We start from the raw sequence: 72,089 nt of genomic DNA, 5'->3' as shown, positions 1-72,089 counted from the left end.
CGAGGGGCGACCGCTATTAGAAAAATGTTTTCATTAATTTTGCTTTCACCGAGATTCGAACCAACGACCTCTCTGTGAATTCCGAATGGTGATCACGCACCAACACACTCGGCTACGGCGGCCGTCAATCAAATGTCATATTGACAAATTGCAATCATTGTTGCCATATTTCGCCAGTCTTTTAACAGATGGCGCTGGCATAGCGTGAGTTTTACGTAGTTTAGCGTAGTTTTACTCCTCACAGCGTTTCATCCACGCCACGCTTTTAACAGATGGCGCTGGCGTAGCGTCACATATCGATGAAACGCTATGGTTTTACTCCTCACAGCGTTTCATCCTTCGAGACAAAAGAAGTTTCACTTCAAAAACTCTCAACCACTCACCATAACAAATATTCACTTGTATGTATATGACAACCTAAACCAAATAGAATCACGTTTCAAGAATGTTGGCTTGAATCAATGACAAAGCAATTTGTTGCAGGATCGAAGCAGCAAAAGAAGTCATTTTCAATTATTGAAAAGTTCTCCATAATAGAAATTTCAAGATAAAACTAGGCATTCGGTACTTTAAATGTTATGTTTGGTCTGTTTTGTTGTATAGTGTAGAGGCATGAACACTAAAGGTAACGAGTGTGAATAAATTATAGGTGTTTGAGCTATGCTGCTACCGGCGGATCATGAAAATATCGTGGACAAAGTCAGTGACAAGAAAGTCTTAACCAAACTTTGAAATGATAGAGAGCTATTACATATTTGGGTCATATAATGCGTGGTCCTAAATATCAGTTATTTCAACTTCTTGTGCAAAGCTAAATCGGAGGCAAATGAGGGATTGGAAGAAAGAAAATCATGGGGTTATGTAACATCAGAGAGTGGACAGGATTAAAGACTATTGTGCGGTTTATTGAGGCAGCTCATAACAGCAAAAACCTGTAAAAATTTTTTTTTCACGATTGAAAAGATAAAGATCGACTTGCAGAGTGTGTAGTAACACATTAAATATCGGCATATTCCTCATCATTATTATACGTTGCCAAGTTTGCAAGCGAATATCAAAATCTTGTTCACGAGCTTTGTTACACAGTCAAAAATAAACAGCCCAAATCCTAGGTAAGTCACATTTTTACAGAGTACAACGTAGCACCTTCCATGAACGACCGAGAATCTCCTTTGATCGCGTAAGTAGGCCCCACAAAACTGGTAACGATTAAAGAGCAGTTAGGTATGCAGTTTTCCGGCAGCAAAATTTTTCGATTTTTTCAATTATGCCAGGTACTAAACTGTTGGGGCTTAGAATCGATGTTTCTTTATGGGGTTAGGGACAGTGAGAATTAAAAAGAAAATGTTTTTTTTTTTTTTTTTGCATTTCCTTAGAGTGAAAATTTGAAGTGAATGCGACAAATACTTTTTGAGTTATTCAACAATTAACACAAGGCGCTCGGTTGCTTGGACGCTCCGGAGCGTTCGATAGCAAGTAGCTAACAGCAGCTGGAGTTAAGTATGTTGAAAAAATGGATGCTGCACGTATGAAAGTGGCAGATAGGCGCACTAACGATAACACTCGAGAAAGTATAGGGTTTTTCAGTAAGAGCGCAATTTCGCGTTCAATATTGGGTCTGAGCTCACAAATCGTCGCCGGCTTGTTACTGTAGACCAATGACTTCACATAACCCCAAAACGGGACGGCTTGTTAAATGGACCGTAAAATGGCCGTAATGCTCTTAAAGTAGCAGCAACAGAACGATTATTTTGATAAAAAATTTGCACAATTTGTAATCGTTGCTCAAGTGTGTAGCGTTCCATGATGAAATGTATACTAATGAAGTTTACAAATGACAAGCGAAAAATAAAAAATATTGCGTCGTTCGCCCTCCCTATCGGAAAAAAGTTGAAGCGCACCTATTGAATAACCCTATAGTTAGAATGCTACGTAGGCAACAGCAAATCGATATTTTGGGAGCTACTTTTACGAACTATTATATGGCCCAGGAATAGATGACACATAAATCGATAGCAAAAACTTTCACTGTAACTTAAAAACCGCTTGGTAGATTTCAATAAAATTTATACTGCTTTTGAAAAATATAAAAAAAACTCGTGCCTGATAGAAGGATTTTTTGTTTTTCAAAACGTTCGATTTTTTTAAACAATTAATTGTCAGTTTTTTCCTCGAAAGCCTGAAAAATATTTCCTGAGGCCGCCGCATTGTGAATTTTGGAAAAAAAACTTCGAACGGGGACAAGATTATCTATTAATAAAACTAATTTCTCTTATCTGATTGATTTTAGATGAATCTCCAAGGACTTGTCATGATCAGCGCAAGAGACTTCTGAAGGAACAGCCTTCACATAACAAGCAATAACTTTTAGAATTATAAACTTTTTTTTAAATCTTTCTAAAGTCGAGTCGAAATCTGATGTATTAATGCTTTATTTTTGTATGTTTTTTTGTTGTAAAATAAAGCAATTGACCAGGAAAAAAAAATTATTGAATATCATAATTGTTTTGGGCCTCTGACTACCACTAACCCCTTAAGTGACTCTCATATTGCAGAAATTCACATGGAGTAAATATTTTTTTGTAATTTTATAAAATTTATATATCAGATTATTAGCTTCTTTAGACATTTGACACGGTAATTTACACATTTTTTTGGTCGAGTCGAAGTGAGCTCCATGAAGATTTTCGTCACATTATTTTTTAATTATTTATTTATTTACTTAAGAAATTATTAATAACATAAAAATACAGTATTTGTATAGACTACAGATTAATGCTAAACAATTCAATCAAAACTAAATGAAAATATACGATAACAATCAGTTACTTCCACTTGACTAAAAAACTGTTCAGAATTAATAATTTTTCATGTTTTCAGTAACGCCCTCTCGCTGACATTTAGTAGCGCAACTTCGATGTATGTATATCCGCAACGAAAAAACTTCGCAAACACAAAAAACAAACTTGCATTCGGAGGCGTGACAACTTCACGACGCCCACCACACATCGGTTGAGGTGCTTAACCTAAACCCCTTTCAAGGATGTAAGCGCCAGCCTATTGTTAATTATTCGAAATAGTAACTAAAATTATTAATATTAAATATCTGGCAAATCCAATCGGTTTACTATATCAATAAAACCAATTTGAACCTATATCTGAATGAGAATACATATATTGAAAGCCATTTTATTGTTGTCCATTAAAACGGCGATCCATCCAATGTAGTCATCAATTTTTATGTTACCTTTACTCATTTCCAAAACCAATCGTCATTTCAATGTTATGTAAATACAAAATGAGTTTGTAGTAATGCGCAAACAGTATCGTATTTAACAGCCTACTACTTTCAAATTGATAAATAAATGCAAACATGTGTATGTATGTATGTTCGCTGATGCTTAAGCGGAACAACCTTTGAATAAAAATGTGCTCGGCAGTGGAAATCAAGGAAGCAAGAATTAGGCTGGGCTGATTTTAAAGTTTATTGACAAAGGAATAAATAGTTTAAACAAAATTATTTAATAAAAATGGATATGTTTGTTAGAATCTATACGCATAACACTTCAGTCATATGTATATACATACATACATATAAGTATGTATGTACATGCGAGTATTTCATTATATATTTTTGTTTGTATAGGCATTTTGATAGCATTCTAAAAAATGTAAATTTTTATTGAAAAAAAAAAAAAATTAGTTGGCAAATTTCCGCCTCTTTTGTTTGTTGGCGTACTTTTCAATTCATAATTGGGAATACTGGTTTAAAAAATTCGGAATCAATTTTAACATGGCAAAAGAAGTTTTGATTACTTAAAATTAACTCAAGAAGCTATTTCCTGGTTTATAAAGATATCGATCCCGAAACATAGGCACATTTTCTTTTGAGCTGTGTTCAAAATACAGGGTGAGCCAAATAAGACCTACTAATGTTAAGCACAAATAACTTTTTTATTTTTTGACATATTTATTTTTCTCTTTTTGTAGGTTATAATTGAATTTTTGGAAATTTATTATGGAACCCTACGGTACAACACAACGCGTTAAAATGATCGAGTTTTTCTATTCTTGTCAACGATCAATTGTTTTAGCGCAGCGTAAATATCGGCAACATTGCATGAAGCACATTTCCATTTAAATGGTTATGTCAACAAACAAAACTGTAGATTGTGGAGGTCTGAAAATCCAAGGGCAACACACCAACATCAGTTGCACCCATCTAAATGTACTGTTTGGTGCGGTGTTATGGCCACTAACTCTAGTGGCTATCGGCCCATATTTCTTCGAAAACTAGGATGAAACACCGGAATCGATTTCAAGAGCTTCTTACAGAACATTGATTGAAAACTTTTTGCGCCCAATGGCGGAGCAGTAACCTAATTTGTGGTTTCAACAAAATGGAGCAACTGCGCATACTCCTAGGCAAACTATGGACCTGCGGCGTAATAGTAGTAGGTCTTATTTGGCCCACCCTGTATAAGGTGAATTTTCATTTTTCTCAAAAAATATTTGTTTATTCATCAATTTTTATTTTATGTCCTTCACAGTAGTCTACCTCAGATATAACACACTTGTGCCAGCGTTTATTCCAATCCTCGAATCAGTTCTGATATGCACTTTTTGATATGTCTTTGAGCTCTCTCAGAGATTCGCTTTTTATCTCCTCAATCGTCGCAAAACGTTACGCTTTCATGACTCTCTTCAATCTTGGGAACAGGAAACAGAGGCAGGGGGCCAAATCTGGTGAATATCTTTTTCTATGCAGGACTGAAACAAGGTTGCATTCTGCCCCCGCTATTGTAATCGAAGATGTGCTAAGCAATGCACTTGACGCTCAGCCTGGCAGAGGCATCCTCTGGAATCCAATCAGTATGGAATATCTAGATGATTTTGATTATGCTGAGGACATTGCTTTACTGTCACAACAACGGGGATACATGCAACGCAAACTAGACGATGTGGCTACCTATGCATATCGCGTTGGGTTGCGTATCAACATTGAAAAGCCGAAGTCTATGGCCATCAATGGCACACGACCTGGCGCCTTCACAGTTTACAACCCATTGAAAGTGTAACCAAATTTGTCTACTTAGGTAGTCAAATAACCCTGACGGCGGCGCTAATACTGACATGGAGTACAGAAGAACAAAAACCAGATCCTCCTTCGGTATGTTTAAAAGCATATGGTACTCAAAGCAGCTACTCACTAAAACAAAGCTAAGGACTTTCAATTCTAATGTGCAGTCTGTACTGCTGTAAGGCTGTGAAATGTAGTCCGTTTAACCGTCCGCTGTTAAAGACTTATACTGCGCATATGGTGGCCAGATAACTGGCTCTTTTATGACGAGCACCTTGCTCGAAGTCCGGTTGAGATTGCGTGTGGAAATGGATAGGCCATACAATCCGTAAACCTGCGACTGACATCAGCAGAATGTCCCAAGACTGGAATCCGCAAAGTTCTCGCCGAAGGGATCGGCCGAAAGGAACACGGATACGAAGCCTGTATGGCGCAGTTGGCCGCAGATAGAGTCTAAAGCTGCACTTTGCGCCCCAGCCGGCGCGATAGCAAATAATAATAATAATAATTTGGTGTTTTATGGCCACAGTCGTTTCAAATCCGGACAGAGCGGTAGGTGCACACCAACCCATTTGGATACGGGAGTCGGTACAAAAGTATAATAATTTTTAAAATATTTAAAATAATTTGCAGAATAGTTTGCATACATATTTTTTTAATTTTTTTTTTTTTATTGATGGTAAGTTGAAAGTTAAAATAAATAAACTTTATCTTGCAGCCATTTTTAATTGTCAGGGCTTGTTTCGTATTTTATTACTGCTTTTTATTATTTATGCAGTTAAAATTTTCAAAATATTGATTTTTTTTCATAATAGACATATATTTAAGAATACTCATAGAAAATTTAACATCGTTCCGGTGAATATTTTTGAAGTTACACGCAAATTTGAAAAGGCGTTTCAGACTTCTTGAAACTGCTTTTCAAAATTTAAACTCGTTTTTCTCAAAATGGTGTTTTCAAAGTCGGTGACCAACATTACTCGAAAATGGCTAAACGAATTAATCTCACATTTTAACACGAGCTTCCTAAATACATTTTTTAGTAATTAATCGAAGATATGCCATTTTGTCAAAAAAAAGCATTTTGCTTATTCCTTCGATTAATTAGTAGATTTAACATTACTTTAGCGAAATCTGTTTGGTTTTTTAAATTCAGAGGATCCAGTACAGAGATATAGTGTTCACCGCAAAACGTATTTTTTGAGAGTAGCTCCCAGAGATCAGCTGTAGCTCCTGTCCAAATAAATATTTTTACTAATACTAAGTCTTAAAATACGGTTAAAAGGTAACATAATATGTGTACAAAATTTATTCTCGGAAAAAAATTTGGAAAATTCACTTTTTTGGGCCTTTTAAGTGTATACCTATAACCCCTTAATTGCCATATCCTTGAACTAGCAAAGAAAAAGCACATACACATTTTTCACGCGTTGATTTGAAAAAGTTCCAAAACCAAATGCGAATGAAATTAACTACTGATAAATTTCGCACCTTTGCTTCTTATTATTTTCAATATTTTAAAAGTAGTTTATTTACAAAAATCAACGGTATCTTGTAGTCTCTTGAATCGTTCACTTACTAAAATTCCTTTGGCAATAAATCTCTATGCATAGAAAATTCTAGTTGAAAAGTAAAAATCTATCGTGTTTCAGCTGAAACCGAACCCTGATCTCATTTTGTTTTCTTTTGTTTTGGTCTGACAACAAAACCCAACCAAAATGTCAATGTCACTATTTACATATATATGAGTATAAAATGCATTGACTCCCAACCGTAAAACACATTTCGTTTATATAAAAAAAAATGTTATTAAAATTTTGAATAATTAAAATGAGCAATGTCAACGTAACATACATATGTGCGTATGTATGTGTAATAAAGGGTGATTTTTTAGCTATTATCTTTTTAAACAGCTGACACACGTTTCGTGTTTTGTTTCACTGTCAAACATCTTCAGTTTGGTCTATAATTTAACCATGAATCGTCTTACAAACGAACAACACTTGCAAATTATTGAATTTTATTATAAAAATGCGTGTTCTGTTAAGAAAGTTTAAGATTCACTTTTTTATCGAAAAATTGTGTGCAGCGACGAAGCTCATTTTTGGATCAATGGGTACGTAAATAAGCAGAATTGTCAATTTTGCAGTGAAGATCAGCCAGAAGAATTGCAAGAGCTACCAATGTATCCAGAAGAGGTCACAGTTTCGTGCGGTTTATAGGCTGGAGGTATCATTGGACCGTACTTCTTCAAAGATGCTGCGAATCGTAACGTAACGGTGAATGGTGAACGCTACCGTGAAATGATATCCAACTTTTTTTTGCCCAAAATGCAAGAGCTTGACTTGCATGCAATGTGGTGTCAGCAAGACGGTGCCACATGCCACACAGCACACGTAACAATGGACTTGTTGAGAGGCGAGTTCGATGAACATTTTATTTCCCGTACGGGACCTGTCAATTGAGACGTGCGATATAACGCCTTTAGATTATTTTTTGTGAGGCTATGTTGAAGCTCATGTCCATTCAGACAAGCCTGCTTCAATTAACGCATTGGAAGACAACATTAAAGCATTCATATGTGAAATACCGGCCGAAACATTGGAAAGAGTATGCCAAAATTAGACTAAGCGGATGGACCATTTGAAGCGCAGTCGCGGTCAACATTTGCATGAAATAATCTTCAAACATTAAATTATATGGACTGTACTATCGATTTAATTAAAAATGTCATGCATTTTTTTGAATTTTACTTGTGTTTTTTTGAAAAACTTTCCTATAGCTCTTAAAAAATCACCCTTTATATGGCACATTTCTCTCGTTAAATAATTTCTATAACATCACTTCTTAATTTCATTTTTTGTATACTCTTATAACAGGTGCACCAAAAAAAGCTTCTCCATCCATTATTTAAGCTTCACTTATACATAAAAAACTCGGTTTTGACGACTGGGTCGATACTGTCAATATTTGAAATAAATGCTCATTATTTATTTTTTTAGTTCAACGCATACAGAAGCATTTTTTATGGGCGCCCACATTTGATCAAGCATTTGCATTTTTTTCATATTTTATTTTTTAATTAGACTAAAGTGCATAAACAAATATTTGAATCATCTGACTGAGACGTAAAAACCCATCACATGACACAGCGACAATAAAAAAATGTATATTAGTTAATAAAAGACAAAGCAAATGGGCTTCGTGCAGTCAACGAACTTTCAGTTTGATGTAAAAAAGTAGTTAGGAGAATTGGCCGAAATCATCAACACGTGATAATGATCACACTTCGTCACAGTGACAACTTTGCTTTGCTTACCTATTTTTAAATATTTTTTTTTACGTATAGGAGAAAATAAACTACTTGAACACCCTAAACTTGTGGCCCCTCTTTGTTTTAATTCTACGTTTCTTTTATTTCTTTAATTTCCACTTTTAATGCTTTTTCGGCGAAATAAACTCTTACAATTACAGTGCACGCTCACTGAATTATTTCAGGACGGATATTTAGGTGCTGGGCACTTTAGTATTTTATTGTTAAAGTTACTACTCTTTAATGAATTGTATTTCAGCGATTTAAAGAAATCTTTCTTGTGAATGAGGTCACAAACCGACTAACTCCACTTTTTGAAAAATGTTAAATTTAATTTTTGCTATAGTCATAACTTTACATATTTTTAATAACTTTTCAGAATAATAAAGACTAACGCCATAAAACGACAACACTTTTTGGGCCATTGAATAATAAATAATTCATTTTAGAGGCCATTTTTATTAAATATTTAGCATTACCAACTTTCAAGAAAAACTGTAGATAGAAATTAGTGCTTTGTTTAGTCTTATTAGAATTAAAGTACAATAAAATAAATAAGTCAGTCTGAGTCTAATTCCCTCATACAATTTAAATGTAACTATAATGAAGGTTTAGATTTTATTGCCATTAATCAAGGTAATCCGTAGCAGTTAGACCACAAATTTCGATAAATATAGATCAGTTTGTATTATGTCATAAAGATATAACTATGAAAAAAAAAATTGGAGGTACATGATCGACCTGCTAAAATCCATTCAAACGTCAAAAATTCTGTCAAACGTGATTACTATAAAAACTTTACAACAAATCGAAATGACGAGGCTTCCTATACTGCTGATGAAGAAGATATTATCTATATTCGTGCTTAATTTATCAACAAGAAATCCAATATTTTCTCGGTAGAAGGCTAGAAGTGATAGATATCACGTAAAGTATCGATTAAACAATTTAAAGTTTATGCTCTTTGCCAAGGTGAAATTTTAGAAAATGTCAATAATGTCGATAAAATCACAGGAATAATCGGAGTAGGCCGGCATGTTAGTAGTCGTAGCAGAAGCTCTGGAGTTAAAGGTCAACTATCGAACAGTTTTAAACTACTGGGTTGCCCATATTCGACGGACCCATGTGTTTTTTTTAAATGATTATTATCGTCAACATCAAAAAAATTGTGTTTTTCTTTGATTTAAAAAAAAACACATGGGTTCGTCGAATATGGAGAACCATGTATTTGCGCAGAGCTGGATTAAAAAAGAAGCTCGATATTTGGGTGCCACATCAATTAACATCAAAAACATGATTAGTCAAATTTCCATCTGCAAAGCCTTGGCCAAACGGAATGAAATCGACCCATTTCTTAAACGGATGGTGACTGAGGGTGGGGAATGGGTCACATACGACAATATTGTGCGAAAACGATCGTCAAGCTTGATGAAGCAGCTCAAACGGTGGGCAAACCACGACTAACATCCAAGAAGGTTCCATTCTGTATTTGGTGGAATCATTTAAATTGAGCTGCTTCCGTACGGCCAAACACTAAATTCAGATCTCTACTGTCAACAACTGAATCGTTCAAAGCTAGCGATTGCTCATTAACGACCAAATTGGCTAACAGAACAAGTGGTGTATGCCATTAGGAAAACGCAAGGCCACATACTTCTGCAGTGACTCGTCAAAAACTCCGGCAACTTGGTTGGGAAGTTTTACTGCATCCATTCTATAGTTCGGACTGGGCACTAAGCAATTACCACATTTTTCTCTCATTATAAAACTTCGTGATGAGAAATTTTTATTAAAAGAAAATTGTGAAAATCGATTACCATAGTTTTTTGCCAATAAGTACCAAGACTTCTACGAGAGAGACGTTATGAGGCTATCTTTAAAGTGTCAATAAATTATGCAACAGAACGGTGCATATTTGCCTTAATTCGGTCAAGTTGAAACATCTTAAATAAAGTTTTAAACTTTACGCAAAAATAATAAATTTCTTTTTCCCCAAAATAATATTATAACAATACTATAAATTTATTTTTAATGGAAAATCTGTATTCAAAATATATAATAACTAACTTTTTCTGTAATAAAATGCCTATTGCTTATTTAAACACTGAATTTAACTGTATTACTTTTTTCATTGAATTCATCGATTAATTCCACCAGTCGCATAAAAATGATAACATTATTGATTACTATGTTTTGGCTATTCTTTTTATTATTATAATTTAATATACCATTAGATGAATAAATAAACATATATTTGAAATAATTTTGGGAAGGGAATTTAAAAAAACAAAGTACACTTTTTGTTTTTTTAAGTTAATGATAGATTTATCAGGTTTACTCTTCAACTATGGTGAAAAAAAAATATTTTGAGGTGAACTTCGACTGCCACGTCACTTGTGAGAATCAGCCGAATTCCGCACCATAATTTCACATGCATTCACACACTTGTCCAATCAGTTGTTGTTCAGGTGGCAACGAAGTGTCATTGGTTAAAGTTTTTTCCTACAACGCCAGCACAATCTCCTTTTCTTTTTTAAACTCATCCCAAGTGCAGTTACGCCATCAGGTAACTCGGTGAAACTCGCTCAGAGCCGAATAACGGTCGCTAAAGAGAGCACACTTCTGAAAATCTTTTCACCAAGGGCTTAGCGGCGTTTGCCGAATCGCCTCTTTATAATTCACTCACATTGGCATTCGGAAATGCGCAACACCCCCAAGGAAAAAAAATTATAAACTGGCTTCTTTAAAAATTTCGAACTTCAAACTAAACTAAAATTTAGTAAGCCATACAATTTTTCTACAAATTTTAATTTAAGGGGTTAGGGGTAGTCAGAAGCCCGAAAAACTGATGATAGTCAATAATTTTTTTTTCCTAGTCAATTGCTTTATTTTACAAAAATAAAAACAAAGCATTAATACATCGTATTTCAACTTGATTTTAACAATTTTTCAAAAAAAAAAAAAATTAATAATTGTAAAAGTTATTGCTGTTTGTGTGGCACCCGTTTCTCCAGAAGTCCCTTGCGGTAATCATTACAAGTCCTTGGAGATTAATCTAATCTCTCGAACACTCCGCAGCGCCCGAGCGCTCTTTGTTAATTATTGAATAACCCGAAAAGGGTTTGTCGGATTCACTGCAAAATTTCACACAATATTTTAAAGATATTATACTTTAACAAAATGCAAAAAAAATCCAATTTTTTGAAAATTCTGACTTCCTCTAAATCCTTAATCGATTAAACAATTTTTTGGAATATTTTTAATTCTCCCATAAAATTTTTAAACTGGACTTATTAGTTAGGCAATATATGTTATATATATATTAGGGCAGTTCGATTTAAAAATCGCTCATTGCTCTGTGAAAATCGTATTCTAGGGATCAAAATAAGAAACTTTGCCGAAGGAACCATAACTCTAAAACGAATTCTGATGTCCCCCAATTTGGGTCGAACGAAAAATCCCACTTTGACCCATTTAGAGAGTTCCAATCGAGTCCAAATGTACGACCGACCCCCACTATCTTTGGACGGCCGATCCACCCATGCCAGCGGCACACCCCCTGGAACTCTCCTGGGGGGTTCCCCATACAATCATTTCAAAATATCACCATTTTTGGCCTTTACATGAGAAAATAAACTAAAAAGTTCGACCCAAATTGGGGGACATCAGAATTCGTTTTAGAGGTATGGTTCCTTCAGCAAAGTTTCTTATTTTCATCCCTAGAATATGGTTTTCAAAGAGCAATGGGCGATTTTTAAATCGACCCGCCCTATACATATATATATAGAAGTAATGGACATTCGAAAATTGGAAAAATAAAAAAGGTCGAAACTGGTCAAAACGTTGAATGCTACTGTTTTATTGCGGTTTGCATCACTTACCACTCCTCTAGCAGCTTGAAAAAACATGCCAAATTTTATATTGAACTACATATGTAGATGGTATAGGTATTCACTAGTTTTTCTCATTAAAAAATTTTTTTTTTTAAGTAGATGATATACATATATCGTGTTTTTAAGAATCTCCTACCTTAAATTGCCAAGCACAGGCATAAAACGAAATAAATAAATAAAACAAAAAATTCTTTCACTTCTCCCATAAAGAGAGTTTGCAAACCCTCTAAATAGCGCATACGTGCCCACATGGCCAAACCCACATACATAACTAAATAAGAGTATCAGCTTCTAAGATCCACAAGTAATGAAGCAGGAAATACAAGACGCTGATTAAAACTATCGATATGACAGTGTTTTGAGCAACATTTTTCTATTCTCGCCCATTTAATTCAGAAGGAAATAGCAACAAGAAAACATACATTTGTTTCTACTCTTTTGCATAAATATTTATTTGAAATGGCAAAACGGATTTTAATTGTTGGCTTCGAGGCAGACTCTGGGAAGATAAATCTACGAAATAAAAGAACGAGCAGAATCTGTGATTACTATGTATATAAAATAGAAACAAACAAAAAAACAAATTTAAATACAATTGCGTCAGATAAAACAAACATCTGTTAAGATTTATTATTGCCTTGCAGGCAGACACTTTTGGAATAGATGAAGAAATCAAAGAAAACTATAGAACTGTGTACATATCTTAATTTGGTGATAAGTAACCCAAACACGCAACATATTATAAAGAAGAATACTCCAAGTGCCGTGGAAGCAGGTTTTTCTGTTTTTGTTAAAATCAAAAATATTTAGTTTCGGTATATAAATTTTCCTCATACATTCTTCCAACCCAAAACTTTGCATGTCATTCAGGTACAAATATGATAAAAATATTTGAAGGAAAACGTATGTACGATTCAACTTGAAGGATATCAGATTTCTCTTTCAGTCGCTGCTGACGATCTCCGAAAATGTGGAGTCCAATGACAAGGGCGTGGTTTGGAGCATTAATGCAGAGCTATTAAAAAGGTCGGAGGAAGTTAAAGAGGAGCAATTTAAAGGGCAATAGGCAATCGGTGTTCAAGGCTTATTCTCGGAGAACCTCTGAATGACCACTTGATCGCGATTATCTTAGAACTCCCGCGGGGAGATGCGAAGTGACGGTGGATGTCTCGATGTAACCTCAGAAAAGTGATGGAATCGGTGGCATTGACAGCGAGTTCGAGGAGTTGAGGCAACTCAGAGCACATCGGCATATGATACAGCGACGATGTGATGACAGTAGCTGAAAGTAAAATTGTGAAGGGGTAGTAAAACTGGTGACCAGCACTAATATCGCCCATGCCAAAGCTGGCTCGGCATTAAACGTAAGGGCAATTATATATATAATATATAGTTGGTGTTTACATCGTTTTTGAAATACACTCGGAGGTTTGCCATTGCCCCGCTATTAGAAAAAACTTTTCCTCTGTTTTGGTCTTTCACCGAGATTCGAACCTACGTTTTCCCTGAATTCGGCTACGGCGGCTGTAAGGACAATTAACAGGTCTAAATTGAGTATAGTGCTGGTTGAAGATCCCTGGGTCCTTAGATGCCAGATTAGAGATTCGGTCGCAACAAATACGCAGATGGTAAAGCATCAGATACAATGACCCCCTAGTATGCATGGTTTTCACTAGAAATATGAACTTCCTAAGTCTTCTAGAGTTTTTATTCAGAGACTTAGCAACGGTTGAAGTACCAACTTGCTTAAAAGTATGCCAGCGAAACGCAGTGATGACATCAGGGTGTTAACGAAGGGATGTAACTCAGGCACCACCTGATCTAGTCAGCAAACTGGTAGAATACTGCCTGGAGAAGGAGGTTGCCTTTAATACTGGGATTCAATGTTGGATGCCAATGTGCATAATGAGGTATGTGGAAAGCAAGGATACCAAAAAGCGGGGTGAGTACCTTCTTGAATTTATTCTCAGTTTCAAATTAGAAGTTTTTAAGGTAAGTAATACGTTAACATTTGTAACTGGCGCAGGGGGAGAGATCCTTGAAATAACCATAAGAATTACTCGAAATGGGGAGCTTGTAAGAAATTAGATAGTATTCAAGAAACTGTGATACTTGATAATATGATATGGCATTGGGGCTCATAAACAAGTAATAGAATACTTAGGAAACCAAAGAAGGTATATTGGGGTAAATAGTTATGGAATCTTACAATGAATGATGGGTAAGGCCAACAGAGGAAACCACTGTCACGGGCATATAAAAGCAGTTGTCCAATAAATAAAGTAAATTTTGACAAAGACGTTTCTTGGTAGAATAATGACCTAGATCAACTAAGAAGCACCATCAGCAGGCTTGAAAATAGATCAAAAAGAATCGAAGGGATATATGGATACAAAGACACTCTAACTCTTTGAGAATAATAGAGAAGCGAGAGATAAAAGTTTGAGTAATTTTTGCGAACACGATTGAGCACACCAATTAGGTTTCTACACACTATAAAGTGCTTATTAAGGAGAGTAAAATATTATACTACGCACTAATCTCAAAAAAATATACAGTATCTTCATCGAAAGGGAAGATGAAACAGTTGGACTACTTTTTGAGGCACGCTTTCCAAGCCCCTCTGCGACACTAAAGACAAGAACAACACATAAAGAAACCCTAAGAAGGGTTAACCGCATTGAATGGATCATTGAAGTGGGCGATAAACAGCTTCGAGATGCTAAAATCAATAGGCGTTGATGGAATTTTCCCAGCATTACTCCACTACATAGGATTTAGAAAACACATATGGCTCTTGTGTGAATACAAGGCAGCTCATGTATAATAACATCAAAGTCTATTTCAAAACCAACTCACTATTTTGAGGAGGTATGAAGCTTAGACTTCAGTTGAGGAAATTTAACTATGACTCATCAACACTTTTGACTGTTTTTTTAACAATACATAAAAAATTCGATAACGGTATTATTTTTTCGTAATCAAAAACTTTGCTAGTTATACGAACGCGAAGAAAAGCTAATTGCTCTCATGCGTGCAAGTTGAGCTCAATGTTTATCGTACAATATCTTCCTCAAGCTCAATTTGTTATAGGTATATAAGATTCTTTGAACTCAAAATTGTAAGCTTCAATGTTTCGATAATTATAAGGACTTTGGGTACCTCGATACTAGGAAAATTATTTTTAACTTAAAAGAAAGATGAAAATCAGAATAATACGGCCGCGGCTGCCATAGCCGAATGAATTGAGGCCTACCATTCGGGAGTGCGTAGGTTCGAATATCCGTAAAACACCAAAACGGAGACAAAGCTTTTTCTGATAGTGGTCACCAGGCAGGCACTGGCAAGCCTCCGAGTGTATCTCTGCCATGAAAAAGCTCCTCATAAAACCTTTCTGACATTCGGAGTCGAGTCAAGACCCATACCACAAATAAAGGTGGAGGAGCTCGGCCCAACAGAAGTGTATGCAGGAATTATTTATTTATTCTTTTATGCTTCGAAAACCGAACGAATTCGAAGATAATTCCTGCGTTCTGCCTTCAGCTTCTTTCCTATTCGGATTCGCTTCCATTTTATGCTGCTCGCTGTCAACTAGTAAGCTTACAGTCATTAGAAAGTAGAAGAACCATTCAGTTGCTGATGGAACTCTTCTCTTTGGTTTGTGGATACACTGATTATCCTAAATTACTCGAGTAGATAAGTGCGGATCATCTAGCACAGAACATTACAGAACATTTTAATCGAATTGCATTAATAATTTAGAGCTCTTTTGGAATTTAATACTTTCTCAAAGGGAGTTGATATTGAATTTTCATCATCAACATTCATATCTAAGTCCCGTCGCGATTGATTTTAAGCTTAGTTTAAGTTATCAAGTAACTCGCAATCTTGTTGTTACGATTTAGGCTAAGTTACTTATTAAATAAATACTTCGGCAAACTACTCTGTAAGATTTGTTTATCATGGAATGAAATAAATTGAAATGAAATCAAAAAGCAATACGATTTGAGTTAACACCTTTTATGGTGCAGCAAAAAAAATGCACTCACGGTCCACTGAATGATTTTTTTGAAGTTTGTTATTTTCGTAAATTAATCAAGCGGCCATAAAAATTTAGTATTTAAGCGACCACACACATCCAGATATATGTACGTATTTGAATGTAGCTGGTACACAAAAATGCCGGGATCAATGGTATATATAACTCATAAGCCATGCTGACCTTGAGCCGGATACATACATATACAATATGTAATAAATATTTAAGTAATATAACACAAAATAAGCAGAACTTCCAGAGTGACATTTAAAATATCTTCACGAATAACTGTGACTTTTTAACATTTATTTTTGTATAAATTCTGTGACTGGCCAGCTGCGAGCTTAATCAACCAAAATAAAATGTAGTAAGAAAGTTAACAAATGGACAGCAGCTTAACGCCTGTGTGTATTTATGACGTCGGTATATTTGGTAACCACATTTTCAGTAGGTCTAAGCTGCTGCCATATTTAAAAGGTGGGCAATTAGCTGCCTTCTTTGGTTCTTTAATTACCATATGTGCCATTTTGAAACTTACAGCTATTTCTAGCTTAAAAACGTAGCAAAAATTCAGAAATATGTTATCGGGGTACGAAAGGGGATCAATTTATGCATAAAAAATGTTCGAAATATTAAAAATACCTCCAAAGTAGATGCAGTGTTTTTAAAACAACGCACATTTTTAAAGATAAATTATCGTTCAGATTGTCTACCTAAATTTGCAAAAATAATTGAAAACGCAGGCTATCCTCGTGTTCGCTTGGACCACTCAATTTCTCACCATATTACGGCTGTATCCAATAACTACAGACCGCATTAAGCCGAGAATATCAACTCGGCGCAAATCGCAGCAACCCATCAGCAAACGGCCGCTTTCAGATATAGAGCCTAAAATAGCAACCATGTCAATATCGATTTTCAAGGTGGTGCAAAATTAATCACCTTATCAGAAAATTTCTAATTTTTAGTAATTTGAAATTTGTGAACTATATATCGGCAGCATACAAATAGACAAGCAATGGAGCGCATAAAGGTTTAATAAATAATTCCATCACTCAAAATTTTTACGTTTAATTCAGATAACGTTGAACATTTAATGCACAGTTGGACTTGTGTGGTTCTAAAATGTAATTATTGCTTCGGATTTGCAGGAGTATACGTTTGTATGTATTGGATTGGGGAATAAGTTCATGGCGTTTTTATATTTTCTTTTATTTTACAACGATGTGCTTGCTGTTTCGTTCGATAGAACTACTTCTGCTCTATAAAAATATGTTAATTGTATGTTTGAATTATTTAATTTTTTATTAGTTTTGAGGCTTAGAAATGAGAAGGCAAAAATCAACATTTTCGAAAACAGCTCTTCTTTGCTTTTTATCGAGGTCAAAAATTTGCCGAAGCAGCCCTGATATTTGTGTCGTATATGGAGAAGGTGCCATTGGTGAGTCTACAGTACGGAAATGGTTTGCAAAGTTCAAAAATGGCGATCCGCGACTTTGACTTCGATAACACGTCCCGCAGTGGAAGGCTTTCTGAATTCGATGAGGAACTGCTAAAATCACTTTTGAAGGAGAACGGTCGCCAAACCAATCGTGAATTGGCGGAAAAAATGAACTGCAAAATAAAATGATTCTCAATCACCTTCATTCAATGGGATTTAGCGAAAAACTGGGAGCTTGGGTGCCTCACGAGATAAACGAAGAAAACCAAAGAATAATTAATTCTCAGCCATCGAGCAACACGCGATCATAAACAAAGCTTTTTGTCCCGTATTGTCACAGGAAATGAGAAATGGTGCCTATATATTAATATGAAGCCAAGAAAGGAGTGTGAATGAGGCTATTCGTCTGAAAAGACTTGATCGGCAAGCTCAAAGCATACTCTTTCCCGACAACGCCAGGCCCCATGTTGCACAAGTCGTCAAAGTCGTCAAAGTCGCACTCAAAGAGCTCAAATTGGAGGTCGTTCAGCATCCACTGTATTCTGCGGGCATTGAACAGACCGATTACATATTTTTCGCTCCCTTTTAGGCCGTAGGAAGGGCGTTACCTTCGATAACAAAAAGGTTCTTAAAAACTAGGCCAACAATTTCTTTGATACCAGACCAGGTAACAAATTGATCGAGAGGTGGGACGAGGTTGTAACAGCAACGACCTATACATAATTAATTTACTTATTGATATAATTATTGTTTTTTGTTTAATTAAAAGTTTTCAGTAAAAACGCTACGAACTTATTCTCCAACCCCATATTTATTTTGTCTTAATCTTACACGAAATTTTTTTACTTAATAAGGCTTTTTTTAGCAATTATGTTTTGTTTAGAAACGAGATTCATGTAGAGAAAATTTCGTCTTAAATATTTATTAGTTAATCGTCGCGAGATCGGGTAAAAAGAGAGTTGAATGCAATTGGAAAATCATTCCGATGCTTGCACAAAATCTTCTTTGCCCACCTAATTCGCAAAGAAGATTTTGTGCAAAAACTGCAAACTATTGTACCATATTTTGTTTGATTTATTTTTTATTTCATTGCAAAACTAATATAAGTCACTAACGAACAATATCATATTTGTAAATTTTTGCGTTATACAAATGAGTTGTGATGCTCTGAACACTCCTTGCAAAGTAATTGGCTGCTGCGTGAGGTGATGTGGCTTCAGTCCCTTTTTCACTCATTCCGATTGGTGAGGGCTGAAGCTTCGCTATTAACGTGGTGAGAGAACCTCTTCGTGTGTGATATGGAATATTTTTGGATTACTGCAGCAACTGGCTCAATACCAAGATCCGCTACTGCGTGCGTCCAAGGCGCGTTAACAGCACATTTCAATACTTTGTTTTGAAACCTTTGTAATTGCAAGGTATTGCTGGTGCTTGGGCGACCGCATACATCCATATTTGTTTGGACATCTGGTTATGTAGCAGTACTTAATTATATGTGGATAAATCAGGTAGCTTGTCTATAAGTCAGATCATGTTTCGGTATCTCATTTCCAACTCTTCTTTTTTTAGCATGTTCGTTCCATTTGAGTTTAGTATCTAAGGTCTTACCCAATATTTTAGCGGTCTTGTGTTGTGGGGCTTGTACGAGTACTACTCCAGTCGTAGACTAATAATCGCGTTCTGAGTGTGTAGGTTTGATGTGATTTCTAGCCAATTTTTAACCATTTGGGTGAATTCAATTAGCTTCCACGGATTTGGGATTTGACAAAGTTAGACTTTTTCTGCTACCTAGTAAAGCAGAAGAAAAACGAAACTATTTAAAAACTAATCAAAAAACTATCTACAAAATTTACAGAACAAAATAGGCAACAGCAGCTGAATCATTAAAAAAATTTTAGAAAGAAAGTTTAATCTTTTCATTAAAGCAAACTTCACTGAAAATTAATCGGCTTCATGGCATTAAAAAAAAAACAGGTCACTGACACACCCTTTCATCACGTTTTAATTTTTTAAAATCCAAGTTGAAATAAGGCAAGGCCACTCGTGATATTCCTATTTCTAAATATATGCTGATTTAGTCAGACGTGCGTTAGTCTTGTTTTGTGCTGATTTGTCGAATGAATATCTGAAATTAAAACAGACTAGACGGCTCTGCGGACTTTTTTCTTTGCAATTCAAAAATTTGTCGCTTAAAATAACAATGAATTAAAAGAAAACAATACCCGAAAAAAGTGCGCGAAATGGTGTCAATTAAATTAGCAACATTTATTGTATAATTAAACATTTTTATATGTACATATAGTGGCTCACAGCCAAAATGACGCAGCAATCACTTATGGCCATGTTAAGTTAGAATCTTGCAAATATTATAAAAAACAATGTGTTTTTTTTTATATTTTTATTTAATTTCATATATTTATGATTGAGAAAAAATATATACATATGTATATTGTGCGTACGTAATAAAATCAAGCACGGAATTATACGCAAATATGTAGTCACAGCCAAATGATGCCCTCGCAATTACTGTTAGTTGCGATGAAGCCGTGTGAAATTTTAAATGCGGAGCAAGTGATCTTAGAAATAAAATAGTCATCTTTAACAGATAATAAATCGCGGTCACGAGCGGGAAATTTAAATGGATCATCAAGTACCTGCAGAAGTGTGTAAAATAGTATTAAACCATTATAAAGGTTGCAAAAACCTAGCAAAAATCGCATTGAGTCGCGGCACTGTTCGACAAATTATTGAGCGTTTTGTGCCTGAAAACCGAGTGCAAAATAAGGCGAAAAGTGCGCATAAGAGAGACTTTCAATCTTAGTGATTCTAACTGGATATTGCGAAGAGCACGTGAAAATCAACTTGGGGGCGTGCTAGCAATTACAAATGAAGTTGGAAAATATCTTGGGTGACAGTCTTAAGAGAAGCTGATTTCCCTGGAAACACAGCCTTATTTACTTAGCTGACAACTACAACCGATGGTCGGTCATGGTCGCTACCAAAATGTTGTGCAAATAGTCTCTTAGGGAGCGTCCATAAATTACGTGAGATGTTTAAGGGGGGGGAGGGGGTCGAGTCAAATCTCATCTAATCTTACGTTGGAGAGAGGGGGGAGTCTCGGCAAATATCACGCAATTTTTTTTTGTGATTGAAACAAAAAAAAATTATACTATTTAGGATTGTACAAGCTTAAGAATGATTAAGATCATTCACTAATTCGTTCGAAAGAAAATAATTTCATTCATACTACTGTCAAATCACCATATTTGTTTTATACCAAATAGCTCAATTTAATCTGAATTTACGGTACAGTGTAGCCCGTCGTTTGTTTTCGCGCCACTATCAGCCGAACGCGCGACTCGATGAACAAGAGCGTACGAGCTGAGTGGCAGCGACACAGGGACAGGTTCCAACCTTCTTTGTTTATTCTTGTAAATGTTTCACTCGACTTAGTTCATGCTCTTACTAATTTAAAATGAGCTATCAAGATTTTTATAACGCATACGTCAAAAGATACGTCTATAAGACGAAGAAGTCCTGCCACGACGATGTGATAAAATTATGGAATACTGCGAAGCAAAAATTCCCGAAGAAAGAAGAGTTAATACATCACATTAAACATGAGATTGAACGGCTTCTCAGGGAATCCACTGAAAGAAAAGTTCGGTGTACTTTAGCATTCCTTCAAAAGGTAGGTTAAATATATATTTTTTTAAGAAAATACTTTTTTTTATATAAAGTTTATTGTTACAATTAATAGCATAAAAAAAACTGAAACAGTGAAATTCTTGATAAAATATGCTAAAATCATAACTACAAAATATTAGCGCGGTCATTTCCTTCACTGTTTTCACATTATTCAAAATCAGCTTCTTGTGATCAGCGATGATGAGGATGAAGCTATGTCGAACACTACACCATCTAACGTACGTCCCACTCCAGCACAAGATACTATGAAGAAACAGATTGCTAAGCTGCATATGGAGGTTGACCTAAGTGCTGCAGCGCACGCCGGAGTGATCTGCATATGATTCTTCACGACCGTTTTCTGCCACCTCCATACCCTATCACTCAGGTTGATGGACGTTTGACAATTTCGGACTTTAAAGAACATGACGGAATGTCATTCGTCATAGATATTCTTTTTTGAACCGCAGTAGTTACGATTTAAGTCTTCTATTGTTAAATTTTTATTACACTTATAACTCTCAGCAATATTGATTACTAGTCTTAACTAATTGTAAATAAAAGCACGATGCAATTTTTTTTTTCTCTTTTTTCTCTTTTTACAATAACAATCCAACGCGTTTACAGAAGAAACCCACATTTTCAAAAATCTCACGTGAGATTGGGGGATGGGGGAGGGGGTTGAATAAAATCTCACGACATCTCACCAGGGGGGGAGGGAGGTATAGAAAATTAAAAAAACACCTCACGTAATTTATGGACGCTCCCTTAGAGAGAGACGCCAGTTAAAAAAACCAAGGGCGGTCAGGTCATCGTCGGCTTGGCCATTCCTACGTAGATGAGGATGTACTTTTCTTGCGAGTGCCACCAGTACATTTCGAAAAAGAGCCTTCTTTGCTGGAGTGTTGTTATCCATTCACTCAACATGACGTAGCCAGCGCAGCGTTGAATTTTAATGCGCATCACTACGTCGATGTCCGCGTAAAGCTCATGGCTGCATCTTATTCACGCAAATTGGATCATAGATTTTGCGAAGAATTTCTCTTTCGAAAATTTCTAACAACTGCTCATCGGAATATGTCAATGTCCAGGACTCAGCGCAATACAGTAAGACCGGCAGGATGAGTGATTGACCCACTCCACGGGATCCTCCGAGTATTTCATGGCTAAAGAACGGTGCACTGAGTGCCCGCTGACTAATGTCAACGATGTCGATATTGTCAGCATAAGCGATCAGCATGACGCTTTTATAGAAAATACAGCTTCCGGCACTCGAGGTATAAGCAATTAAAAGGGCCATAAATTTAATTACTTTTATTCAATTCAAAGTAAAAAGTATGTGAAAATAATACAAAATTATGAATCAACTTGGTTTTTTGCTTAATATGACTACCTTTGGCCTTGACTATGGCCTTGAGACGGTCCAGAAACGAATCGCAAGCTGCCCGAATGTAATTTGCAGGTATTTTGGACCACCCGCGGACAGTGGCTTTTTTCAGCGTCTTGAGACTGGTGAATCTTTTAGCTCGGACCTTGTTCTACAAAATGGCCAAAAGATCATAATCCATCGGATTCGCGTCTGGTGAATTTGAGAGCCATTGTGTGGATGTTATGAAGTTCGGAACGTTGTTTTTTAGCCATTCTTAGTTCACTCGAGTTTTGTGAGACGGTGTCGAGTCCTGTTGAAACGTCCATAGTCTGCCACCGAAATGTTTGTCTGCCCATTGCTTCAAAGCAATCTCCAGAATACTTTCCCGATAATATAGGGTGGGCCATGTAAAATTGAATCGGCTATAAAAAAAAACTAATCAATATTTTCTCAACCTTTTTTTTTTATTTTGAAGATTGAACATTGTCGTTTATGAATGAAAAATAATATCGTTCAAATGACTGCCACGACTGGCTTTGCAGTAGGCCATTCGATCAACCCAATTTTTAAGCACATTTTCGATTGTTTGGGCTCCAATTTCATGAATGGCAACTTCGATTTCGTGTTTTAAAGCATCAATCGGCTCTGGATAGTTCGCATAGCATTTGTCCTTAACGGCTCCCCACAAAAAATAGTCCAACGGGCTTAAATCACAGCTCCGAGGCAGCCAATTGATATCGGAATTCAAAAACGGTAGCCAAAAGTTCGAGTGTAACTTTGGCAGTGTGACAAGTTGCACCATCCTGTTGAAACTAAATGTCGTCCATGTCATCCTCTTCAATTTTTGGAAACAAAAACTCGTTGAGCATGTCACGGTAACGCTCGCCATTTACTGTAATCGCAGAAGAAGAAGAAGACTCACCACTTTGGAAATAGGTTTTGGTGTGAGATAATGCGCCTTTTAGATCTTGTAAGGCTTGACTTTGAGATCATTTTTCAGTATGCGGTGGATGCTAGTGTCAGATATTTTCAGTTCTTTCGCCATTTGATGAGCATTTCGTTAGGGACTTCGCTCAAGTCACTTCTTCACTTTTTGAACCATTTCACGTGTCGTTGCAGTCTTTTGATGACCACCTCCATGATGTTTCGCGATGCTACCAGTATCATTGCAACGAGTAATGGACAGCTGATGCCTGCGCGAGCGGTCTGAAGTTGGTTACACTTGGAGTGCCGGACCCTGTAGTATTGGAGATATCGATGTTCCATCATCAAATTGAAAAATTGTCATGATAAGGAATCGCCTTGTCTGAAACCCCGTTTGTTTTCAAATGGCTCAGAGAGATTTTTGCCAATTCTCACTGCGCTTACTAGTACCTTAAAGTTGTTGTTACTGCAATAGCTAAAGTAATGTTGTTTAGGAATACATCATTTTGGTTATGAATGTATATTATTTTTAGGGTACTATCCAATGTATCGTGAATATTCACAATGATTTTTTTATTTACTGCACCATTCTTAACAGCATCATGGATATGAGGCACTGTATATGGAACATAGTAAAGGCCAAATGTTAGTCAAAATCACATGCATAGATGAGACGTTGCTTACAGATAAGTAAATCACACTTCCATTTCAAAAAAAAAGAATATCACAAATACCTAAGCACCACCTTCAACTTCGTTTAAAAATATTCATATGTTTTAATTAATTGCTTAGTTTCATAGCAGCAGTGATACGAAGCAGACAGACATCAATAATACACACACACTTTTAAATATCGGACTTATAGTCGTATTTTCTAATCTACGCATATTTCGTTTGAACTTCAGCGGCCGATGAAGTGACTGTGCAAGAATACATGAAATAAATGCCAAGTTTCTGAAATTATTCAAATACTAAGAAGTGGAATGGTCAGTTTTGTGCGTAACTGGTGGGCGTATTTGATCAACAAATAAAAATCTAAATGCACACAGTTGTATATGCACGTATATACCAATAATAATAAACTCGGTTCAATAGCAGCGTTCACCGAAATGGCACCATTATGCTACCGGCGAAAGGCGCCGAAGAAGCCACCAGAGAAGAGTTCTTCACGCAACTCACGGCAACGCTCACGCGCACCCCGAGAGGGGGCATTATTTTCCTGACAAGCGAGTTCTAAGTGCAGATTGGCAGCAATAAAGCATCTCAGGAACGCACGGCTGCGAGGTTTGGAATAGAACTGCTGAGCGATTCATTGAACTCTGCCAGCTAATTCCAGCTAATCGTCGGCTGCATCTGTGTGAGCAGAACAGGGAGAGCTCGCAAGTCGATGTAAGAAATAGACGACGAGCTGGCAACGACAGTGCTCTCGGGCACCAATACAATTTAGCTGAGGAAACAACAACTTGGTCAACAAAGATTATGATAGTCTAGATGGCATCGTCCATCATGTGCAAAATTGTGAAACTATCAGCTCTAGGATAAAGTAAGTCACGGAAGAAACACTTTTCATGATAAGGTGTAAAAGCAGGAATAAAACGTAAATATCGGAAACAACCTGTCGCATGATTGCGCTGTCAAACTCACTCAAGAAACCGATTATTGTGAAGAGTGAACTGGAGAAGTGCGAAATCAGCATGAAAGAATAATCAGTCAATTAGTTGGTGGTCGTTGTTGTTTATGCTATTTGTCAACTTCAAGGAAGCTTCTTGGTTAGCGTTTAGCACAAACATACACCCCAAAGGATTACTCGAACTATTAGATCGATGAAAGGAAATGAGGTGCCAGTAGTGCGGCACAACAACATGATCAGTGAGCCATTCACTATAAACACCGGCCAGTCAGGGATGTCCTTTCATTTTTACTCTCCTCAATAGTCTCATATGAAGCAACATTCAAGCTGATCACTTCTGATTATTAAGTGAGCATCATGAAAAATTCCACATCCCACCGCGGGCAGTTGAACTAACCACGCGTCATTTGTGTCCTTTCACATAAGTTATCTGACATACAAACCAAACCCATAAGAATCAAAAACCATAAGAATCGAAAACTAAATCCATAAGAATCAACAAAACCAATAACAACAGAATTATGGTAAACGCTGAAATTTCTCCCCAGCTTCTGGGGCCAATAACTACGAGGGATGTTTGAAAAGTCCGAGCGAAAACACCGCTTAATTATTTGGGGTTCAAGTTTGTTGATCCCTTCCAAATACATAATAAGATTTGTCTAAGTCTGAAATATAGTCATTTATTTCTGCAATCATCACCTTGTTTGAATAAAATCTCCCGCCAGCCTTTCTTCAAATTGGGAAACAAATAATAGTTCGGGGATCCGGGGGAGCCAAGTTTGTGAGCGAGTTGGTACCCTGTGCCTGAGTTCCATTAATTTTGCGACCACAATGCAGAGGCGTGAGCCGGGGTGGTCATGGTGGAAACGGATAGTTACTCGACTTCCGCGATTCAAACGAATGCCAAGCAAAAAGAAATATACCTACTGATCTGGCTGAAACTTGATATGGGTTCTTCCAAGAGATAGTACTAACTAAATATTACCTCGGTATGTACCAGTAGTGCCATCTAACTGACTTTGCACGGAGGTTTATAGTACTGCGGTATAATATCGTTGGTGGTGGTGGAGGTATTGCTGAGTGACACAGACCCGACTCAATTATACCCAAAAACACACCACTTGTAGAACTGCTGCTTTTTATTAGTCGAACCATCTTGATTTGGCTATGAATCTGCTTATGGGTATATTTTCTTTTCTGCATTTTCTTTCCAGGTAACCATTGAGAATTCCCCCAGCATTCTAAGTCGTAGAACATCCAAACTTGGGCGCCCACACAGATAGTGAAAGAGTATTTCCTTCTTCTTGATTACAGCTTCTGCATCTATCGTTGTACGGCCACCCCATCTTCCTGGGATTTGAAAATGTCTGCCCGTAGGTTTCTTAACAACTCGTCAATTCTGGATTTGTTGAAATTGGGCCATGTTTGTTATGTTATTTTGCATGTATTTGTGTTAATCCATCTGGAAACGGTCTGCTTCTGGATTAGCGGGAATATCTCCTTTTTGCGCACTCCTTGGGGGCAGTCTATTTCTACTGCATTGGATTCGTTATAGGATTTTGCTGTCATACTCGATTTTTATATTCACGCGTACTTGTACGCAAGGGTATAATAATTTTGTTCATATAACGATTTTGCATCAGCATTTCATACCAAAATGCTCGGAGAGATGAGAGGTGTACTCGGTCCGTCTGGTGCAAATTAGCGAAATCGGTCAATAATAACACCCACCGCCCATATAATGGCAATTTCCAAAAAAGAAAAAAACCATTACATCTCGGTTACGAGGGTTGCTATTACATTTCTGAACTAATAGAAATATGAAAGTGTTGCTTAAAAACGCTTTTAATGTTTCAAAATATTCTCCATGATGAGCTAATACACTTTTGCATTCGTTTGACCCAAATTTCGAAGCACTTTGTTTAATCACGTCAAAACTATAGGGTGGGCTATATAAAATTTGCTTTTTGAATCGGCTATAAAAAAAAACTAATCAATATTTTATTAAACTTTTTTTTTTTTGTGAAGAGTGAACATTGTCGTTTATGAATGAAAAATAATATCGTTCAAATGACTGCCACGACTGGCTTTACAGTAAGCCATTCGATCAACCCAATTTTTAAGAACATTTTCGATTGTTTGGGCTCCAATTTCATGAATGGCAACTTCGATTTCGTGTTTTAAAGCATCAATCGTCTCTGGATTGTTCGCATAGCATTTGTCCTTAACGGCTCCCCACAAAAAATAGTCCAACGGGCTTAAATCACAGCTCCGAGGTGGCCAATTGATATTGGAAATTCGGCTGATTATTCGGTTTTCAAAGTTCGAGTGTAACTTTGGCAGTGTGACAAGTTGCACCGTCCTGTTGAAACCAAATGTCGTCCATGTCATCCTCTGCAATTTTTGGAAACAAAAACTCGTTGAGCATGTCACGGTAACGCTCGCCATTTACTGTAACCGCGGAAGAAGAAGAAGACTCATCACTTTGGAAATAGGTTTTCAATATTTTGCTTCCCATTTCGTAAATGTCAAACCTTTAAATAAATTATGAACACATTTGACATGTCATTTGTGTTACCATTCTGAAAAAAATAGGTGGTTCAAAAAGCAAACGCTGTATGGCCCACCCTGTAACATTTTTTATCATCCACAAAACATTCTAACTGCGTTTATGGTAAAAAAAACCAAAAAATAAACTCCAATGCAAAGGACAAATAGAGCCTGACAACAATAGAAGTGCCCAAGGCCAGAAATATAGGAGCCTTCGTATAAATGGAACAAAATTATACAAATCGTTACGAGTTATAAGCCCAAGAAAATAAATATGACAAAATTTAGTTTTTCATAAATGGGGTATGCCGCGCCCACTTTTTGGTAAATATATGTATCTCGATAATGACTTAATAAAATTCACCCAAGCTTAGTAACCGCATTACTCCCTACCTCGTTCAGATCCGGCATACTTATATGTCAAGACAAATTTTCCGCAAATCTATCCGATGTTAGAAGCGACACAAAAGTCTCATTGTCTATGAGTTTGTTGGGCTCAAATTCAATTGTATTGAAATGTGCGCGATTACACAGAGTTAGGCCCGCAATAAATTGTTTTTTCTTACTAGTTTGACTTATTTTTCAAAAGTTACAACTATTAACTGTTGAAAAAATAAAACTCTATACGAAATATTTCTCTAAAATCAAGTGGATATACAAACATATGCGCCTCAAAAAACGTCACGCATAAAAAGGGAGCAAAAAGCAAAAATAAAAGCAAGGCCACAGTCTCATCGTTACTTCTTTATTTCGTCTTATTTTCGCATTTTTTCGTCGCTAGCATATCAAACAAATAATCTCACTTCCTCTAGTGAACACCAATAAATACATGCACGTGCACTAAAACAGACTTTCAAACCCAATGAAGAGCTGAATGTTTATAAATATATGCGTTTGTATTTTAAAAGCAAATAAAAAACGAATCAAGGGTAAATGCTACTCTAAATTGGTTGCGAAAAACACCTACAATAAAATACAAATAGTCAATTTACAATATGACCACTTCAGTTACCATTTCACGTTTCATGCCAATCACTTATCGATTGCATTCTCAATTTTATACATTTCTTTTAGCTGCTGCAGCAAACATAGTTTGATATGCACGCGCCGTAAGTTGGACGATGCAAATTAGGTGAGGTCTTTCGACGCATTCATCGTTTTTATTTAACACCATCAATCGAATTTGTATAAATTTTAGGCTGACTAATTTACAATAACTACTTTTTACTTAACAATTACCAAACACTTAGTATTTTTAGTATAAAAGGTGGTTGCGTTTGGCAAAGGAAGCATACAAACACCACACTTCCTACTGTCAACTACCAGCACAAATCCTAAACAAAAGCAAAATGTTCAAATTCGTAAGTTTTTTTCTTTTCGAAAAATATACATACATTAAAATAAAAATTAAAGTGTATTTTCCAACATTTCATTTATTATATAATACATTTTTAGGTGACTTTCGTTCTTGCCGCTCTCGTCGCTTGCGTGTCAGCCCATGTAGCACCACTAGCCGCTGCTCCTCTGGCTGTCGCTGCCTACGCCAATGCACCATTGTACGCCGCTGGTGGCAGTAGTCAAATCGACGTACGCAACAACTATGATGGCACACTTTCATCGTACACCACAACACCATTCCAATATTCTGGTCCCTTCGCTAGCCGCTATGTGTCCGGTGTACCCGCTGCCTATGCTGCTGCTGCTCCACTGAGCGCTCCATTAGCTGTTCCAGCTTTAGCTAAATACGCTGCGCCAGCTGCTTTCGCCGCGCCCGCACCATTGGCTGCTTTACCAGCTCCTCTGGCTGCTTTGCCCGCTCCCTTGGCTGCTGCGCCCGCACCTCTGGCTGCTTTGCCCGCTCCCTTGGCCGCTGCGCCCGCACCTCTTGCTGCAGCACCATTTGCTGCGCCCTATGCCGCGCCTTTCGCTGCCCCAGCTCAATATGCTTGGTAGATAGTTGCTGAACGTAGCAAGTAATGGAAACACGAAGCTTGTCGCCTTTGCTTGCAAGTTGCTGAAGATTGAACTGACTAATTTGTTAAAATAAAAAATAAATTCACTTATATTAAAAAAAAAGTTATTAGAGTGTTTTCATTTCACTGCTGAAGTTAGTAAAGAAGTAAAGATCGTGCTTTTGATTGCTAGGCGAAATCGGTCAACAAGCACGCCCAACTTTCATATAACCATAATTTTCAAAAAAAGAAAGAAAACTTATATCACTGTTGTCCGATTCAAAGTGTTGAAGTGGTGATTAATCCAGAATTCAACTAGCGCTTTTGCATCATTTTGTTGCCACATCCACGCTACCAACTTAATTACAGCCTGACTTTATCCAGTCTGTGCGGTTTAAGAACCTTATTAGGTTGCTGACATCTAGGCCAGACAGTTGTTCGAGACTCTCGAACAGTGGTTTGCCAAGAGTTGACGTTCTCTCCCCCCATAAAGCACGGCAATCACAGAGGAAATGGAAAATAGCTTCCTTTTTCTCTGGTTGTTTAAAACTATGACAATGCAATTTTAGCTGTTTGTTCCCCGATATATCAGCACTTCCCTATTTGTCTTAAATGAATTTTGAAAAATATTATTTTCCCCTTCAAAGTATAAGTATAAAGACCTGTAAACACATTTTTAATCCCTTCATTATTTTTCCTTAAAAAAGTTTTTAAATAACAAAGAAGCTGAACTTTTTACCAGACCAAAAAGATTGAGATCCGCGTTCCCAACCCAATATCCTAAGACTGATTCTGGAAAATGCAAGACAGCTACAGAGAAAATGCTCTGCAGTGCCGTCATTCTCAATACAGGATAGGCATAACGGGCTGTCTAAGACCCCCCTGGTAGCCATATGCTGACCACAGACGTTGTGCCATGTGATTACACCCACCAGTACTCTTAGGTCCTTTCTGCTGAGCTTTAGGAGAAAGCTCGCTGTTTTCCTGTTTGGTGCTTTCACAAAGCAGTTGGCTACTCTGCACGAGTTCAACTTGGACCAACGACCTCTGTGGGTAGTCGTCTGTGAAGTCGTCGATCCATAGTTGAACAGAGGAGCAGGCTAGTATTCTAGCTTATACTAGATCGGGGGTCTCAGTCCCCAAAATAAAGCTCAAAGTAAATCAAAATAAAAGTACCATCCAAAACTTTTTGAAAAATCCTGCTGGATATCTAAAAATTCAAAGAACTGATCCAAGGCCTACGATTGACGACTGGTGTAACAGAAAGATAAGACGGTTAGCTGCCAATAAAATCACCAGATGTGGAAATTCAATGTGAACTTTCTTCCAATGTTACGAAGAGAAAAATACGGCACATTTTGAGTGATGATTCGAGCTTAAAATATCAAAATAGACCAGCAGAACTAAAGCTTATACTAAGCCACAAAGAATTGGACTTGAATTCCTCTAGAATCATAAGTTCTGGGATGATGATCCATGAACCTGATGATTGTAAGAAGTACTGAAGAGATATCCACGAGCTACAACAAACGCGTCACTCCGAAACTCTAGAGAGCCACCTCTTATTACCTGGGGTGTTTTAGCTGCTTGTTTAATTTCACATAAGATGAACGCAGAAAGTTACATAGAGGTCTTGGACAACGTTTTATTGAATTTCGACGAAGAGTTTCACAGTGAGTCTTGAACATACCAACAGCGAAATGCTCAAATCACAGCACTGAGCGAACGGAAAATATTCCTGTGCTGAAGTGGCCCGCAGTTAGTAGAAATGTTAATCAAATGGAAGGCCACTGGAGCATTCTTAGCAATGAAGTTTATAAAACCAGACAAAACGGATTCTATAGGAATCGGCAAAAATCATTCATAGTGTCTTTCAACCGCTCGTAAATTCGACGCCATGTCAAATAGTATTAGTTACAATACAGCATAAAAGCTATTAAATATTATTAAATTTTTGCAATAAAAGCTGAAATAAATCTTTTAATATGCCTTATCCTTATTTTTGTTCTTTTCCTCATGCCGAAAGGTGAAAAGATTTAACCTCTGTTATTTTTCGCTTTTTGTAGGTATGAAAAAACATTTTTGTTAACTTTTCGGCACCACACTGCGTATACTTTACTTCATTGGAGGAAAGTTCAAAATTCAAAAACAGCAAGAGACGCGTAATTGGAATATAAACACGAATACTATATTATATTTATTTCATAGCTAGCAATATCTGCTTTTGTTTTATATCCATATAAAATCATATAGTAAGTATAAATATTTAGAACTATCTATCTATTTTAAATGTAGTGCTTTGAAACTTTATAGTCCACTAGGATATAATTAATAGATGATAAAAAACGGAGTATGCTGTATTGCTTCATAAAATCTATTTTGCGTGCTTGTGAAATCGTTCCGCGTTAACTTTTAGTGTCGCCCAATGTAATAAGATCAGTTTTGTTAGCAAAATATTCGTTCATGTCACCCACTAACATTGACATAATTGCACCGTGTTTCGTAATGACAATGCACCATCGCTTATGCTTAGCACTTACTATATAAACTATGTGTGCACAAAACTATGAACCTATATGGCCAGTGACATAACCACCTTACTATAAAAACAACATTACTACATACGCCAAGCCACCAATTAAAGCAAGTTTACGTTGAAGAAATAAATTAGCCAAATTATTAGACGCACAAACCTATGCAGCCTTTCTTTCGAACTGCATGCTTATTAAAGAAGCGTTGAGTACTGACCCACCCAACTGACCACCAAAAATGGACATCCACAGTCGGTTATTGGTGATAGACGTCGCAGTGGCAACACAAGCATACTTCGGACTGAAAGTGAAATGTCCAACGGTTGCTTGAGTCATTGTGAGGAATGTGAATATTTTCATATAAATTGACGCATCAAATATTAATAATTCATTAGCACGGTGACATTTGCATAGTCAAGTGGGGTTGTTGGAAAAAATCTAGTAAACGTTAAACTCTGACAAAAATTAAGTAAAATGGCGCTTATGAAATTTGTAAGTATAGTTTATACATAAATAATAAATATGAAAATAGTTCTAGACGATGGATTTCTTTTTTTTTGGATTTCAGGCTTTCGCTTTGCTAGCCCTGGCTGCCTTGGCTGTCGCTAAGCCGTCTCATCCTTTTGCACTGCACTCAGCCATACCCGAACATTTCGATTTTGCACCACCTGTATTGCCGCCTACGCACTTCCATGCCGCAGCACCTGTTCCTGAGCCCTGGCTACCAGCGCCTCATCTACATGCCGCAGCACCAGCACCTCTGTTGCCAGCACCCGCCCAATACCTCCCGGCCCCAGCACCACTGCTACCCGCACCCACTCCCATCTTACCAGCTCCCATCTTTCCCGCTCCCGCTCCCATCATTCCCGCTCCCGCACCCATCTTTCCTGCTCCCGCACCCATCTTTCCAGCTCCAGCTCCTGCGGCTATTCTGCCAGCGCCTCTTTTGCCCGCTCCAGTAGTGCATCATCATCATCATGTGCTGCCCGCTCCTCTGCCCGTACCAGTACCAGTTTTGTCTGCTCCAGTATTGGAACCTGCACCTTTTGTTGCTCCTACATACCGTGCCATTCCGGGACCCAAAACCACTACTCATCATGTGTCAGTCGGTTATGCCTTTCCTCATGCTCATGTGGCCAAAATTGTAGCGCCTCACGCTCATTTGCATGCCGCGCATGTGCACTCGGCGCCACTATTGAGCCATCATCATCATCACTCACTCTTTTAATTTCCTTTCTAACAAAGAAAAAAGGATTAATTAGAGGCTAAGGATGTGGCTTTTCAAAAGTCAAGAGTAAGCGTTCCAAAAGTCATTTGCGTAAAAACATCACAGAGTTTGAGTTTTACTTCAACTCGATTGTTAATTTATTTAACATATGTTAAGTTTAATATAATTACACATAATTTTTTATGTATATGTTTTGTGTTAAGAATTACTTTTGTAATTACTATGCATTGCAAAAAATCGAGTATTTAGTACAATTAATAAAAAACCTGCTACTAGTGTATATGCAAAGAAAAATTGGCTTTGTTCACTCCGAAAACTCTATTGGACACTGTTTCAAAGATATTCAACACTTGCTTGGTTTCGACAAGCCTATCTCAACACCTTATTTTGAGTCTAAAATTACAGGTATTTGCCTAAGCAGAATTATTTTTTTTCTTCTTCACTCCTCTCGGGAGCATAGTGCCTCGACAAGACTCAGTCTTGCGTTGGTTTCGTTGATCTATTTTGATTTCTCACAGGGTAAGTGATTAGCCTGCCGCTACCAGTCCTAAATAGTGGGAATGTCCACCTGTCACACAAATGTTTGAGGACTTCGCTGAATTTTGGTGTGTCTGCACTATTACCGTGACTGCCCGTTTCCTCTTGCTGACGCCACTGATGTAATGTGTAACTGTGTGTTTTTCTTTGTTTTTGTTTATTTTACCAGCCACAATGTGAATAATGCGCTAACTATTGTGCGGGAGTGAGCATGGAAAAGATAAGTTTGGGTTTGAGAAGTGAGTTTGGGAAATGTTTTTGGAACGGAAAATTATTAGAGAGAGGGAAAGTAGATAAATTTGGAAAAGTGCGTGGACTGTGCTTCAAGTGGGATTCGAACCCACAACCTCTGGGATGGCAGGCTAGTGCACTTACGCTAGACAACAGAAGCTGCTAAAATTATCCAAAAAATATAATTTAGATTTTTATAAATAATTTTAACTTGTTGTAATCAAAACTAAACTTTGCTCATGGAATGTGCGCATCTGTTTTTCAAACGGAGGTGTACTCGTATGCTATTCAAGAAGTGGCGAACCTTTTTGTGGAAAACAGATGTGTCTGCAGCGACAGCAAACCCTTTTCAAGGGTAATTGAGTACTGTAAATCCAGGCTGAACTATGCAGGTAGACATAATGACCTGATGGGTCTCGAGACATGTGATTATCGTGGGTAACGAGATCTCTGACTATTTAGCTAGAGTCACCACTCCCTTCTGCAGCCATCAAGCCACGGTGAGCACACGGGTTACTTCAACCCACAAGCGAGCTTGGCAGGCTGAAAGAGGCTGCAGATGGACAATGATGGGTTAAGAAGCGACCACCTTGACTCATTGGCTCCACAAGGTCTACTCAGATTTCTGCGGAGGTCGGGTAGATTTAAAGAAAGAAAAGAATTAAAAAGGGAACCTTTTATAATGGACTTAATGTTGTCTGGGTGCTGTACTTGCTAGTTTGTCTCGATAAAAAACAAAAAATAAAAAAGAACTTATTTTGAAAATATCACCGCCAAACAAGTTGTGCTGGATAAATAGTTACGAAAGTACGAGCATAGGCAAAAACCTCAATGGATAGACAGATAAAATTCAATGTTTTTGAGCTACAATGTTAGAGAAATAAAACACTTCCTAAATTGTTTCGAGCAATAGATGACAGAGGCCTATTTTACAGTCCCAACAATGCTCCCTTCGAATCTACCATAGTACGTATCAGTGCTGGAGTACTCATACGGTTTCCTCTTTCACAGCTCCAATATACGCAAATTTTTTGTCCTTTTTCATGAAAGTGGTGACCTGGCGAAAAAGGTGAGTGATCTAGTATTGATTTGCAATACTTGAGTAAAAACTTCTATCATTTCTCTTTCAGGGAGTTTAGGCAAAAACGTAAAAGTAATGATGTTAATTAATAATTTGTCCTTCACGAGCACAGTGAGGTGCGCAATCGTATAATATCGAAAACAACCATCATCACTACATCGAATTTTGATTTGTTAATTTAAACTTTCTTTAGCGTCTTGTAGCGTACTTTTCCTCGTCGTTCTATATTAGTTTATCTAATCTTATTATTTTCAGTAAGTTTGATTCCTCTTATTTTCAGTAAGTTTGATTCCTCTGTCAACGCAATTATTTTTGGGAGCGAAAGCACTGCTCATACTGATTCGTTTACAGAAGCGAGAAGTACTTCTTACGCTATAGCGGAGAAAAGGGCACCGAACGTGGGCAAAAATCTAAAAATCGAGTAACTTGGAATTTGAACGTGATATAATTTGAAATAAGAAGTTTCAATGAAGGGAAGTTTTATAAGTATAAAATTTTGTGACACAATAGACTTCTGCTATTATGCATCTTCTCAAATCGAATGTAATTTGTACAGTACATTTCATTTCGACTCTTGGCACGTGTAAGTAGTTGTAGTCGAAAATTTGTTATAAATATATTTTCAAAAATATAAACACATTTTTTTTAATAAAAGAAAATTAAAACTTACAAAAAAAAAATTTTTTAATATTACATTAAACTCCCTCTATATACATACATATATACTATTGGTGCTTACACCCTTTTTGGGTGTTTTGCTGAGCTTCTCAGTCACGTACCAACCCATTCGGCTACAGTGGTTAGAACTGTTAAAATCGTCTAAAATATCGAAGGTTTACGGTAATTTGTACCATTTTTTGCCGGGCAAAAGTAATATATTAGACACCTTGTTCCGCCTCTAGAAAATATTTTATTGCTTTTTTTCATATTTGTTTTAGCGTTTGTATGTAACATACCTATGATCAGAAAGTACCGGGAATGTTTAAATAAAATAAAACAGAATTAAATTTTAGGCAAATTTATTTTATTTACTTCAAAATATGACACATGTGCCAATGTTTAACCCAGTTCTCCATGCATCCCTGGTAGGCCGACGAAGGGATTGTCTTCAGCTCCTTCGTTGCATTCTCTTTGATGTCGTCTATCGACGTATATGATCTCTCAAACGCTTCATAACGGATATATAATATTCTTATAGTCCTACTAACATAAGAAAAAATATGGACCGGTTCCCACTTGCGCGGTTCGTTTAAATTACTCATTCCCGGTACTTTTTGATCTTAGTGTACATAATTCGAGAACGAATTTTTTTCCAGCATTAGATGTGTACGGATCGTTAAGACTTAAGAAGTAAAGTTTTTCCACAGAATTTTTCTCTTTAAGGATCCCAAAAATTTCGATCTGCTCTGCGTCCTTCGAGAGAAAGCCCTACTTCTCAATTGCCTACTGTGCCCAAAGTAATAACTGTTGGTAAGAGTTATTCTCCATTTGATCTCCAGGATGACCTCACTTTAGTTGTTAATACTGGTCCCAATGTAGACAGAGTAAACTATAAGAAGCAAATGACTCTTCAAAGTTTATCGGTTGGAGTGGAAAGCGAATGAACTTACGTTACACCACTTTTATTCTAGTAGCAAGGATCAGATTTCATATAATAGAGGCATACTCAGGTTTTAAATGAAAAAAAGATCGACGACGCTCGAAGGAACTCTTAAGGCTAACTAAGCCACAGCTCTCGAGTTTGGTAGGTATCCTTACCGGACATTGACCGCTAATTGTTCATGCGGTGAGACTTGGGATTGTCTCAAGTCCGTTCTGCAGAAGCTGTATTGAGGATGAGGTGGAATTATCTCAACACCGTGCCGAATGGAATGCCCCACACGAGCCATCACCCAAAAAATCGCGTTTGGGGAAGTCAAAAATCAAGTCGATGCTCATTTGTTTTTACGAATCCATGGAAATTGCCCACAAGGAGTTCGTCCCAATGGGTCATACCGCCAATGCAATTTTCTATCTTAACGTTTTGAAGCGTTTTTTGCATCGCATTCGTCGAATTCGCTCTAAATACCGCAAAGGAGGAAGCTGGTGCTTATTGCATGATAATGTGACTTCTACCTATTCGGAAAATTATTTAACCAAGAAAAGAAAACGTTTTGCGTTCATAGAAGTCATCCAAAAGGTTTGTACGGACATCCCCAAAAGACATTCCGGTCAATGACCTCAAACACTCTTTCGACAAGCTTTGAGATTGCCCAAAACAAGGAATGAAGGCCAGAGGCGACTATTTTGAATAAATAAACTCGAACTTATTAGAACAAAGTTCCAGTCATTTCTACTTTAGCTCAGTCTTGGACTTCACCTTGTATACTTTAAACATTTGTCACAGAATTTATGGCAAGACTAAGTATATACATATATAGGTAATGGCACATCGGCTATACTGTAAACAGCTCATGATACTACTTATAAATATCTAAAATAAAGTTTCTATAATATCCTGTTAGCCCAGTAAACTATTCTAGATATATCAACATGCTACATTTGGCCCTCTTATCGGGTAAAACTCATTTTTCCCACTCGGCTCACATAGTAAGACACTGTTTCTTCATACTGGAATTCCAGCTGGTCATAGTAAGTACAACAACAATATAAACTGCAGGCGCGCATAGATTTGCACCTCATAGTTGAGCAAAGAACTCGAAGAAAAGTTGAACTCGCTGTCGTTATCGCAGTTACATAAATTTATATACATGCATGTGTGTGTGTGTGTGTGAATGTGTTTACTTTTACTGAAAATACACTAAAACATATTTGCATACACACACATGCAGTTACATAGTTGAGAGCACATGAATGTTCACATAAAATATTTAATTCACTAATTTATGGCACGCAAAATTGAGAAACTAATTTAAATGCTTAGCACGAAATCGACTACCGTCATTGGTGATGGTGCTGTTGGTCACAGAATTGATGCAACGGTCACTAGGAGCGCATACAAACGCACGCACGATCCACACAACTAACCATATACACGAAATCAATCGTCTATGAAACACACAGGCACTGCGTAAGTGGGCAGCGTAAAGCAAAATTGCGAGTAGCTGATTGCGAACAGCGGAGTGAACAGTGTTTTGCGGCTGAATAAAAAAATTACTTAGAATTTTATGACAATGAAACTGCAGGATGGGGCAAAAAAAAATGTTTGAATTGTCTATGGCTTGAATTGTCTAGTACTTGGATCCCGTGGAACTGAGATCCTCAACTTCCTAAAAGTAATATCTACCAAACGTTTATGACTTTTATCCAGCATATGCCGCGAAATGACAAAAAAGGTGTGGCATAGGCCATTCAAGTAGGCGTTTCTACAGGGTCCGGCACTCGAAGTGTAACCAATTAAAAAGGCCATAAATTTAGTTTGGAAAATACTTTTATTCGATTCAAAGTAAGAAATATGTGAAAATATTACAAAATTAAGAATCAATTTACTGTTGCTCGATATGACTACCTTTTGCCTTGACTCTGGCCTTGAGACGGTCCAGAAACGAATCGCAAACTGCCCGAATGTGACTTGCAGGTATTTTGGGCCACTCGCGGATAATGACTTTTTTCAGCGCCTCGAGACTGGTGAATATTTCACTTCGGACTTTGCTCTCCAAAATGGCTCAAAGCAAATAATCCATCGGATTTATGTCTGATGAATTTGAGAGCCATTGTGTGAACGTTATGAAGTTAGGAACATTGTTTTTTAGTCATTCTTAGTTCACTCAAGCTTTGTGAGACGGTGCCGAGTCCTGTTGCAACGTCCATGGTCTGCCATGGAAATGTTTGAAATGTAGCTTCGATTAACTTCGACACATCTTGGCATGTGTGGAACGAACCCTTGAAGACGAGTAATTTTCTTCGAATTCAACGCACATGTTTTACGAAATCACCAGTTAGTTATGATAATAATCATGTAAAAAATGAGTAACTTACCATACTTCCAAAACTGTTAATTTGCGAACTCATGTTTGGGTAAACTGTTTTATTTCTTTTGTTCCATAAGGTGACCCATATGACCCATTACTGCATTAAAGCCGACTGCATACTATGACCTCTTAAAAACCTTACTATTACCTATACCAAAGTCCCTAGTCCCTTTTAGGAATTTTGTTTTTTTTTTGAATAATTTTATTTAGATTAAAAGTGAAAATATTAAGATTAAAAAAATGTATTTAAATTAAATGTTAAATTAAATGTTAAATAATTTATTTCTATCCACTAAATGAACCCACAGTACATAGCAATCGAAATGCAGCTATTAAAAAACAAATCACTTGGCATAGTTCGGTATCGGTGACTGTCTACTAACGGTAATTCGTTGCCTAAAATCGATTCGCCAAGCCAATAAATAACAATTTGCCGGTAAGTATTAATGGAAATTTAATTATTTCATTACTACAATAGATTGCGCAGACGTTGATGGCGGGCGGCAGTTTGTGACACTTGCGAGTAGACGCACATTTGCGTAACCACAAGTAAACAGATACAAGGCATATACCTACAGACATATGTACATATATTGCTAGTGAATACGTTGTGGAGGCACGAAAGTGGAATTGGAACGATGGATATGGATGTGTGTATGTGAAGTGCGAAAGTATGACAATGGCCAACCTGAGTGGGGAGACGCGTGCCAGCGTGTGGCATTGCTTGCTGTTGGTTGAAATTTTGTAAACACTAAAGCAAAACAATTTTTGGAGGTATTAAATAATATGATGTGCAATTATTAAACAGTAGAATTACCTCATTAAAGGGCTTATAAAGTAAGTACAGCTATGTTCACAAATAATAGCAGCCCTGGGTATTGCAAAATTTTTACTAGTTATATATTTTTATTCAATTTTTGAAGTGAAACTTCTTAGGCGCCGATGGACGAGCGAGAATGAAGAGTAAAATTTCAAGGCCATGCAACGTTTTGGGCATTTTCGTTCCGTAAGAAAGAAAAAAGATATAACGTAGAGGAAAAGGAGAGAGAGAGCTATACCTTATATATATCTTAGGTACACTTTAGGCTACTTTTCTTGAGTTTTGCCTTGTGGTTGCTAATTTCTAGTGAGAAATAACTACTACTACCTGCCTACTTTTTGGCGCTTGTTTGTTGGTGCAAACATGTAGGAAATATATTTTTGGTGCCTGGTGCCTACTTTTTGGCGTTATATAATATTTCCTTGGTGACTACTGTTTGGGGCGATTTTTGGTCCCTTTTTTTTTGGCGCTTTTTTTTGCTGCCTACTTTTTGGCGCTTATTTCCGTTTACTGGCTAGTGCTTGTGTGTACTACAAAGTGCTATCCATTCCGGCGCCGGATTTATTTATTGCCTTGTGGTTATTTGTGCGTTGCTGGGGTCCTGGAATCGCTGCATTTGTGCGGGTGATAAGCGCTCGAAGTAGTGCGCGTTGTTGCCACGGCTTGGGTCCGGCGTTTACATACCCGGTCGACCCTTCTCCGTTTTTTGTAAATTTTGTCTATTTGAATTCTCTGCAAACGTTGTGAATTTATTTAGATATATTCTTTCTCTCTCTCTCTCATTTTCTCTCGGGTCTCCCCTCTTTCTTTGTCTGCCCTAAAAGTTTCACTTTTGTTATGTGCGCGCTTTGCTTGTTGATTTTTTTGTTGACGGTGTTGTGTACTCTCCGCCATGCAATGAGGGCTCGAATTTTTTTTAATAGTGACTGCACAAGAACGCCAACATAGAAAAAAAAAGAAATTGTCAAGAACCAGCGCGTTGTTTGAGTGACCTCAGACGTGCCGTTTATTAGACCAAAACCTAATTAAATAGTTTAAAATTATGAAATATGATAGTTTCTTGATTTTTTTTTTAATTTTGTGCAAAGCTTTTTGCAACATAATTTATATTTTTTTATAAAAAAAACCAAAAAAAAACTAAATAAATAGTTAAAACTATGCATTATACCTCGCTTCAATTTGTAAAAAATGTTTGTAAAAAAAATGAAAACTAACTTACTTGCCAAAACTTTGTACTACAACTCGCTGCTACTTTTGTGAACACAAGTGTATGAGCTGAGCGCATCGCATAGCGACATATGTGACATACCGATGCCTTTGCAGTTATTCAAACTATTTCAATTTCAAAGTCATTTATCGTTTACATTTGTTTATCGACTATGCACCAATTGCAATTATTATAAAAGATCATTCAAAATGTGCGCTATGGATCAAAGCCGCTCACATCGTCGAGCAATTAACATCAAAGTAAATTAAAAATTTTCAAGCAAATATGGCCAGTAAATTTATGGTAAGTATTTAGTCGCCTTTTCTTTGAAATTTTTTAGAGTCATTTAACATACCTTATTCCGCTATTATTTGCAGCTCGTAGCTTTGTTCGCCTGCGTCGCTGTAACCAATGCTAGTCTATTGCCTGCTGCTGCCATTGCGCCCGGCATTGTCGCGCCCTATGCATCCTCATTCAACACTCATTACATAAATCATGCTGTTGCGTTGCCAGTTGCACCAGCTCCAGTTCCAGTTGCTGCTCCGGCTCCTGTCGCTTTGGCCGCGCCAGCTCCCATAGCAGCGCCCATAGCCTTCGCCCCAAAAGTGGCTTTCCCCGCTCCAGCTCGAGTTGCATTCGCTGCTCCTGCTAGATTAGCTGCTCCTTGGGCAGCTCCTCTGCCAATTGCTCCGGCTCCACTTCCTTTAGCTCCGGCACCACTACGATTCGCGGCACCAGCACCATTTTTCGGCTAGATCAACTGAAGTACCTGAACTATACTTACGAATAAGAAAATGCGTTGTATGTAACTAAATTAAAGTTGGAAAATATTTTTCTTAAACTTTGGATAAACTCCTAGCATTTTAGTACAAAGTGCAAAATAAAAATACGAAAAAACTTGAAATTTGTTGCTGTAAGCAAGGTGGCCTGAATAGAGGTATATTTTCAAATAATACGTTTTTTTAACATCAACCTTGACAACTTTTTCGAAATCTTGGCTACCAGTCCGTATCACATTTTCATGCAACCAACTTTGCGCATGAGGAAATGCCCAATTTGAGCCGTCATCGTTTCGCCATCGTGAATACCAAATCGCATTTGGCACTGCATTGTCTACCGAATTCGTATTTTATAATTTTGATTCAAATATCCAAAAATTGTTTTAATAATTGCGTTTTTTAATTTTAAATTGTCTAACTTAATCCTATCTGAACAATGTCTGATTGGATGGATGTGTGAATGCATGTGGAAATATCGTGCAGAAGTCGCCTGCAGACTCTCCCAAGTAAGGCGGCTGCCACCGTAGCTAAATAGCAAACTTGGAATCTATCATCCTTGGTCTATTTTGAATTTAGAAATTTGAAATCCCAACTCTGCGTCCGGTATTAGGTGTTTGGTCAAGCTTCTCCCTTAATTTTCATGTTCGCAAACAAAAGAGGGATACCTAGAGTTTTACCCACAGATCACTTAACAGAATTTTTTTATTGCAATATGACTTTTCAATGTTTCTCGATTGTACAAGAATCAGAAGACGAAATGCTTTTATCATTTGCCGTTTCACGCCCGTTCATAGAGCAGGCTCTGAATACAGGTCAAACCAAATCATGGGTGCACACAAAAACACTCTGCTACAGCAGCCACCGTAAGTCCCTTTATTTTATTGCTGACAAAAATTACTCGGCAGCTTAGATATCAAATTCCGGCTCTATGAATTGGTCTTTCTCACTGAATATAATGAAATAATTATAACAATTTGGTTTTCTTCATTCCTCAATATGCGTGTTTTTTATTACCTTAAAAATCTGTTAATTTGATTTTTAGAAAAAACTAGCAAAGCTTTTAACTCCAGCACACATCACTCATTATTTATAGGCACATAAAAATAAATTAATTAATACCAAAATTTATAGCTAAATTGAATTTTAATTCCCCGATTTTATAGGTGCACATATTTCATATAAATTTTTAGTAGACATTTTATTTCGTTTCATTGTTGTGCTTTTTTACAATTTAATCAACTCATCGTGCGATTCACGATGAAACAGCGGCTTGTGATCGTTGGGCTTGTGTGTCACTGGCACGGAATCGTAGGTGACGTGCGCGATATGAGTCAGTGGTGCTACAATAGCAGTTGCCATATGCTCAGCTGCTGCAGCCTCATCTGCATCAACGACTTCATTATCGCCAGCCACATTTTTATCCTGCACAGAAGAAAATTCTATTTTTGACTGCGTGTCATTAACAATGTTCGGCACTGTTGTTGTTGGATTGTTAGCTGGTTCTGATTGCACAAACATTTCCGTAGTGAGTGCTGCTTCACTGGTGCCCAAAAGCCACAGCAGAGTTAAAGTCAACAACCGCATCTGTGAAAGTTATACAAATGTTGATTAGCTCAAGGTTAATAGTGGTGTCGTTGTTGTTGTAAATACATTATTGGATGCACGTAAAACATACAGACGTACATTTAAATACGAGTATTTGTATGTATGCACCCAAAGGAATGCAATTTTGAAAATTATATACATTTTTACCCCACATAATCACACACCTCTCAAAATTTATTGCTTTGCTATGCAACTTATATTCAGGTATTTCTTCACAATTCTCTGCACACTGACGCTGTCCGTAAGTCTTCTGGCTTTCATCAGACCTTGGCTTCTTAAATTAAACTACGACGCATGGCACTTTATAAAATTCTACTTACCACAAATGGGTAAAGGAATGAATCTTGCCTTTGGTGATACAGGTACACATTTGTGTGTATGTGTGTTGCATGTGTACAAGTATATACCCTGCAGGAAAAACTATTGCAGACAATATTGCGGGTTATTTGTAACGAGATTTAGTAGAGGACCGGGAAATTATGATAAAGAACTACAATGGCAAGAAGTCCATTTGCGAAATTAGTGAATTTGTTGATAAAAAAAGTCTACAGTGCATAATATTAATAAAAGGTTGCAACGTGCGTTATAAATAACGGCCAAACAGCAGAGGGAAAATCAATGACCGGAGTTCTCGATTTGTACTCCATTTAGCAAAACAAAATTCAAAGTTATCTGCTGTAGATTTGAGAAAAAAAAACCAATTAAAAGAGGAAAAAAATTTAGAATCTTGTACAGAAACGATTCGCCGACTACTTAAAAAAACAAATTTTAGCACGGGTGCCATGACGTAAGCCACTTATTTCGAAAGAAGCCAAAAGCCTAGGTTGGAGTTTGCGAAGAAGTTCCAATATGGGAATGTGAACTTTTGGTATTCGTTGAAAAAGAACAATATAGCATTTAAAATCTCACGAAAATTGATCTGCATTCTAGGATGAAGCCAAAATTAATATTTTTGGATCAGACGGCAAGCGTTTTGCGTGCAGAATGCCTGGAAAAGATTTGGAGGACGAAAATATTAAAAATACGGTGAAATGTGGTGGCGGCTCAATAATGATTTGAGGTTGCATGTCGGGGGCTGGCGTGCTGGTGTTGGAAAATCATACTTTATTGATGGGATTTTGGATGGTAAAGGGTACATTGACATTTTAAAATGAAAAACAGAAAAACGTGTTATTCGTATAAACAATTTTTTAATTTATCAAGGCAATTATCCTAAGTGCACGTCGAGGAATTCTCGCAATTGGTTACTGTACAACTGTCCAAAGGTTCTGACTACGCCTGCCTAATCTTCCGACATGAAACTCATTGAACATTTGTGGGGAGAACTCAAAGCCAGACTTGCTACAGGACGCGTGAGCAGTAAGTCAGATTTAAAGTAAGCAGTATTGGAGGAATGGAAAAAAATTGAGCCTAGTTATTGCCGAAAACTCATTGAAAGTATGCCACGGCGCTTACGGGAGGTATATAATATGTACAAAAAAAAATCGACAAAATATTAATGCTTATCCATTTGTTGCTTTTGGGAGTTATAAACGGGGGGCACCATTTTGAGTGTGAGCAGGATTTATGACAATAATTTCATACAAAATTGAATTCTTCTCATTGGTTTTGATTTAAGTGCAGTTAATTCCTATAATTGTACTTCCTACATGCGAGTATACATAAATAAATAAAAACAAATTCATATAAAAAAAAATGCATAGTCTTATTTAAGTTAAAAGATCTTATACAAGTCACGTCATAGCCCCATTTTGAATGTGGCTCACAGTACATACATTTATCGATTTCGCCCATTTTTGATGCGGAACTATCTTGGATAAACAGTAAAACAATTTTTGGAATATAATATCCAGGGGTAAATAAATACATGGACGAACAGACATGACAAAATTACAGTTCTCGTCATAAACCCAGAGTTCCACGAAGAAAAGATTTAATGGTGACCAACTTGGTTGCGTTTCAGCTTGCTGCTGCATTCAGCTTAAAGTTGCCTGTATAATCGCGTCATGAAAACTCCCTATAAATATAATAATTCATTAATTTCACTGATTCCTGCGATACTTTCATCTATCATAGCAACTATGTTATGCTCAGCAGTTATATCAGTTAAAAATTATCAGACAGAGAATTCTAACTTAGAAAATGTTTTTTTTTTCTATTGCGTTCTTCATAGAAGAGTAAGCTGATAAAAATTCCATTGCACATCCACCATATTTTGTGTATTGTGGGATTTATGGGTTCTGGCAATTTTATCTAATCTTTATATGTAAAAATTACTTTCTGTATGTCCTCGATTAACTCAAAAACTACTGGACCGATTATTATAAAACTTGGTATATACCGATTTTTATATATATTGGTATATCTATATAGGTTTGTAGAATATGCTCATTGCTGCCACTCGTCATCAGGAGGCGCTGCAGAGTAGCAACTACTGCCCCGTTCAACCAATTTTTTCGAAATAAACAAAATCAATAAAATGGCTTAGAATGAATAGAATATTTATGTACTGATTTTTCTTTAAAGTTATTTTTTTTTATTTAGTTTAGTTGTTGGCGTAGCAACGCGCGCCGGGTACAGCTAGTTAATTATGAAAATGGTTAATGAAAATGTTTTCCAATTTAATTTAAATACAGTTTCACTGTACTTGGGAATAGGTGAATTTAATTTGAAAAAAGTTGTGTTTATTTTGAAGAGAGTTTAATTTGAATTGAAAATACTATTGTTTATAGGTTGATTCTGCGTACTTCGGTAATTTCGAATTTGTTGAAACTAAACTAAAACTATCAGATACATACTATATTTGAAAGGTTATCATTGTAGTCAAAAACCCAAAAACTGAAAAATCTGTGAAATCCTGTAGTTTATGTCGAAAACTGAAGTTCTGTGAGGAAGAGTATAAGCATCTGGAAAATGGATCACGACTTAAGGGGACAGATACTTGTAAAATTCAGAAAAAATTTTTTTTTTTATAAATGTTAATATAATCCCTTAAGAATATGTCAAAAAAATTTTAGAACGTAATTTTAAGTATTTTTTATATTATAGATCGTCAACCGTGACGACTCTATTCCTTGCGTTCGAGCGCTGGGAAAGGAATTTTCGTGTATTCAAACTTTAGACGCGTTTATCTCAAAACTATATTTTTCGAATTGGCGTACACGATAACTAGAAAATTTATTAACCGATCTCCCTGAAATTTTGCCAAAATTTTTTTTTCTATGGTATTACTTTCTATGTGAATTTACAAGTTCTCGAAAAAGTAATTTTTTAGAAGCAAAAATAGTAGGACAATTCGCCACAAAATTCATTTTCTTTTAAGCATTTTATCCCGCTATTTTATCCCCATTTATTGTTAATTCATATAGAAATTATGACATGAATAAACAAAAAAAATTTTGGTTTTTTGTACTCAGGTCACTGACGCCGATGCTACAATGCCCGCCGATTGAGAAGCCCCGCTGCGACCTTGCTGAAAGAATTGAGTATACATCCGCCATTTTAAATGATTAAAATAAAAAAAAATTATATTATTTTATAAATAAATAAATAAACTCTATGCCAATTTTGAAAAAAATATATTAACTTCTTCATTTTAAATAATTTTAATGAAAATCAGGGAAAATATAGCTGTTTACAGGTATCTGTCCCCACAATAAATCACTTCGATACAATTCTAAACAACTTCAACTGAATTCAGATAATAATTCTAGCAATCTCATCGGAAAGCAGTTGAATTGAGATATCCGCAAGGTAATTCGATCTAGTTATGATTCGAATTAAGTAAATTTTCCTGCAGGGGCTGCTGATTTTCCATGCTTGACATCGTTGAATTTATTGTGCTTCTTTTACCTTTCACCAATCCGCAGTAATTCTTTATTGATATTTTTATACCAGTGCGCACTTGTAATTTCTTTTGTTTATGCCAATGCAATGTTTCTTGTTCAGCGATACTTTGTAAGAATTTTTTTTTCACGCATAATTATATATTCATGTATGCATGTGTAGTACGTGCGAAGAAAAAATTACTATCCCACACATACTTACATGTGCATATATGGATGGACATAGGTATTTTCAAAAGTACAACATATTCGTATATATGTAAATACGTACTTCGTGGTTGACATCAGAACCTGTTTTAGTATTAAGCGGCTTCAAATTTTTGGTTTTTGTTTTTTGTCTTCCTGCGGTCTTTCTGTCTCGCTTCCTTATGCTTAACGAAGTTGTTGTCGTACTACCTTTATACCCGCGCTAAAGTGCACAAGGGTATTATAGAGGTGCTCATATACAGTGCAGGACTTAAGTCTACATACAACAGCATATTTTCTTATTTCCCAGAACGTAAATAAGAAAATATGCTCTTGCATGTATGTAGACTTAAGTGCTTCACTGTATATATATTCCAAAATGAGGACAGAAGTCAATTTAACGATGTCCGTTCGTTTGGGCGCACGAAAGCTCGACGAAAAATTAAAGCATTTCAATGAAACTCTTTTCTTAGCCCAAAGTAATTTGGTACTAAAAGTGTGCGAAATCGGTCAAAAATCAAGCCCACATCCTATGCAACGGTAATATAAGCAAATGAAAAAGTGTGATAACTCTATTGCATTGATAAAAATTGTACAAAATTGGTGGTGCGACACCCACTTTTTTTGGTAAATGTACCTGTATGTGTCTCAATAACAGCTCAATAAAGCTCTTCCAATGAATGTTATTAAAATCGGATATAAGCAGTGGCCACTTTTTATATGTTAAGACTAAATTTCCGTCCGCCCATTTTATGTTACATCCTATAACTCTGGCATTGTCTATGAGCCTGTTTGTTTCCAAAAGCAGCCAGTCCAAATTAAATTTAAATTTTTTTTGTAAAATTCGGTCGGTACCGTATTTAGCACTTTCTTACTCGCTCTTCTTCATTTCATTTTCTTCACTTCCGCTACAATGGGCAACTTCAGCATTATCATTATCGGTTATCTGTGAGCTGGTTGCAGCAATGCACAACTTGTTGCAACTTCACAGTAAACTGGTTTTCAAGTTCAAGTTTAAATGGTTCACTTAACCTGCCGGCATCAGGGACTTGAACAGAAATGTCACATTATATGCACATACACACATTCATGAATATGACTACAATACATACACACCTGAATGAGCATTCGACAGATTGTGTGTTACTATTATAGTAGACAGTCCAGACATATATATTATATATTAAAATACCTATATTTGCAGTTACGTTTATAAAAATCAAAATATTATTTGCTTCTAGCTTGAAATCGTGCGTTCATCAATTAAATCAATGACGGTTTTCTGTTCATTTTAATTATTTTCCCTCAAGGTTTTATTTAAACAAATTTCAGAAGCAACAATAATAACTGGCATAAAATCTACATATATCGAAGAATAAATAAAACAAGAACAAATGAAAATTCAGAATAATACAATTGAAGTGACAGAGTGATTTCCTGCTATTACAAAAAAGCTTAATACAAACACACCTCACACGTGCCACGGCTGTGTCTAATGATCGAAGAAAATTATGTTTTACATGACTTCAATTCATTCGTTCCACATCAATGTTGGTCACTAACTAAATTAGAGTAAAGGGCCGTCTAAATGCCCGTTAATATAAATTGCAATGACAACAGCTATGCAGATATCCACAAGGTTTTATTTGCCCGACTTCCGGACTACTGTAGCGTCGATCAAGCAGAAGTCTAAGCCATAAAGGAGGTAACTGTGTACCTTAACACACACGCCGTAACAAAAACTATGATAACATCTTCTGGGATAGTCAGGGACCATCAAATCAATGGATGTTATACGAAGATCAAAGGTTCCTCAGAAATACCTGGCAGCTCTAAATGATATTAGCACCATCTTCGAGGTCAATCTTATATGGGTTCCAGGACAAAGAGATATGAAAGAGAATTGCAAGGCCCATGAGCTAGCCAGGAAGACTACTAATATTTCATTGCTTGAAAACAGAGACAACTACAACAACTATGGCAACTTGCAAATTAAGACAGTTAAGGCAACTGCAAATTAATATTTTGCAGGAGGCCAATAGGTCATGGAGAGAAAAAAAATACTTGTGTTACAACCAGACTGTAAAACTTGCCACAGTGCTGCCTTGAATGTCTTTTTGCACTTACAACCCATCGACTTTTCCGTCATTTCCATCGCAGCTCAAAGTACAATCAGGTTAAGGGAGATTGGCCTCTGGAGGCAATCTCTCGGGGGACATGGTAGCATTTTCGAGCAGTTAATACCGTATTTTTTCGAACTTCGAACAAATCTCTTTCTCGCAAACTTGAGTTTGAGGGTCGTGTTAGGGCAATCTTTCCAAATAGGCAGGATTGGAACGCAGGGAAAATCTGCACCAAAACTTTGGACTCCTCGCCATTCAATTTCCCAATTCGTAGCTGTGTTTACCGGTCACTGGACGATCGGAAAAGCTAGAGTTACCATTTAATCCCCATTGAAGAATCTGACCTTTCGGACAAAGAGACTGTAGAGCATTCTCTCTGTAAATGTTCGGGTTTGGCAGCTAGACGATGAAGGTCACTGGGTGCTCCTTTCCTCGACAGCCTGGGGCAGTGCGCCAACCTGAATACAATCAATCTCCTCCATTATATCAACAACTCTGGCTGGCTGTAGATATCTGCCTGTTGGAGGTCTCATAATGGCATCAAAACGGCGCTTTATTGCTACTTGAGGAGTGTCAGATCGGCACTTCAACAATTTCACCTACTTACCTACCCACAACCAGACTAAACGGTCGACAGAATTGCTCAATCTCTCAAGAAAGAATATCTCGAAGGTTGTGGCTTGCTTTACCGATCATTAGCTTTTACGTAGGCACTATTTTAGGCAGGGAGTATTTTCTCATGACTACTGCAAAAGATGTAGAATCGAGGAAGAGGAAAAAATAGTAGAACACTTCCTCTGTAATTGTCCAACCTTAGCTAAGAGTCGAGCAATGTTATTAGGAAAATACTCTTCTGACTCTCTTACGGAACTATATGGTGTTGGGATAAAACTTATCCAACGCTTCATAAGAGAGTCTAAATGGTTGCATGAAAATTAAATAGTAAGGTTACCGTTTTACACAGTGGTACCACAACGGACCTACATGGTCTAAGTAAGTTGGCTAACGTAAACTTTGCGGATATTAACTCTCAGTTTATGTCGTTGATCTATAGTACCTGAATAATGAAACTGGGATACATCCTGCCTAAATCTAAAGACTTCATTGAAGCTTTAGCAGCTTTGAGTTTCTCAGACTTGCCTGATATTTCGATGTGGACCTTTATGTACTTTGTTTTAATATTTATAGGTTAACCTTCCTCAACTTAAATAAAATAACACCGTGTGAGATGTCGAATTGAATTTATCGTTATTTTGAAGCTACACTTATGCAATTATGAATGGAATAGCACATCACTCGAATGGACGCCTCGGCATTATTGACAGTATTTTAAGCGGTAACTCGATCCAATATGTGCCATGTTATTCCGGCAGTAGAGACAACAAAGAAAATAATCACTGAAATGAACCAGATGCCGAATGCTTTCTCTACAACTTCAAGCGTTACTTACGTCCCTTGTATGAGATGTAGCGCCATTTCCAGAAAGTCGGTTAGCATCACTTCTATTCCGAAGACCATTGGCAATTATGTGTAAGAAATTGTAAGTTCCAATGTGGCCTCCAAGCCATAAACTCACCGAAACAGGAAATCTTCGAGAATGCATTAATGCTTGGTCGAACACTTGGGAATTTTGTTCACTATAATAACGGCAATATTGCTTGCTGGCATAGCCGGCGAAATATAAATTTGGCTTGTCCTTGTTTTTGGCCAAATTCCAGATACCCCCGTTTAGAACTAAGCCGAAATTTTCATACAGTTCCTTTAACAGCTGTGACTAAATGGCAAACCTTACTAAATATTTATATTGGCAGCCGTATTTAATTGGAAATTCTGACAGCTGTTGAAGCATAAGAATTAAGCATTCTGAATACGAACTCAGTCCGATGGCTAAATGCAAGTTTTCGAAATATCTAAACCACTGCACCACCGCGTGGATAAATTTTTTTCGATATTTTTTTTTATTCCATGTATTAAAAACATTTTAAATATTACTTAAATCTGCCCAAAAATGCGGTCCTGAGAGAAATATATACCGCCATACATACGGCCGCCGTAGCCGAGTGGGTTGGCCGGTGCCTACCATTCGGGAGTGCGTAGGTCCAAATCTCCGTGCATGAACATCAAATAATAGAAACAGTTTTTCTAACTATCGCCCCTCGGCAGGCATTGGCAAACTTCCGAGTGTATTTCTGCCATGGAAAAGCCCTTTATAAAAAATCATTTGCCTTGTATATATGAATGTTATTTTAGAACTACCTATTTCAAACCTTAAAAATTAAATTTGAATAAGTTCGTGCGGTTTTACAACAGATGGCGTAACTTGATTATTATTCCATCGATCCACATTTCCAAACATTCATTGGAGAGCTACTGTCGTAAGGCACAAACGTCAGTATAAGTTTTTTATTTGAAGCGTAAACAACAATATTTTTACCACACTTGAAAATGTCGAATTTCGTGCCAAATAATGTGTTTTTGCGGGGAATTCTTCTTCATTATTTTAATATGAAGAAAAAAGCAGCCGAAAGTCATCGTATCTTGGTGGAAGTTTATGGTGAGCATGCTCTAGCTGAGCGAACGTGCCAGAAGTGGTTTGCACGCTTTAAAAGTGGTGATTTTGGCTTGGAAGACGAAGAACGCGAGGGTGCGCCGCCAAAGTTCATGGATACCGAATTGGAGGAATTGCTCGATCAAGATCCGGCTCAAACGCAAGAAGAGGTTGCAAAAACTTTGGGAGTTGATCAATCAACCATTTCCAAACGTTTAAAAGCCATGGGAATGATCCGAAAGGTAGGCCATTGGGTGCCGTATGAATTGAAGCCAAGAGACGTTGAACGCCGTTTTATGGCATGCAGAAAGGTTTTTTGCATCGAATTGTGACTGGCGATGAAAAGTGGGTCCATTACGACAATCCAAAACGTCGGGCAACGTATGGATACCCTGGCCATGCTTCAACATCGACGTCGGCGCAGAATATTCATGGCCTGAAGGTTATGCTGTGTATCTGGTGGGACCAGCTGGGTGTTGTGTATTATGAGCTACTGAAACCGAATGAAACGATTACGGGGGATGTCTACCGACGACAATTGATGCGTTTGAGCCGAGCACTGCGAGAAAAACGGCCGCAATACGCCGATAGACACGACAAAGTTATTTTGCAACATGACAATGCTCGGCCACATGTTGCACAAGTGGTCAAAACATACTTAGAAACGCTCAAATGGGATGTCCTACCCCACCCGCCGTATAGTCCAGACCTTGCGCCATCCGATTACTATCTCTTCCGATCGATGCAACATGGCCTGGCTGACCAGCACTTCCGTAATTACGATGAAGTCAAAAAATGGATCGATTCGTGGATTGCGGCAAAACCGACCGAATTTTTCACAAAGGGAATCCGTGAATTGCCAGAAAGATGGGAAAAAGTAGTAGTAAGCGATGGACAATACTTTGAATATTAAATTTGTAACCATTTTACGTCAATAAAGTTTCAAATTTCGAAAAAAACCGCACGAACTTATTCATAGTCCTATTATAAATACTTCCCTTTCGCAGTAAAGAAAACAAAATGAGATTGTCGACGCATCAATCTGTGAGCAGCTGCTAAATTCGCCAACGAAAACACTTGCGTCACCGTTAAATACTTTTACGTTAAAAACAAACAAAAATAATTAAAGTAAATTTAATGGCGAACCCTTGGAAACAAATACTTTTACAGCTCATATCGGTCTAACTTCTTCAACCTGGGGTCGCAACCTTTTGCGACGAAAGACCCAAAATTAAAATTTACAAAATTTAAAATTTTTTTTTTCTTGCCAACAATAAATAGTACTGTCATAAATAACTCATCTCACTGTATCCATCTGGAAAACTAGTCCATGTGTCGAATAAAAGTTCCTCACTTCACGGCATTTCTTTAAAGCTGTCCACTTTTGTTGCGACACCTACATACATTTTTGGACCTCCAACTCTTCTGAGTTGTTTTTCAACTCTGTAAATGCTTCCCTCCACAAATCTTTATTTTTTAAATCAATTGCATTTCTAGAGATCCGGTATCAATTCCAAATTGTTCAATGTGGGTTTCGCTAATATTTGTGTTGACAGAATTTACTACGAATCGTAGTTGGTGGTTTTGAACAGCTCAAATCTGTCATCAAATGTATCTTAAATTTCCTTTTTTTATAACTGAGCTGAAGTGATTCGTGTACAGTTGCATTGGGCTTTTTAGCCTGAACTATTTAGGAGCCACCAAGAGATTTGCCCATTGTATTTAGAGCTCTGAGAGAGAAAAGAATCAGAGAAAGAGATAGGAAAGAATAGAGACAGTGACAAAGGCAGTTAGTCCTGTGAGAATTTTCCAGATTCTTTGGCAAATCTGCAAATATCCTCCAGTACAGAGAACTAGTAGTCTTGCTCTAGCAAAAGCAGGACACTCACAGAGAAAGTGCTCAGTACTATTCGCCTCCTCCAACAAGACAGGCACATTGGGTTATCAATGATTCCAATGGTGGTCATACGTCCTCTCGATTATACATTCGGCTGAAGAAAAAAAGTTTTAAATATTTATCACCAAAAATAATTAATTCTACAATACATTGGCATTCATACGTCATATTTCACTGTAACTACACTGCAACTATTCCACGGAGATGTGCAGTTATGGTCCAACACTTATATTCATCAAGTCTGTACTAACCCAATATTATGATGATTAAATACAACTGAGACGTATTTTAAATAAGTACCATTTGTTAATGTAATATTTAACGAACAGCTACAACTACACACGAACTGACCACCAGCAAATATTAGCAAATCCGTAAAAGTGGCATAACTAACGTTTCCCCTTAAGTGTGGCAAGTGGCGTAATATGCAATTTTCTTCTTATTTGCGCTTATAGCATTTTTACTCCGCATGTGCAAGAGCGAAATTAAGGCGACCAAATTTAGAAAACTCGAAATTATTCGCCCAAACTAGATTAAAGATACAAATAAATTCGCATTATACAATATAACATAGCGCATACCTTCAGCTGGCCAGGAGTTGCTGGCTCACTGAACCGCTGCTCCATTATGTCGCAGAATGAAAGTGAAGGCAGGTAAGTAAGTCAGTACAATAAATAAAATGAGACAACTATAAAACTCACAAGATGCCATACAAATACTCCCATCTCAATGCGCACACAGTAACAATTTAGAAAACGGGGCAGCTGCACCAGCGAATGTCGAAGTGATTGCAGTAAGTATGCGATTGCTGGCGCAATGGTAAGTCATCGCCGGCGCATGCGCAGCGTGCAATAATTCACAATTGTCTGGAAAGGCGTTGCTGCTGAGAAGTAACCATGTCGTTTATACGTGTTAGAAATGAGACAAATGAGAAATATTTGGGAAAAAAGTGTATAAGAAGACAATTTTATGATTTACGGTATAATGCATTTTGTCCACATACGGCATATGTTGCTGTTATGAGCGTAGGAGGCTGCGAGCACTAGTGTGTGTGTTCTTATTAATTAACAAGTTATGACAGCGACCGCCGTATCCAAATGGGTTTGTGCATGACTACCATTCGAGAGGGATCTCATTCGAAACCCACCTAGGACATGAACCACCAAATGATAGATATGTTTTTTTCTCTTAGCTTTCGCCCCTCGGCAGATAATGAAAAGCCCCTGAGTGGATCATATTTCTGCTTGTAAAAGGTAGACACAATTGAGCGAAAATGAATAAATTTCTTTGGTTGCCCGACTTGGGGGCATGCAACATACAATTGGTCACGTTAAAGGCACGAGTTTTCTAGATTTAGTCCAGGCACTTGAAGAAGAAGAAGTGATTGACTTTGAGCCTTGTTAATGGTCAAGTATGACGAATAGGAAACTACAATCGTCTAAAATCAAATGAACCGATATGCCCTGACATGAGAATAATACGAACACATGGAGTTAGCACATCTTCACCCTTAGACCTTCTATTAAGAATAATTGTCTCGACGACATTCGACTCCATTTTCTTTACAGCGAATTTTGTTCTATTACACAATCAGGATGGATCAAAATTCCACAAGAGAATAAAATATAGCTTAAAAAAACTAAAAAACACGCTTTTATTGCTAATCGAACTAAAAAGTAGAAAATAAATTTTAATGACAAAGGGACCTATAATGAAGTAATAGCAAATCGAAGGATCAGTCATAGTCAACTACCTCAGAACAGAATTATAACAAAAATTAAGATACAAATAGAGTAATTCAAATTAGAGTTAAAAGCGTGGGATGCTTGATATAGTAAATATTACAATCATTCTTTTGGCAACTACCTATGTACAGAGGGTTATGAAAGTGAAGCAAAATCCATTTTTTTTAACTATTTTTTATTTTTAGTATATGTAGGTGTTTACGAGTAATATACTATTACACAACCGCACACTAAATACTAACTTCAATGGTGGTGTGGAAACTAAAAATTCCCAATTTTTGTTTAAAAAAATACCCAATTCATGTTTCTACCGGTATGGCAATATTGGCAAATGTTATAAAAAATGCACATTTTTCAGCGCTCTCACGAGAAAAAGAGTTTCCCATCTAGTCATCTATGTTGTGTGTTCCGAGTAGATCAGATTTTTAGAAGCCAGTGAAAATTAAGCTCAAAGATTCCGTTACAGTCATTCATACATACAACCCGAGCTAATAAAAGTGTGTTAAAAAAATAAAATATTAATCCTGGCAATCCTAATAAGGATAATGGAAAATTTATCTCACATGTCTCAAACTGCACTCGTTCTTCGTGACTATTTCGCCAAAAATTCCACGCATATCGTTCTGCAACCACCGTATTCGCCTGATTTGGCTCCGTGTGACTTCTGGCTATTCCCAAAATTCAAGAGACCACTACCGGAAATGGACTATTTGGCATGTTTCGGGGATTGGAAAAGTCGTTGGCATAGGTGTATTTCATCGAGAGGGCATTCTTTTGAAGGGGATGAAATTGATTTACAAGAATAAATGACGATTTTTCATTTTACAACCAAATTCACCTTACATTTTGCCCACAGGTAAAAAAAGAAAATATTAATCCTGGCAATCCCAATAAGGATAATGGAAAATTTTTATCAAATTATTGCATTGTCATCGGTCCTTGATAGGTGTGCAAAATTTCAAGTCGATCAGATGTTTAGAAGCCAGTGAAAATTAAGCTCAAAGATTCCGTTACATACATACATACATACATACATGCATACAATCCGTCCTAAAAAAAGTGTGTTAATAATTAGAACGCCGACTATTTAATTATTTATACTCAGTAAATCTGAGAGGACATAATTTCTTACAAGCCACCATAAAGATATAATAACAGGTGTTACAGGTGATTGGATTGCGCTATCGAGAGATGATTAACGATTTGTTATGGCCGGGATTGGGTGGTATTGATCTGGACAACGTTTATTTTCAACAAGACGGCGCTATGTGTCACACAAGCATCGAAACCATTGATATTTTACGGAAAAAGTTTGCGGACCGTGTTATCTCTCGAAGAGGTGATCACAATTGGCCACGAGATCTTGTGATTTAACACCTTGTGACTTTTTTCTTTGGGGCAACGTGAAAGAGAAGGTATACGTCAACAGCCCAGGGTCGATTCAATATCTTAAAGGTGCAATTCGTGAGGTTATGTCAGCAAATCAGCAACCTTCAAAATCGCTGAGTGCCCCATGTGATTTCGCCATGCTTTTATGTATACGAGTATTAAGGCAGCATATTCTGACTTAGATGGTACAAGCGAGGTAAGTAATAAATTCAGAGTGTATGGATCAGTAAAGGCAGAACCAAAACGCCGGATAAAGGAAAAACTGAGAAATTATGTAATTTAAATGACTCAGGAGTAGGTATTTTGAACCATGAATTACAGATCAGAAACTTCCTTCAAAGAGGAGTGACGCGATTCTTTAATTAAATATGAGGTAGCGAATAACTGAGTGACTATTCTGCGGTGGCACACCACACGAATTTGAATACCCTATGGGATAATTTCGCCGCGAAAATTTTGGCTATAGGTGGCACCCATACCTCAATGGGTTCGCTCATATGAAACACCAAAATGATGAGATATGATTAGAAAAAAGCTTCTTCTAATAGCTGTCTCCCCCGGTAGGCAATAGCAAACCTCCGAGTGTATTTCCGCCATAAAAAACTCCTCGTAAAAAATCTCTATCGTTTGGAGTCGGTTTAAAACTGTAGGTCCCTTCATTTGTATGAGGAGTAGCTCGGCCAAACAACGATACAAGTTGTAAGCGTCAATGGTATATAGTATATAAATATGGGAAAATTTACAGCTTAGACAATGACACCAAGAGACAAATATAAACCGCACCGATGCCCTTTCGGTTTATCTTTAAAATAATACTTCTTAAACTTTTTGAAGTGAAAACTTCTTTAGAATCGTTGGGAGTGATTTGAGGAAAAGTGAAACGAAAAAGCGACCCTCTTGGCTACGAAGCGTTATATTATATGTTGATATAAACGTAGCGACGAACTAAATAAAAATAACTTTTATTTTTTCTTGTGATTCGAACCAAGGATTTTGGATCGGAAGCTCACATTGCTAGTCGCTCGGCTACCGCGCCATGCTGTCATCGTGTGGTATCTGTTCGTATCAGCTTAACATCTGATAGATCCTCCATCGGAGGACAACAAATGTTAAACTGATTTTTGGAAATGGGCGGAGTGTTTTAGGGGCGGCTTGCTCCACCTCTGCCACGGGTTGGCCCGGTATTGCAGTACCGCCGGGATTTCGGCCTTGAATAAATACAAGAAGAAATATACTAATACATTTAGCTTTGGTGGGAAGAGCCATAAATTTTTATATAAATACATGTAGACGAAAATGGAATTTTTTTTTGAAGTGAAATTTGCATTGTAGGACATTTCTGATTATTTATTGAAAACAGTTTTTTTTTATTAAAATTGATTATAGAAGAAAATTAAATTTTTTCCAAGGTGAATTTATACACTAAGCTAAGTAAAACGTTTCGTAATTCAATTTTGTGTTGACAACCAAATGTACACGGCGGAAGAAAAAAATAACAAATCAGCTGTGTTATTGCTACCACCTTCAAAAGATTCGCCTTGATTTTTCATATAAAAATTATACATATCATCACTTGTGACTACTGTACCCAGTCGGTCGACAATGTGTGAATCATCTTTAAATTCTGCAAGAATACCCCAACCTGCGCAGCGCACAGTAAAATCGACACAAAGCTGAGCGCAGAGCACAATCGTACAAACACGCTAACGTACATACATACATATATACGCTCGAATACATTTTCTTACTGTGCTCAGCCAAGGCTGGTAGTCATGCACTGTGGCGATATGAACGCACAAATGCACATACACAGGCACGAACATGAAATCAAACAGCTCGCCGTGTTTAAGTGAATCGGTATAAATATTTCGTACATTAATTTTTGTGAGCGTGTAATTCTCAAAAGGTTTATTAGAAAATGTAATGACAAGGTAGTTTGTTGGTTGTGTATAGTTATCGCTTCTCGGCCTTATGGCTAAGATCAACGTGTTAAACTAATTTTTGGAAATGGGCGGAGTGTTTTAGGGGCTTTATCCACCTCTGCCACGGGTTGGCCCGGTATTGCAGTACCGCCGGGATTTCGGCCTTGAATAAATACAAGAAGAAATATACAAATACATTTAGCTTTGGTGGGAAGAGACATAAATTTTTATATGAATACAAGTAGACGAAAATGGAAGAAATTTGTAAGTCTGTTTCTTCGGTCCGTTTGGGTATTTTTTTTTGACAACATCGAAACCAAAGCATTTGTATCATATTTTATCTATCATAAGCCACTCGTATCATTTGTTGAAATTGAAAACATTGAGGATGAATAATAATAAAATGAAGAAAATAAAATATGAACTTTATAGCAATATTATAATGAACCTATAATTATCCCGCTCCTCATGCTGCTTTCGTCTCATTCTCTCTCAGTTTGTTTTACGGAAGGTTTCACTTCTATCGCGTCTAACCGTTAGACACGTATTTTTTTTTTTAAATAAATAAACTAAAAAATTTAGTTCCGTTAAAAATACGGAACTCTGTGAATGCGGACCTCATACGCATGGGAAATAGGTTAGGATCTCTAATTGAAATATCCACCTCCCTGAAGGTGATGAACACCTAAATTGTAATGCTTAAAATTTGTGGTTATTTGGTAGCAAACGGTGGTGGATAGGGTAAACTTTTATCGGACAGCAAGACGTAAAATGGCTTGGGAAAATTTTTGCTCTCAGAATACGCCAATTACTCTTATAACTGATTCCACTAAAAGAACTGAAGGTAGTAGTCTAGTCAAATACTCATTTTTTATAGATATTTTTTAGGAATTGTTTTTTTTTTAAGAAAATAAAATGCGATCGTTTTGATTTTATACTATGTTATTATTGACATCAAATAGTGTACAAAAACAATTTTTTTTTACAAATTTTTTTGTAGTAGTGTGGCACCAAAATAAGCTTTTTAACAGGATTTTGGCTCTTCAGGACATCTGAAACAAAAAAGTTAAACTGATTATTATTCTGTCAGTGCTGCTTGTCATTCTGGCAGGTGCTACAATGGGAAATTTTTTTGGAAAAATAACAAAATGGCGGACTTTTGAAAAAGAGGTATGTTTTTCGGGTAGAAATTAGGACTGAAAAGAAACGAAAGTAGCATATGCCAGAACTACTGATGTATGGAATAGCTGATGAAAATTTCAGATCAATCAGATGTCCTGAAGAGCCAAAAACCTGTTGACAAGCCACCTATCCTTTTTTAAGACGCTTACTTTGGTGCCACACTACCACAAAAAAATATATAAAAAAAATGTTTTTGTACACTATTTGATGTAAAATCAAAACGATCGCATTTTATTTTCTTAAAAACAAAGTTCCTAAAAGCTATCTATATAAAATGAGTATATTTGACTAGACTACTACCTGAACCGGCAGTTCTTTGATGCTTATAGCAACAACCGAGTCTTCAACTACCGGTTACTACAATGATCTATAGGCAAAGAGTAGCCGTATTCATTTGGGTGCCGACGTTCGAGCTGGGAATACTGGTGTGTCGACCTTTTTTGTGTCAATAACCAATTTCGTTTTTATACCATCAACTCTGAGAAATCCATGGAAGGGAGCGCCTACCTTAGCCCTTTAAGCGTTTTGTTTGATTTTGAAAATATGCACGGGAGTGTTTTATTATTTTGAGACGATGACGAGTATACTCGCCAAAAACGCAGCAAATGCATTTGCTGTGCAATTGGGTTAAATTTAATTAAGTTTATTCGATTACGTATGAAAAGTATTCTAAAATGTAGAGTACTTGAATATTAAAATAAATACCAAGCCGAAGGAAATGTCAAAACTTCATAAAGAGTATACGCGACATTAACACTTAAAAGATGAAAACCGAGTTATTGCACCTCTCATTGATACATAAAGGGTGTTTTTTTAGAGGTTAGGTTTACAAGTTGGCACTACTTTTTTCGTAGATGGTTTTTTTGACAGCTGTCACTTGATTTATGCTCAGTTTGGTTTGCCATTTCATAATGAATAGACTTACACCTGAACAACGTTTGCAAATCGTGCAAATTTATTACGAAAATAATGGTTCGGTTCACGCGACGCATCGAAGAAAATTTTGTTCAGCGATGAAGCTCACTTTTGGTTGAATGGGTATGTCAATAAGCAAAATTGTCGCATATGGAGTGAACATAATCCACAAGCCATTGCTGAGACGGCGTTACATCCTCAAAAAGTCACTGTTTGGTGTGCTCTATGGGCAGAGGGAATCATTGGTCCATATTTCTTTAAAAATGAAGCCGGCCATAATGTTACAGTCAATGGAGAGCGCTATAGAGCCATGATTAATGACTTTTTCGTGCCTGAATTGGACGATATTGATGTGGACGACCTTTGGTTCCAACAAGACGGCGCTACATGCCATACAGCCAACGCAACAATCGATTTATTGAAGGAAACTTATGGTGAGCGCATTATCTCGCGCCGTGGACCTGTGGCGTGGCCTCCAAGATCGTGCGATATAACACCGCTGGACTATTTCTTGTGGGGCTATGTGAAGTCGCTTGTCTACGCAGATAAGCCCGAGACGATTGACGTCTTGGAAGAGAATATTCGGCGCGTTATTGCTGACATACGGCCCCAATTGCTGCAAAAAGTGGTCGAAAATTGGGCCTCTCGGCTGGAATTTATTCGAGCCAGTCGCGGCGGCCACTTGCTCGAAATCATTTTTAAAACATAATGGCAAACCCTTATCTTTATAATAAAGCTAAATTCTTGGCCATAACATTAAATTATATACGTTTTATTTCATCTTGAAAACCTAACCTCTAAAAAAAACACCCTTTCCCACATCCAGTCAGCTACGGCATCTGTCATAGGAACGAAAATCACGCATCAGTATAGTTTTTGTGTATCCGAAAATTTTTATTAACACGTAAAAGGCACATATCTACGCAAATGCGAATAAAATTTTATGTTGCAATAACATTTTCGCTTGCGCCCTTCATAATAATTTCTAAATACGCAGGGTTCATTATGACAAACTGGACCTCATTTTTATTAAAGAAATCTGCTTTAATTACAATACATATCTAAAGAATTTAAGAACAGGAATAATCTTTAGGCAGTTTGTTATCTACTAATATGCACCCGAAAGATAACGGTCGAATGTTGTTGCTATAGCAAGACAAGGCTGTTAAAATGACGTAAAACACAAATTGCATTTTAAAGTCAAGTGGATCAACAACAGGTGTCTCCTCCGCATGCAGCCGCAATGGTTTTGCTCAAGCGAATACCACAAAATTTAGTTGGGTGCGTGCTGTGGCAAACCATAGGTATGTAGGTATGTATTGTATCATATTACGCGACGACATGCTTACTTATGTAGAAGTATGTTTATGCGTGCGTTAATTGGCCATACAAGTGCAACATTAAGTGTATGAGGCTGGAGAAAAATATTCCTGGGCAGTGCGAAATGTAGTCGACTGATTGGATTTTTTTCCGCAGAAATTGTTATTTCACTAATGTTGCGTATAAACTATAAATCCGGTAACTCCACTGCACGCCATCAAGCAAAAATCTCTGTAGCTATCGGTGGACATCGATAGCTGGTGGGATCATTAAAAGGCAAAAGTATAGCAAAAATATAGCAAAAGTGTAGCAAAAGCAGAAAATGTATGCCACAACAGAAAAATGCGCATGTATGTAGCGACGCGTAATGGCATTTGCCACACTTACCACATTCAACACTTTCCATTTTAATTTAAAAATTTTTCCCAACTTTTTGTATAGCCTCTGCTCATCGCAAATTGGACGACGCGTCGTTGTGAGCCTACATTGCGTGAGGCCATTTTTGGTGACAACTGTCTAATGGCTTTCAAACTAATGATCTGGCGCCTATAAAAACTGCCAGACAATCAATGGATGAATCACAGTGAATTGAGGTGATCTTAGCAAGCTGGTAGCACCAGACCGTTTGGTAATCTAAAATTAAACGGACAATAACACTTGCCGCAATCGCTTGAGTGTCCTGCTGTGCACTGACAAATAAATAAATCATCCATCACAGATTTTACTCTGCTCAACATGTTTAAATCGGTGGGTATACATGCATACATATGCTTATGTACGCTTTATGTTGGCAATAACTATTTTAATGTGCTTGTCCATTTAATCGTTCAGCAGTTGGTTCTTGGTTTGGCACTGCTTTTCTGCGCGCATAATGCATTCGCAGGATTTCTCGGTGGCGGTTATGGCTTAGGCCATGACTACGGACACTATGGACTGGGGCATGGATATTACGGCGGCTATGGCTATGGTGGCTATGGCCATTATGATCATGGGTATGCAGCGCCTATCATTACCAAGACGATCGCAGCAGCACCAGTGATTACGAAAATTCAAGCCGCACCTATCATCACGAAAACCATAGCGGCGCCAATTGTGACAAAGACCATCGCCGCGCCTATATCGCTCGGGCATGGCTACGGCTATGGACATGGCTTGTACGGAGGCCATGGCTACTACGGAGGGCATGGTTTGTATGGAGGGCATGGTTACTATGGAGGACATGGCTATGGCTATGGACATGGCTGGTAGATGAGATAGCGAACAGCGAATTGTAAGCTTCGAATGTAGAATATTTTTTAAGTGAGGTAAAAAAATCAAATAACAATACTGTTGGTGTTCACCTAAGGGGTATTTACTGTTAGGTATGTACATATGTACGATATGGCGATTGTGGCCCAACCTCATTCATTACACATTTTTATTATAATTTGAATAACACTAGTTAGTATAGAAGCGTACAAATGCATGGATATTTTTGTATTTAATTATCAAATTATCACATGCGATTCTTGTACGTATATGTGTATGTAAGCAAGCATATTAATTTACATATATACATTTTTTTATTAATTACTATAATTCTTGTTTATCCACTGCAAATATCAAATGTCGAATGCCAAAAACAAAAATAAAATATCAAGTCAAATATGCACTCAGAGTCAAAGCGACGATTGATATGTGCACCTAATAAATAGTTGATATTATTTACCACAGATGAATGAGCAGAATAATGACAGGAGAAGGGAAATAATTATGGCTACGATGCTCTCCGTTCTCTTCTACGGAGCTGAACTGTGGTCAAATGCGCTAAAGGCAAAACACCGGCGTAATCCAAGGTGAATAACAAAAAGTTGAGCGGAGGTTCGGCTGCCACGTCACGGGCGAGTTCGCCAGCCGAAATCTGCACGATTATTTCACACATAGTCACACACTCATCCAAATGCATATTCACACACTCGTCAAATCTGCCGTTGTTCAGATGACAATGAAGTGGTACTGCGTTAATTTTTTTCGTAAATCACTAACCCATTCTTAGTTTTATAGTAAACAAACAAATCAACCCAACCGCTGATTCTACATGGTTTGATATTAGCCATACCATGAGCGTAAGCTCCCAGCGTCGGCACAACGAACGACAACTCTGAGAGTTGTGTCTGCCTACCGCACAGTATCAGCGCCAGATGTTCAAGCGATAAGCGGTTCAATACCGATTGACTTACCAACGTTGCTCATTAATTTCTTCACAGCAAGCCGAATGCTATTACAAAGACGTGGCTAGTTTATGTTCACCACAGCACAGTCTTAACACACTGATTTCAGTTATTACGGGGCACTGGGGGGTGTACAAACACATGACTTCTGCAGAAGTTGTCTACATGAGGAAGAGGAAAAGACGATCCCGCACCTTCTGTGTCACTGTCCTGTTCTATCCTGACGTAGGCTCGCCATTTTGGGCGGACAATTCTTTAATGAATTAGAAGATCTCGGCTCTGTCGAAATTAAGGATCTTACGAAATTTTTGAAAAGTACGCACTGCTTTTAGGAGGGATAAGAGCTAGTTCCCCTCGCGGCATCACAATGGGTCATGAGCCTTGGTGTGTCCTTGATGTTCCCCAACATAAAGATTACCGGCCTGACTTTTAATTGCAGATTATGAGGTGGTAGTCAGGGCAATTTCAGCATATTTAAAAATTCCGGTGGAATTAACCATGATTCTGGCTAGAAATGGAATCAATCGATTTGTATGTCATCAATTTAGCAGCAATCTTGTTTGAAAACTGAATATTATTATATATAATAAGTAATGTTCTTGAGGTACACGTTTTTTGCAGCCAATTAAACTCGTTCGCTAAAAATCAAACGTTTTTTTTTTGTTTTTCTCGATGGTTTTGTTCTTTGTTTGCGTAGAGAAATAATAATTGGCAAGGAATGTAAAGGAATTTGAGATTTTCTTGGATGCATTAACCTCACTTTTCCTTAAAACTGCTGCGGCTTCAGCTTCAGGCAACGATAAGTTCGGCTTTGACGGACTGAAACTTTCTGTTCGACTACCAGACTACTGCAGCGTCTATCAGGCCGAAATTCTAGCCACAAAAGAAGTAGCAACGTATTTAAATACGCACATCTTAACAAAAATCACAACAAATGTATTCTCGAATACCCAGGCGGCAGGTAGGTGAAATAATTGAATTGCCAGTCTGGCATTCCTCAAGTAGCACTAAAGCACCGTTTTGATACCATTATGAGACCTCCAACAGGCAGATATCTACCGCCAGCCAGAGCTGTTGATATAATGAAGAAGATTCATGGGATTTAGGTTGGCGCACTGCCCCTGTCACCCTGTGACTTTAATCGTCTAGCAGCTAAACCCGGACAAAGTGACAAAGTGCTCAACAGTCTCCTTTTCTGAAAAGTCCCCACATCTTCTGCAATGGGGGTTAAATAGTAACACTAGCTTTTCCGCGTACGACCGCGATTATCCAGTGACCGTTAAACACAGCTACGAGTTTGGAAATTGAATGAAATGGAGCTCGATCTTTTCTGCGCTTTCCTGAGAAGCAATTTATGCAGTTCCCGTTTAACAACTGTCAGAGGATACCGAAGCCCGAGTAGGAGGTCTCTGAGAATAATTCAGTCCCTTTCCTGGCAAGCTCGTCAGCAATTTCATTTCCTTTAAGGTTCGTATGCCCTGGAACCCAGATCAGAGAAATGTTACCTGCACACTCAAGAGATTTGATCTCCTCCGTACAGAAGTTTAACAGTTCTATGCACCATGCACCATGGCGTCGTCAGAGCCTTGATCGTGGCTTAACTATCAGAGAAAATGTTAATATCTCCCCCGCCTCCGCGTTCCCTAAGCATTTTGCTGGCCTGCAGGATAGGAAAGACTTCTGTTTGAAGAACACTATAAGTATTCGGCAGTTTAAAAAGGAGATAGATAAATTAGCTAATTTAGAGAAAACCCCTGGTCCGAGTCCCAGGCGGTCATTAAGTCAATGAGTACTAAGATCAAAGGTTGGACAGGAATGTCGAGCAGCCCTAAATGGTATTACTCGTAGTGTTGTACTCAAGGTCAGCCTTATTTGGGCTCCGGGGCACAGAGATATTCAAGGGAACTGTAAAGCCGATGAGCTAGCTAGGAAAGCTATTACTTCTTTAGTTATTACAGCTTAGTCATAGAAAGACTCTTGGGATAGCTATAGCCGCGAGGAAACTAATAATCAAAAACCATATTATCCAAGAGGCCAATAGGTCGTGCGCAACAACTAGGCTATTGTGGCCGCAAATAAATAAGCAAAAGACAAAGAAACTAATTAGCCTCTCAAGAGAGGATATCTCGAAGGTCGTGGCTGTATAACCGGTCAATGGCTATTTGGAAGACATTCTTGAGATTAGGAGTTTTTTCACATGAATATTGTAGAAGAAGTTGAGATGAGGAAGACAAAGAAACAACGAAAATCAAAGCAGGCCTTCTTGGTAGATACTTTTTCTATTCTCTTACGGAACTGCCCGGTATGGAGATTGGACACATTCTGCACTTCATAAGAGCCACAAAATGATTTCATGAAGAAAAATAAATGAGGTTCCCGTGTCACACAGTGGTATCACAATGAACCTTGATGAAGTTAGTCGTACCGACCAACTACCACCATAACTTAACCTAACATAACGTTGAAAAATGTTGTGCAGCTTAAATAGTCGCTAATTGAAAATAAGCCAAAATCGTCTTTTCTGAAGAAGCGCATTTTCGTCGCGACAGCTACGCTAACAAGCAAAACTGTCACATCTGGGGATTGAAAAACTCGACAATTTCGATAATCGTGATCAGTTTTAACCTCTATTTGAAGACTTTCGAGTTTTTTTGTTTAGTGCGCGAAGGGCCGATATTATGCGAAAAATCCACTAACGGTTGAAAAATCCAGCAAGTCGTTTGAGAGATATATCCAGACCCCGTCACCAAAGTGCATATGAAAAATCTCGAGAATTCGTTGGGAAAAAGTACTAGCCAGCGATGGGCATTACTTTCAATGATTCACTTGTAACCATTTTTTCGGAAAAAGAACTTGCAGAACTTAGTTGCGCACATAACAGTTACGTATGAATAAGTAACAGTCCTAGAGTTATTCAACGCAGTGTACGCAAAATTGTAAAATAAAGCGAAACAACTTTGAGACTTTGGACCTTACCTGTTTGGGCTGGCTTCTTTTATGCCGACTTCGAACGGCAGATAGTTTTTAGAAGAAGACTTTTCATAGCTATCGCCACCGAAATGTAGTCATTCACAAAAAAATCTTTCAAAGTGCCAGTTCTTTCGCTTTTTCGTTATCTCCAATATTTCGATGTCCCGTGACACAAATTAAGGTAACTTTATGGTTTATGGTTTCTGCTTTTTTGCACCAGTTTAGAGGTTTTTGTAACTGAATTCAGTGCCTGGATTGCAGCTGGGCTAACCGAAAGAATAGCGATATTACCCTTGAAAGAGAAGTCTATGTAGTAGCCTACAAGTTCCTCTATTGTCAATACTTCCACTTGGAAGATATTGCAAGTATTAGGAAGACACAGATTTTTAAATTCTAAGTCTATGAGAATATATACCAGCGCCAAAGCTACAATCCATTTTTGAACCATCTGTGTCGACCTGTGGTATCAAAGTTGTATAGTAAAAGTGCCGTACTCCATACCACCAGGGATGGAAAGTGGGTGGCAAAATTCCTATCGCCGTTGGGATGATATAATCCGTCCTCCACGAGGTGAAGTGAGTTTGTTGCAATAACCATAAGTTGTTTCCCTTCCAGCGACCCGCAGCATTTAACCTAAATTAACTTAAGTCAGCTGTCCTTAGTATTCTGCTTAATCTCTTCCAAGAGCTTTCCACCAAATTACCGAAGCGTATGGTAAAATTGAATGATTCCACTGATCGTGTTAGGACATAGTTCTGATGCCACTACCACCACATCAGGAGCATGCACCACCACTTATACTCCACCTCAATCAAGTGTAATCAAGACTTTGCTTATCATACATAACCAGAAAAGTAGTGATAATACTCCCTGTGAAGTTCCCTACCGATCCTCTTAGTTATGTTTGTATTTCCGATATTAGCTTTGATTATCCAGATTTCTTGCATGGAGATGACCCAACTACTAATGCAGCTTTCCACCCGTAAGTATATTAACGTCCGATTGATGGCATCAGTGGTAACGTTATTAACGATGAACCATACTCGTAAGCATAAGCCAAGTTCGATGCTAATTTTTGTGCTGTGAGACAAACGTACTGACGCTTATTTTTGTCTGAATGTCATGACGCATGGTATTTTCAATAGATGGCTAGGTTAGGTTAGATTGAAGCGGTTGTCCACTATGGGGCACACTCAGGCTCATAGCCCATTTTGATGCCGCGTGGGAAACTCGCCCTTATCTCTCCTAAAAGCAGTGTGTACCTCTCAAAAGTTTTTAGAAGGTCCTTGATTTCGGCAGAACTAAGATTTTCCAATTCATTAAAGGATGGTCTACCTAAAAAGGTGAGTATATTTCTGGTTAGAGCAGGGCAGGAGCACAAAAGGTGCAGAATGGTTTCTTTCTCATCTACACAACTTCTGCAAAAGTCATGTGTTTGCACACCCATCCTCTGGGCGTGCCTGCCGAATAGGCAATGTCCCGTCATAACTGAAATCTGTGTGCTAACTTTGAGGGTTGGTCAGAGTTGTCGGACGATTCTGCATGTGATTTCATTACGCCATCGATGCTCTTACAATTTCCTCAAAGATAAGTAGCTTACAGGTTTGTAAGGATATACTATGCCATTGTCTATATACTTAATGGCCAATTTGGTGCCGAGTTTCGCTAGTTCATCAGCTCTGAAGTTAGCCTCAATGTCTCAATGGCCAGGAACACATGCTACCTTTAGTTGAAATGACTCAGCCATCTCGTTAAGAGATACGCGGCATTTCAGGTCTACCTTGGAGGTTATCGACTGCTATGTAAGGGATTTTTAGATAGCTAGAAGAAGCTAAAAATAATAATAAAGCCCTGTTTACTTTTGAACTTAACTCGTATGTGTACTTTGAATGCAATTTTTTCGGAATATAAAACAGCCATTTAAACACTAGGCATTTAAAGTTTTTTTATTCTCAGCGGCAGAAATTTATACAAAATGATTTCATTGCGATTTTCAGCAAAGAAATAAGAAAAGAAGAAAATTACAATGTTTCTACATATATAACACATTTACAAATTTATGGAACGACCCTTAGCAGCATCACAGGAAATTTCTTTCCTCACCCTTTCGATTCCATAAGCACTCATATTTACCAGCCATGGCCTAATCCATAACCATGACCTAATCCTAAGCCATGACCCAAACCATAGCCTAAAGATGGAGCAGCAATGGAGGCATGCGAGATGATTGGTGCAGCGGCTATTTTTGTAATGGCTGGAGCAGCATACGAGATAGCTGGAGCATGCGATATAGCCGGGGCGGCATAAGAAATAGCCGGAGCAGCAGCGATCTTAGTGATAGCAGGAGCAGCGTAAGAGATTGATGGAGCAGCGAGTGCAGAATGGCCATATGAGATGGCGGGGGCTGTATGCGCCAAGGATAGTGCTGGGCCAGAATGCAGACCGCCCAAAAGAGCACCACCATGTGCGCCACTCAAGTATCCTGGTGCAGCTGTGGCGCTAGCTACCAAAGCCAAAGCGACAATGACAACCTGAAAAGGACACCGAAAAGAACAAACGCTCGATCAGTTGTACACCACAAAGCCATACGCACACGCGCACACTCTAAAGCCAACATACTGGCGTTGTGACCACGCGATGAGTACTCACGTATTTGAACATGTTTGCTGATTTAAAGTTGTTTATATGCGATTTCGTTATGAACAGATTTCGGTGGCAACGCGCACAAAACGGATCGTAGCTTAAGAACACGAAAAACAGTTTGATTCGTTGGTGGCGTTGTGCAAAAGCTTTTATACTACTCAAACAAATCGCTATTTTTATTTATTTGAGTAGAAACTGCAAAATACAAATCCGCCACCTAGGCGCAAACCTCGACGTCTTGAATAGGAGGCGGAGGGGCAGTTTTGTTGCAGCAATTGAGAGGCATGCAGTAAACGCATAGCTGAGCTGAAATTAATGCCTAAGCTGCTGCAGAAGCTGGCTATAGCTGGACGGACGACTAGCACTTTTACTTTTTTTCTAGACTTAACTGAACTGAAGTGCCAGTTTGCAAGTCAAGTCAATGTGGATCAGAGTCGCCCGAATTGCCTGAAAGGCCTGACATGACTCATACACATACATGCACATACACCTATCTCATTTTTAAGCGTATATGCATATGTTGTGTGGCAGCAGTCGGGCTGGGGTTGACGCTTTTATGAGGCAATGGTTTTGTCGTCGACTGCATTTCGGCTCACTGTCACTCTCTGCCTCAGTGGCATACTGATTTGGTATTTACTATAGTTGCGCCTACCAGTGGGTCAACATTGTGGGCATTATTGTTGTTTGTTTGTGACATGGAAATTGCAAGCAATTTTTGCTAAAATATTCCACTCTTTCCAATACAACAGGTTGCAGGCGATCCCACAGTGGTGTAGCTATTTATTTCGACTCCAGGTGTTGGGCGATAAAATAGTCATATAGGCCGTGCAGCAACAGACCCGGCCATGCCACCAGCTCTAATACGAGAACTGGCAATTGATTGGCTTCCGTGAAAATAACAAGCAAAAATTATTTGCAAAAATATGAGTCATGCAATTAATTTCCTCAGCAGCAATTGGGGTATTGCTCGTTGTTTCCCCCTCGAGTGCTATATACATAAAAATATACTAACGCTACATACATAAATTTGTGCATTTTGATATGTTCGCTAATAGAGATATTTTAGTTCAATGAAAAATAATTAAAAAAGCTTGCAATTTATTGCACATTTACTATGTGAAATCAACATACACAGCTACAAAAACTCGCATATTTCATTTTCAAACTGTTGCAATGCCAGCCAATTATCGCAAGTATGCATGTATTTGCAAAATTAAGAAATATTTAATTATTCCAGGGGCTAATTAATTCCAATTTTAGTTTTGTTTGTTCGCGATTAAAAAATTTGTATAATTGCTCGCTCGCTCATCTTAACTTTTTTTCTTT

The 72,089-nt window shown here is 37.5% G+C and overlaps 5 protein-coding genes, 1 non-coding gene and 1 pseudogene across 6 annotated transcripts; 5 read left to right on the top strand and 2 right to left on the bottom strand.

Annotated features, from left to right (window-relative positions):
- Nucleotides 1–29,237: 29,237 nt before the first annotated feature.
- LOC129241883 (nematocyst expressed protein 3-like) lies at nucleotides 29,238–29,879 on the top strand. The gene is made up of 2 exons (XM_054878434.1): nucleotides 29,238–29,287; nucleotides 29,382–29,879. Exons 1-2 carry the CDS (start codon nucleotides 29,276–29,278, stop codon nucleotides 29,877–29,879), a joined length of 510 nt encoding a protein of 169 aa, XP_054734409.1. The 5' UTR covers nucleotides 29,238–29,275.
- A 3,004-nt stretch (nucleotides 29,880–32,883) lies between these two features.
- Nucleotides 32,884–42,239, top strand: LOC129240775 (nematocyst expressed protein 3-like). The gene is made up of 3 exons (XM_054876756.1): nucleotides 32,884–32,901; nucleotides 32,978–33,595; nucleotides 41,862–42,239. Exons 1-3 carry the CDS (start codon nucleotides 32,884–32,886, stop codon nucleotides 42,237–42,239), a joined length of 1,014 nt encoding a protein of 337 aa, XP_054732731.1.
- A 1,213-nt stretch (nucleotides 42,240–43,452) lies between these two features.
- LOC129242958 (uncharacterized) lies at nucleotides 43,453–44,116 on the bottom strand. The gene is made up of 2 exons (XM_054879929.1): nucleotides 44,033–44,116; nucleotides 43,453–43,847 (listed from the first exon to the last, which is right to left on the bottom strand). The coding sequence occupies exon 2, from the start codon at nucleotides 43,845–43,847 to the stop codon at nucleotides 43,488–43,490; it is 360 nt and encodes a 119-aa protein (XP_054735904.1). The 5' UTR covers nucleotides 44,033–44,116; the 3' UTR covers nucleotides 43,453–43,487.
- A 14,502-nt stretch (nucleotides 44,117–58,618) lies between these two features.
- LOC129243160 (U2 spliceosomal RNA) lies at nucleotides 58,619–58,818 on the top strand. Its single transcript, XR_008582251.1, has one exon. It is a non-coding gene; the product is annotated as a U2 spliceosomal RNA (small nuclear RNA).
- A 738-nt stretch (nucleotides 58,819–59,556) lies between these two features.
- Nucleotides 59,557–59,695, top strand: LOC129243256 (U2 spliceosomal RNA; annotated as a pseudogene).
- A 3,980-nt stretch (nucleotides 59,696–63,675) lies between these two features.
- Nucleotides 63,676–64,188, top strand: LOC129240773 (cuticle protein 64). The gene has a single exon (XM_054876751.1). It carries the CDS (start codon nucleotides 63,676–63,678, stop codon nucleotides 64,186–64,188), a length of 513 nt encoding a protein of 170 aa, XP_054732726.1.
- Nucleotides 64,189–70,054: 5,866 nt separating this feature from the next.
- Nucleotides 70,055–70,866, bottom strand: LOC129242263 (cuticle protein 16.5). Its single transcript, XM_054878821.1, has 2 exons — nucleotides 70,770–70,866; nucleotides 70,055–70,651 (listed from the first exon to the last, which is right to left on the bottom strand). Exons 1-2 carry the CDS (start codon nucleotides 70,779–70,781, stop codon nucleotides 70,250–70,252), a joined length of 414 nt encoding a protein of 137 aa, XP_054734796.1. The 5' UTR covers nucleotides 70,782–70,866; the 3' UTR covers nucleotides 70,055–70,249.
- Nucleotides 70,867–72,089: the final 1,223 nt, after the last annotated feature.

The sequence above is a fragment of the Anastrepha obliqua genome, chromosome 3 (genome assembly GCF_027943255.1).
Source record: "Anastrepha obliqua isolate idAnaObli1 chromosome 3, idAnaObli1_1.0, whole genome shotgun sequence".
Lineage (NCBI taxonomy): Eukaryota > Metazoa > Arthropoda > Insecta > Diptera > Tephritidae > Anastrepha > Anastrepha obliqua.
The sequence above is the reverse complement of the archived record's forward strand: the minus strand, read 5'-3'. Positions and strand labels throughout refer to the sequence as shown.

What these genes read in the sequence shown, in the direction of transcription:
- LOC129240775 (XM_054876756.1), top strand. An exon ending in ATGCCGCGCATGTGCACTCG is followed by an intron (nt 33,596 to 41,861) that starts GCGCCACTATTG and finishes TATTATTTGCAG; the next exon opens with CTCGTAGCTTTGTTCGCCTG.
- LOC129242958 (XM_054879929.1), bottom strand. Translation starts at nt 43,847, where the DNA reads ATGCGGTTGTTGACTTTAACTCTGCTGTGGCTTTTGGGCACCAGTGAA.
- LOC129240773 (XM_054876751.1), top strand. Translation starts at nt 63,676, where the DNA reads ATGTTTAAATCGGTGGGTATACATGCATACATATGCTTATGTACGCTT.